This window comes from Solanum dulcamara, chromosome 6, assembly GCF_947179165.1.
Source record: "Solanum dulcamara chromosome 6, daSolDulc1.2, whole genome shotgun sequence".
NCBI classification, from domain to species: Eukaryota; Viridiplantae; Streptophyta; class Magnoliopsida; order Solanales; family Solanaceae; genus Solanum; species Solanum dulcamara.
The window spans coordinates 15,231,756-15,303,844 of record NC_077242.1 but is presented as its reverse complement, the minus strand read 5'-3'; the positions used below and the strand labels follow the sequence as shown (position 1 = coordinate 15,303,844).

The 72,089-nt window shown below is 34.7% G+C and overlaps 3 protein-coding genes across 7 annotated transcripts; 2 read left to right on the top strand and 1 right to left on the bottom strand.

Moving 5' to 3' along the window:
* Positions 1-39,092: 39,092 nt before the first annotated feature.
* LOC129892727 (uncharacterized) lies at positions 39,093-41,939 on the top strand. The gene is made up of 5 exons (XM_055968296.1): positions 39,093-39,354; positions 39,445-40,253; positions 40,412-40,514; positions 40,644-41,152; positions 41,718-41,939. Exons 1-5 carry the CDS (start codon positions 39,093-39,095, stop codon positions 41,937-41,939), a joined length of 1,905 nt encoding a protein of 634 aa, XP_055824271.1.
* A 2,169-nt stretch (positions 41,940-44,108) lies between these two features.
* Positions 44,109-48,815, bottom strand: LOC129892297 (uncharacterized). Of its 4 annotated transcripts, none has more exons than XR_008767291.1 (3): positions 48,674-48,815; positions 44,947-48,303; positions 44,109-44,881 (listed from the first exon to the last, which is right to left on the bottom strand). XR_008767291.1 is itself a non-coding variant. In XM_055967865.1 (3 exons), the coding sequence occupies exons 2-3, from the start codon at positions 45,175-45,177 to the stop codon at positions 44,648-44,650; spliced, it is 465 nt and encodes a 154-aa protein (XP_055823840.1). In that variant the 5' UTR covers positions 45,178-45,950; positions 48,674-48,803; the 3' UTR covers positions 44,109-44,647. The 4 variants fall into 4 exon arrangements, 2 of the variants coding, with proteins under 2 accessions (XP_055823840.1, XP_055823841.1); XR_008767292.1 differs by lacking the exon at positions 48,674-48,815 and having other exon boundaries at positions 44,109-44,495; positions 44,588-44,881; positions 44,947-48,630; XM_055967865.1 differs by having other exon boundaries at positions 44,947-45,950; positions 48,674-48,803.
* Positions 48,816-49,521: 706 nt separating this feature from the next.
* LOC129892296 (protein PAT1 homolog 2-like) lies at positions 49,522-57,877 on the top strand. Of its 2 annotated transcripts, XM_055967863.1 has the most exons (5): positions 49,522-49,884; positions 50,037-50,200; positions 51,346-51,402; positions 52,086-52,161; positions 55,188-57,877. In XM_055967863.1, exons 1-5 carry the CDS (start codon positions 49,824-49,826, stop codon positions 57,266-57,268), a joined length of 2,439 nt encoding a protein of 812 aa, XP_055823838.1. In that variant the 5' UTR covers positions 49,522-49,823; the 3' UTR covers positions 57,269-57,877. The 2 variants fall into 2 exon arrangements, with proteins under 2 accessions (XP_055823838.1, XP_055823839.1); XM_055967864.1 differs by lacking the exon at positions 49,522-49,884 and having other exon boundaries at positions 50,092-50,200; positions 52,094-52,161.
* The last annotated feature ends 14,212 nt before the right edge of the window (positions 57,878-72,089 follow it).

Sequence of the window (72,089 nt, the reverse complement as noted above, 5' to 3'; positions counted from 1 at the left end):
GTTTGGATGTCTATTGGGGTATAGTTTTGGTTCTCCCACCGAGAGGTTAATGTGGGTGCCACTCACGACCCCAGTTTGGATCGTGACACAAATGAAATACCAAAAATGAAGAGAATCGTTATATCTTTATTTTCATACATTGAGTTATTCACAAGATAATCGACTCAAGTTAAAGATGGATCATTTTCGGACACAAAGTAGAAATATTTAATTCCCAATTCTAATTAGAATATATTTTGGAGATTATGAATTCATTTAATTGGTATTAGATGACTAAGTAGGAATTAGTGATTGATTAAATTAATTAACCTAAGTACTTGTGTGGTCCCCACCCAAATTAGTTAACTAATAAAAGATTGATAGATTCCATATAGGAGGGGCACGTGGAAGATAGGGGGCTGCATACAAAGCATATAAAGGTTATGACTTAAGGGATAATGCTAAAAATATAGAGAAAATTAAGGGGTCAAGTGTGGTGATTTTTCAAGGTGATGACATCAAGGATGGAGTCATTAGGGCAGCAAAAACATTGTTGATAAAGTTCTCAAGTTTCCAAGCAAATTGTATCATTATAGCTTAAGGTAAGATTCAATCTTTTACACATCTTGGAGGTAATTTGAACTTGCACAAGTTGGTAAATGTGTGATGAATGTATGAAATTATGGGTGTTATGTTGAAGCATGGTGGAAGACGTTGGGGGTTGTTTGGTATAGATGATGGTGGAATGATTTTGCTTAGTATTTTGATTGTTATTGTTATGGATTTTATGATGAGAATGAAGGTATTTAATGGTTAAAGTTTAAGTTAAATTGGTTTATGGGCCGTTGTAAGGATTATAGTGATAATAATATAGTTTACTTGCATATGAATAGGTGATATAGTTGTCTTATGGTTGTTGTTATGTCTCACGAAATTAGATGAAAAGGTAGTAAGAAATAAGGTGTAAAAATCGTATGTGGTTTCCTTGGTGTGTTCACAAGTATTCGCAAGGTTTTCGAGCATCTTTATGTTGTTAGTTAGGGGTTGTTTTGAGATGTTGTTGTTGTTTTTGTTGAGCTTGGAAGATTAAGGATAGTTAAGATTATATGTTGTGTTGTATGACTGGTTTGGGCATGAGAAAAGTGAGCGATGTAGGGGAGGTGCTGTCCAATTTTCTAGAAATAACCTACTAATGATAAAGTACGTTTTATGTCTTTCCATAGCTTAACCGTAGTTCTTAATGTCTTAATATAGTTTGAGACGCTATTAGCCAGCATATATGTGTTGTGTGTGAATAAATGCTAAAGGTATGTAAAGCTGTCCCTTCTTTCTTTTGGCATGTCTTTGATTTAATTAATGAATGATATGTGCTTGGGGTAATTCTATTCATAAATTTTGAGTATTATTCACGATCCTTATTTATTTCCAGATGTTAGGCTACTAGACACGGCTTCATAGACTCTCTAGGACTCTTGAACTTTGTGCTCTGATACCATTTTGTCACGCCCCGGGAGGGTACCCTAGAAGTGGCCGGCACTCGAAGACCATTGTTGGTCCCCAAGCGAACCACTTGGTCCAATCACACTTCCATTCAATATCAAACAATCAGCAGAAAGTTTAAAATAAAGAATAATTTAGTGGGCAGCTCAAATCAATACTCTAATTCATATAATAAAGGCCATGGACCAACAAATCTGACTCCAATCTATGTTGTTAAAAATAGTTTGACAAGAATATTTCAAGGAAAGAAAGTACTCACTCGACCCATCACTATCTAGTCTATGAAACCTCTATCACCATTATCAAATTGGTGCCAATGACATGTTCATGGCTACCTCAAATCAAAATGAAAAGGGCTAACTCGACGAAAGAATAACATAAGCGGTGTCCTCCGAATGTAGGGGAGGACTCACCAATACGCTGAGTGTGAATAGATCCTCAATGGTGCTCCTATTGACGATCTCTTAAACCTGTCTCTGCATCATGAGATGACGCAGGTCCAAATAGACATCAGTATATGGAATGTACAAGTATGTAATATGGAAGAATGAAACATACCTCAAGGAAGAATAACGTTGGTTCAAATATCTCAAATCAAAAAGATAAGGGAGACTCAATCAAAGTGTCATAAGTCTAAAGTAAGAACACAGTTAGGCAGAGACCAATCATAAACCATTCAATCCAGTCTAATCATGTACGATACAATTCAATTAAATTATTCAATCCAATCCAATCATCTATCATCCGATCCAATCCAATCATATACAATTGGCTCAATCCAATCATATACAATCCGATCTATTTCAATCATATACAATCCGATTCAATCCAATCACATACCATTAACTCTAAGTCAATCACATATCATCTAATATAATCTAATCACATATCCAACCAAATCATGTACAATCCAATCACAATTCATCTAACCCAATCCGATTATATACAATCAACTCAACAATCAACTCAAAGGACTCAGCTCAATAAATATGCAAATTAAACTATGCAATATTTTATAATTCAACTCAATCATCTACAATCACAATCAAACCAATCATATCAAGCATAATCCATTCAATTAGGAGTTTCTCTGACCGATAACTATCACCATATGAGCGAGTGATAGTACAACAAGCCGACGTTGTTGCCACATCCATTCATACTTTACTAGGGTATGAACGAATCAACCAATCATGGATCCAATCCAACCAAGTCCTATCATATCAGGACAGTAATTTAGGAAGCATCCGACTTTAATGGTTCAATCCTCTCCTATGTTTGGCGACGTAGTTTATTAGTTCGAGTATGGACTATACTCTTACCCAATTCGGTGCTCGATACTCCTCCCAAGACTCAATATGCTCATCTCTATCTGGTGAGTAAAATACTCAAAATACTCATTTAGTCTCATCGGACTCTTTCAAATCAACTCGTTTAGTCTCATTGGACTCTTTCAAAACTCAATCAACTCTGGCCTCATTGGACCTTCTTTTAAATTGACTCATCTCAAATCATTAAACTCTTCTCTTTAAAATTGATACAATCTCAACTCAATCTCAAAAATCAATATTTTTAAAGTGAAAATGGCCAACTCATTTATACTCAAAATACTCATGTTCAAAATGGAGAATTTAAGAGACTTTTTCAAACTCAAGTTATGCTTAAAATCTTTCTAAATCAAAGATGAAAATAATACCCTTTAAACTCAAAATAGTGTAGAAATAGTTTATGCAAAAATGTTTACAAATCATTTATTTAAAACTCCTTCTCAAAAGATCATTTATTTTCAAAATGTTCATAAGACTCCAATCAAATCAAATTATGCAAATCACATAAACATATTAGACTCCAATCTACTTCATCACACAACCTCCTCATCAACATAATCTCTTCATCAATCATTCTACATATGTTAAATAACCACCATTCACATCATCACTCACACCATCATCAAAACATCATCATTCACATCATTATCAAACATCATCATTCACATCATTATCAATATCATCATTCACATTCATAACTACCCCAATTCTCATATAACTCAAAATCAATTTCATCAAACTCATGTAAAAGAATACTTTATTTCACTATGAAAATAATATTATTTTTATTATACATAAAAATCATCAATCTCATCCTCAAGATAATTTATGACCAAAAATAAATCTCATCTTGGGTTCATGTGAATGAATACATGAATCCCTACTCTCAACAAAGTCAACTCAAGAACATCATTAATATATTTTAGTAATATTCTATAGTTTAGGAAATTTCAAGAAAACCTTCATAGGAGGTTCAAATCTTTCACAACCTCTATCTAACACATCTATAGGCATATGGAAGAACTCAATCCATATTTTAGGTTAGCCTTACATACCTGGAAATTGAAGGAAATCAAGACTTGAAGGAATGGCTTGAAATCTAACTCCTCTTCTTCTTCTCTAATTTCTTCTCTCCAAGTCTTCCATGCCTAAAATGAGGAGAAAACCCTCCTTGGTGTGATGAAAAACTGATATTTTTGTCCCAAAATGGCTAGGGTTATATTTGGGATGGGTGGGGAAAAGTATGGAATGCCCTTCATCAAAGAAAATCTGGAAAACGGGTTAAAAACCCTGCTGGCGCGTCGCGCCAGTACCCAAACTACTGAGGCTAGTTGCCTGAAATTTCTGCAGTGATAGTCTACCATAAAATAGTCATAACTTTTGACTCCAAACTCCAAAAAATGCAATCTTAGTGGAGTTGGAAAGAAGACGCAAATACCTTTAATTTGATAGGTCATGGGCCACCCAGTTCATTATATTCTAGGAGATATGCTCGTTGGAAATTTACCCTTATACGAACTCATTCGGAAACTTAGTCGGGACTAATTCTTTGGACTCGACTTGGTGTTAGAGATCCCTTATGACCCCTAAAAACATCTAACACACTTAAAATACTTAGGAATTAATACTAACTCATATATAAAATTATAAGTCCTTCAGTTCGATCTATACATATGTGAAGAAATATTCGAGTCTTTGCGAAACAAATTCTGGGGTGTTACATAATGCCCCTCGAGTCCTCTATATATTGGATAGTTGTTGGTGTATAAAAGTCCATATTCTGACAGTCTTTATCATGATTAGTGTCCTTAACTTACAATAGTTGTTCGCATTATCTAGTTTCCTTACCCACATCCAGGTCCGCGATTCAGACTTGTCGCGGACCACACTGCTTCGTAGATTAAATTAAACCTTTAATTTTGGTCACTACATGTCAAAGGTCCGCGACGCGGACTTATCGCGGACCATACTACCTCACGCTTGAATTCTTAATTTCTTTTGGTTTATTCTTCATAGCCAGGTCTGCGATGCAGACCTGTCATGGACTACACTATCTTGGCCAATAAATTCCATACTTTAGGCATTCGAGTGTTAGTTAGTCTACTTATTCTATTGATTCTTAGATGATGATTTAATTGTACATGGTTGCTAATTATACCCTATTGTGCATATTGTTATTGTATCTGAACAGTTCATTTTTGGAGTGTCTACAGGCTGTGTCTAGTAGAGTCTTGTTTATCAGTGTGTATTGTACCACATCTATAAACAGGAAGCTATAGGATATTTAGGATGTTGTCTTTCTCTCTTACTCTAGATTGTGTGATAGAGCTATGTTATTAGGAAAATCCCTCACTAACAGATTATTATGTCTATAGCTATGCCTCCAAAGAAAGCGACAACTGTCCAGAAGGGCAAATCAGTAGCAAGAGAGACTAGTCATACTCAGAGAGTCATTAAGGCTCGTTCCCAGTACATGCCCGAGATTATACTTCAGACAACGAGCTCTGCTACATCACCTCCAGAGGAGCTTAGAGTAGCGGTAGCTTCAGATCAGGGGGCGATTCCATCGCCAACTCAGAGGCTCCAGTGCCTCAGCCTCCAGCTCCCCAGCCAGGGGTGGAGAATAGGGCCATGAGAGACGCAGTTTAGTTACTGGTCAGGTTAATGGCAGGACAGGCTCACATGCGTGGGCTAGGAGTTGATTGATCTAATAGACATGATAGTTTAAGGGTTTGTGACTTCTTGACTTGTAACCCCTAGAGTTCTATGGGTCGAGGCTCGCGGATGACCCACAGGAGTTTATCTAACAGATGCAGCATACGTTGAGGATAATTAGGGCTTTTGAGACTGAGTCTGTTGAGTTGGATTCATATCGGCTGCGTGATGTAGCTGTTAATTGGTATGAATCCTGGGAGTTCTCTAGGGGCAAGGGTGCTCCTCTAGCGGTATGGGATAAGTTTGTAGAGGCCTTCCTCGGCCACTTTCTATCTCTAAAGATGAGATGAGCTAGAGTCGATAGATTCTTATACTTGAGGAAGGATGGTAGAGTATTCGAGATTATAGTCTTGAGTTTGATTCGTTGGCGAAATATGCGCCTACTATTGTAGCTTATATGGTTGATAGAGTGCATCATTCTATTATGAGGCGGGATCGTTATTTAATTGATAACTATATGGCTATGGCTTCTCAGTCAGGTATGGATATTGCTCGGGTACAGGAATATGTGCAGGGGGTAGAGGATCGGAATAGAGGGCGTCAGTTCGATAGAGATCATGATAGAGGCCAATGTAAGAGAGCTAGATCGGCTGGTTATTCCGGTGAATTTCAAGGTAAGCAGCCTCAGCAGTATAGTAGATATCCTTCTTAGCAAGCCCAGAGTGTACCCCCACATTGAAAAGTAGGATATTTGATACCACAGAGTATTCAGGAGTTGGTTAGAGCTCTAGGGTTTCAAGTTCACCGATGAATAGGGTTTTGTGCCAGTCGAGGCCACCTTTGCCTCGGTGTTCTCATTGTGGTAGGCCATATTTTAGGGAATGCCTTTTTGATATAGGTGCTTTCTTTACTTATGGCCGTCAAGGCCATATCATGAGGGAGTGTCCATTCAAGGGTAATCTAAGTGGTGCAGCTCAGCCTACTGGGTTAATTGCTGGTTCATCTTCTTTTGTGTCTATGCACCCTATGGGGCAGGGTATTCAGAGATCAGCAGGCCGTAGTGGAGCTTCCAGTTCTAGCGGTCCTTCGAACCGCATATATGCCTTGGCTAGTAGACAAGACCAGGAGGCGTCACCAAACGTGGTTACAGGTATATTATCGATTTTCTCTCGGGACGTATATACATTGATAGATCCAGGCTCTACCTTATTATATATATCTCCTTTTGTTGCTAATAGAATCAGAATAAAACCTGAATTGATAGAACCATTTGAGGCAGCTACACCGGTAGGATATTCTATTATAGCTAAGCAAGTATATAGAGATTATTCGATAATTATATATAGTAGTCACACTAAGACAGAATTCATAAAGTTAGATATGATGGAATTTGATGTTATTATGGCATGGATTGCGTCACGAACTGACCTAGGGCCTAGTCGTAACACGGCGATCGAAACCCCGAAGGGCTCCAACCAAGCCTCTAGTACATATCATAAGCTTACATAAGGTAAAATTTAAAAGCAGAAACATCATAAAAGAGTATAAACCATGAATAGAAATATGAAAATATTTTATGACAACATAGACTCAAACATAAGTCCAACTAGATACCTCTAAACATGAGTATTGGCGGGGGCTAAGACATGTCCCTAGATCACCCTCAAATTTACGATGTAAACAAAAGTCTTTTAAAAATAATACAGTAACCAACTTGAAACTAGTCCCCGGTCAATGAGGACTCACTACAACACCTTCGAATAGGAATGCCTACTAGTTACATGCACGATAAGGATCTTCAACCTCAACCCCTACATTATGAGACAATATAGGCAAAAAGTATGCATAAGTACATTGGAATGTACTAAGTATGGGGGCATGACATACAATGTAAATCATGGAATGCAAAGGTCAAGTAAATCACATGATAAGATGGAATACGTAAAGTCATGAGAAAATCATATTGACCAAAGCATTTAAAAGCATAAGTTCAAAATCATAACATACTTAAGAAATCATACATATGTGGGATAGGAACCATAACCGACAATAAGACCATGCGAGCTATAACATAGAATCCGATGATACCCACATCGAGAAGGAGGAGGCTACTTTGCCAAGGTAGACTCCTAATCATGAACATGTGCTATTTGTGGATCCACTAGCTAGGATATAAAGACAACCTACGGTGGCACGTAGTTTATGGGACATGAGGCTGCTACTAAGGCTTTTGGTAGGGCCCCCACCTCAAGTCCACTCGGTGCTAAGTCAAATCCCACGGAATACATACATAACATAAGATTATAATTTCATATATCATAGTCATGATCATAGGCTTGAAATCATAGAATAGCTCATTTTCATAACATACTTGTAATGTGAGAATTATCCTTTCATCATTACAATCATATTTGCATAATTCATATCTTTAGGCCTTAGGTCACCACATAGGTCCCTAAGTCACCTTACTTCATAACTTGCATGCAATTCATACCTTGAAACATATTTATAATTCATGATCATAATAGAAATACATAGTCATAATTCATACTTTGAAAATTCATGACCATAGCTTGAACTTGGAATTAGGGTATGACATAAATGCATGATCAATTGACTTAAACATCATGGAATTAACTTGAAAACATGCATGATCATAAACTTTATATCATCCCATACATAATTCATATAGATAATATCATTTAGAAGTATAATTGAAAATACTCATATTTCACACCATGAACCCTAGAAATCAAAGTAGGAGAATTCATGGAAAAACTCTTCACTTTAATTCAATAACCAAAAATTTATACCAAAATAGACTCATGATCATACTTTAAATCAAAATTCATACAATTGGAATAGAGATCACAAGACCCATAAAATATCATACTTTAATTTGATAGAAAACCTTAAGAAATTGATTGGGTTTCATGGATGAAAGGATCCATTAATCAATACCCACATACCTTGAGTGAGAACACAAATTAATTTGGTAGAACTTGAGAGTTTTGATGGAGAAATTAAGTGAATTTTCTTGAAGTCTTCAATGAAAACCCTTAAGAGCCTTTTTGTAGAGAGAGAATTATTTGATAGATGAATTGTAGAAGAATGAATTGAATTAGAGGTTTTGGTTAATTTTTAGAGTTGAATTAGGCCCTAAAATGTATAGGTTTATTAAATAATAATTTGGAAAAAGTCTAAAACGCCTTTAAAAAAAACTAAATTCGGCCAGAAGACCTCCCTAGGTCCGCGACGGGTTCCTTCGTGACTAACTCGGCCGGAACTGCTTCCCAAGTCCATGATGCGATTCTATCGCGGACCATGCTGTTTTATGGATTCTTCGAAAATCCTTCTTCTTGAACTATGGGTCTTAAAAATCCACCGAGATCATTTTTCCGCATGTTTTGACCCCCTAATCAATATTCTGAACTCGGATTTTCTAAAAAGATTAAGGATAATGTGTTACATGAGCGGCCTATTTCTAAGGCATTCTTAAGGTATTTTATGGGCATTTTTGAGCGATGTTACAATATCTCCCCCTTGGGAACATTCGTCCTCGAATGAGATTTAACTAATACAAAAAAGACATAGAAAAAAGGATTTAGAAACCCAACATGGATATGAGGACACTTTGAAAAATACATATAACGTGTAAACTTCATACTTAAAATAAAACACAGTCCTTGATAGAAATCATTTTCATGAATCATGCATGCATATAAATGACATATGGAACTAAAGCATAGAAGTTTAATCGATTTGATCATGAGCAACTTAGTACCTTTAGGCTTGAGTGAAAGGAAATAGATAAGGATATCGCTTCATCATGTCTGATTCCTCTTCCCACGTAGCACTCTCTACTTGTTGATTCCTCCATAACACCTTAACAGATACAACGTCTTTATTTCTCAACCTCTTCACTTGCCAGTCTAAAATCTCAATCGGGACCTCCTCATAAGTCAAATTCTCTTCAATACTCATATTTTCCCTTGGTACAATTGAATTTGGATCACCCACAAACTTCCTCAACATCAACACATGAAATACCGGATGAACCAAAGCCAACTCAAGTGGAAAGTCTAACTCATATGCTATCTTGCCAATGCGCTTCAATATCCTATAAGGTCCTATATATCTAGGGCTCAACTTCCCTCAAGTCACGATACATCTTGGTGGATCCCAGAGAAATTGAATGCCGAGAACTATGGGCCTCATTCAATATCAACTCTCTTATTCTATCAACATTTGGAATACACAACTGACCTTGGTAACGTAGTACCCCATCTTCTCCTAGGGAGAAAGTCTCAACAGATTTTTTGGCAACCGACTTCTTCAATTCGACCAAAGTTGGATCATTGCCTTGCTTGGCCTTGACTTCTGCCGTAGGAGATGATTCTGAAACATTATGTATAAGAATGCTTGCATCATTGGAATCAACCAAAAGCACACCTAAACGTGCCAATCTATGGACCTCTTTGACCAATTCCCTTTTACCTTCCTCAACATGTGCGACAATACCCATAGATAACCGACTAAGAGCATCGGCTACAACATTTTTCTTACCCGGATGGTAGAATACGCTCATGTCATAGTCTTTTAGGAGTTCAAGCCACCTCTTTTGCCTACGGTTTAAGTCCTTTTAACTAAAACTATATTGCAAGCTTTTGTTGTTGGTAAACATCAACATGCACCCCATAAAGATAGTGGCGCCAAATTTTCAATGCAAACACAACCGCTGCAAGTTCAAGATCATGGGTTGGGTAGTATCTTTCATATACTTTAAGTTGCCTAGAGGCTTAGGCTATAACCTTACCATGTTGCATCAAGATACAACCCAAACCAACACGTGAAGCATCACAATAAATAACAAACCCATCTAAACCTTCAAGAAATGTCAAAATAGGAGCCGACCATTGAAATTTTGCCTTCTTTTGTGTCAACTTAGGTAAAGGCGAAGCAATAGATGAGAAACCTTCAACAAACCTTGTGTAGTATCCGGGTAAGTCCAAAAAGCTTCTAATGTCCAAAGGAGATAATGGTCTAGGCCAATTTTTAACCGCCTCCGTTTTCTTTGGATCTACTTTAATCCCATTACTGGACACCACATAGCCAACAAATGCAACCTCTTTTAGCCAAAATTTGCACTTACTAAATTTAGCGAATGGTTTCTTTTCCCTGAATGTTTGCAACACAATCCTCAAGTGACCCATATGATCTTCCTCATTCCGAGAGTAAATCAAGATATCATCAATAAACACCACTACAAACATATCCAAATATGACTTGAAAATGCAATTCATCAAATCCATGAATATAGAGGGAGCATTTGTCAACCCAAATAACATTACTACAAAATTAAAATGACCATACCTTGTCCGAAAGGCCGTCTTGGGAATATCACCCTCTCATACCCTCAATTGATGATAACCAAAACGGAGGTCAATCTTAGAAAAATAGCTTGCTCCTTGTAATTGATCAAACAAGTCATCTATCCTTGGGATTGGATATTTGTTCTTTATGGTGACCTTATTTAATTACCGGTAGTCTACACACATTCGGAGCGACCCATCTTTCTTCCTAACAAATAATATGGGAGCACCCCATGGTGAAATACTTGGTCTTATAAAACCCTTATCCAACAAATCCTTCAATTGTTATTTCAACTCCTTAAGTTTTGTCGGAGCCATACGGTAAAGGGGAATAGAGATAGGTTGGGTATCGAAAAGGAGATCTATGCCAAATTCAATCTCCTTTTCGGGAGGAACACCGGGCAAATCATCAGGAAACACATTGAAGAACTTATTAACTATAGAAACCTACTCAAGAGTAGGAGTTTTGGAGTCAATGTCCCTAACTCACACAATATGATAAATGCACCCTTTGGAAATCATTCTTCGAGCCTTAATACATGAGATAAATCGACCCTTAACCACTGAATTATTACCTTTCCATTCAAGAATAGGCTAATTAGGGAAGTGAAACTTAACCACACGAGTTCTACAACATATATATGCATAAGTGGTATGTAACCAATCCATACCAAGAATGATTTCAAAGTCATTCATATCAAGTTCAACAAGGTCACATGGAATGACTTTGTGCAAGACCCATACGGGATAATTTCTATAAGCTCTCTTGGCTAATACCGAACCACTAACGGGAGTATAAACCAAGAAAGGTTCTATTAACACTTTGGGGCACACATCAAACCTCATAGAAATGTAAGGAGTAACAAAAGACAAGTTGGCACCCGGATCAAGCAATGTATATACATCAAAGTTAAAGACCCATAATATACCCGTGACCACATCAAGAGCCTCATCAACCTCTTGCCTAGCATGAAGAGCATAGAATCAATTATTGCATTGGCCACCCTTAGGTTGAGCTTGGGCGCCTTGTTGTACTTGGCCTCCTATAGGACGACTATCTCCACCCTTGTTGGCTATAAGAGGGCACTCGGATCACTTATGGCCCATCTTTCCACATCTATAGCAAGCACTTATTCCGATCAAGCACTTTCCTCCGTGATTCCTTCCACACTTTATACATTTTGGAAGAGAAGGGTTACTAGCATTTGCACCTCCTTCACCTTGAGCTTTATGGTATGGCACCCTATCCTTAGCAAACTTCTTCCACGACCTTTGGCCTTGATGAGAGCATCCACTGCTGCTAATGGTACTAGCATTAGAGAACCCACCTTCATACCGGGCCCTCTTAGAATCCCTCATCTTTATTTTTTTGAGCTTTTCCCCTTTAATTTGTTCGGCAAAAGTCATGCGTTGAGATATGTCCATCTCCTTAATAAGCATAGCGGTGCGACATTCCTTAGCAACCAAGTCAGACGCCCCCAATATGAATTTACTCATTCAAGCACGTGATCGACAACCACTGAAGAAGCATACTTGGATAGCTTAGTAAACTTGAGGGCATAGTCCCTCATCCCCATGTTTTCTTGTCGAAGATTTATAAACTCCAACACTTTAGACTCTCTTAACTCAAGAAGGAAAAAGTGATCAAGGAAAGCAAGTTTGAAAGCTTCCCATTCGATAGGACCTTCATCCACTCTCTCCAACTTCCATTGAGTGTACTATAGTTGAGAAACACCTTTGAGTTGGTAAGCCACCAACTTCGCTTCTTCTTCTGAAGTCACCCCTATAATACTCACTATTTTGTAGACCTTATCAATGAACTCTTGAGGATCCTCATCGACCCTTGAGCCATAAAATTCCAGAGGATTCATTCGTGCAAAGTCCCTAACTCTTGAGGCTGGAGTAGGAACATTAGGAGGAGCCACGACACCTTGGTTGGTCACTACTCTTGCTAGCATAGTGATAGCAGTTTGGAACTCCATATTAGTCACTTGATCTGGTAGAGGACCATTGTCTTAAGGAGTCGGGGGAGCTTGGGCTTCATTAACATTTTCTCCCCTTGGAAATAGAGATCTTCTTGGAGCCATTTTACTGAAAATCACAAAAAAAGACTATAAGAGAGAGGAAGTCTTAACGTAAACTCTATAGCACAACATGGATCATGAAAGAAGTGAGAATTGATGAACGTCTCATAGCCTCCTACTCATAAGTGTGGCGCACTTCACACCCATGAATAAGACTCTACTTGACGTGGCATGTTGAACACCCTAGGACACTTGGAAAACATTGTGCTTTGATACCAAGTTTGTCATGACTCGAACTAGGGCCTAGTCATAACACGGCAATCGAAACCTTAACGGCTCCAACCAAGCCTCTAGTACATATCATAAGCTTACATAAGGTAAAATATAAAAGCGGAAACATCATAAGAGAGTCTAAACCATGAATAGAAATTTGAAAATGTTTTATGACAACATAGACTCAAAAATAAGTCCAACTAGATGCCTCTAAACATGAGTATGGGCAGGGTCTAAGACATATCCCTAGCTCACCCACAAATTTATGACATAAACAAAAGTCTTTTAAAAAGAATACAGTAACCAACTTGAAACTACTCCCCGATCAATAAGGACTCACTACAACACCTTCGAATAGGAATGCCTACTAGTTTTTTTTTTTTTTTTTATGGGAACAGACCCTACACGAGGCTCCCACCTCTCGTGCACAGTAAGGGGTTAAGCAACACCCCCAAGCCTTAACATAAATAATTAAAATAAAAATACAAGGAGGGGGACATAAACCTTACCTCCGATCCTATGGTGGTTCATAAGTCGGCTAACCTATTAAGGTCGGCTAACTCATCCCCAATACAAAAAGAGACTAACTATAACTAGAAAGCAGTAAACCTGTGAGAGGACTCCTCCCGGTACAATTCAACTATGAAAGCATAAATGAGGGAGACTCTCCCCTTCCATGAGAAAAAGGAAAGTAACCTACACTAGTCCTATTCAACTATGCTACGTACCAAACATAGCTACATTGAAGAAGAACAAGTATACGAAACTTCTATCTCGCATGGGATGGGAAAACTCTTTTCATCTTTGCTCTTTTTAGTCTTGTCGTACCAGGTAAATCCAGGTGAAGTGTGCCTTTGTATCAGTATCATGATTACCAGCTAAGGAGGCTGAAAGGAGAGGAAGTATATGGAGCTATAATATCCAACAGCCTTGGAGTTGTTGTGGAGAAAATTGAGAGCCTGAATATCAGAACAAGTGTAGCTGCATTCGAACACCTGCATGGTGGTCCAAGTATATGGTTGCTGCAGGTATTGAGGGATGTTGGGTTGTGCTGGAGAGGCCATGGTTGTTGCAGTCCTGTACCCAGTTCCTTGCTGCCTCTCTAGCTGCAGTGATAGCTTGTTTGTTGTTGCAGGTTAGGTTCAGTAGTAGATCCCTCTTTTGGTACCTGCACAGGCAAACAACACCAGAAAAACACACAAGCAAACAAATCTGGCTAGTGACTTGTAGATGCTCATTGTGTGCTGCATATGTTGCATACTGCTGCTGCTGTGCTGCATATGGGAGGTACAGAGCTATAATATCCAATAGCCTACTAGTTACGTACATGATAAGGATCTTCAACCTCAACCCCTACATTATGAGATAATATAGGCAAAAAGTATGCATTAGTATGTTAGAATGTACTAAGTATGGGGGCGTGACATGTAATGTAAATCATGGAATGCAATGGTCAAGTAAATCACATGATAAGATGGAATACGTAAAGTCATGAGAAAATCATATTGACCAAAGCATTTAAAAGCATAAGTTCAAAATCATAACATACTTAAGAAATCATACATATGTGGGATAGGAACCATAACCGAAAATAAGACCATGCGAGCTATAACATGAAATCCGATGATACCCACATCGAGAAGGAGGAGGCTATTTTGCCAAGGTAGACTCCTAATCATGACCATGTGCTATTTGTGGATCTACTAGCTAGGCCATAAAGGCAACCTACGGTGGCACGTAGTTTATGGGACATGAGGCTACCACTAAGGCTTTTGGTAGGGCCCCCACCTTAAGTCTACTCGGTGCTAAGTCAAATCCCACGGAATACATACATAACATAAGATCATAATTTCATATATCATAGTCATGATCATAGGCTTGAAATCATAGAATAGCTCATTTTCATAGCATACTTGTAATGTGAGAATTGTCCTTTCATTATTACAATCATATTTGCATAATTCATATCGTTAGGCCTTAGGTCACCACATAGGGCCGTAAGTCACCTTACTTCATAACGTGCATGCAATTCATACCTTGAAACATATTTATAATTCATGATCATAATAGAAATACATAGTCATAATTCATACTTTGAAAATTCATGACCATAGCTTGAACTTGGAATTAGGGTATGACATGAATGCATGATCAATTGACTTAAAAATTATGGAATTAACTAGAAAATATGCATAATCATAAACTTTATATCAGTCCATACATAATTCATATAGATAATATCATTTAGAAGTATAATTGAAAATACTCATATTTCACACCATGAATCCTAGAAATCAAAGTAGAAGAATTCATAGAAAAATTCTTCAATTTAATTCAATAACCAAAAAATTATACCAAAATAGACTCATGATCATACTTTAAATCAAAATTCATACAATTGGAATAGAGATCACAAGACTCATAAAATACCATACTTTAATTTGATAAAAAAACTTTGAGAAATTAATTGGGCTTCATGGATGAAAGGATCCATGAATCAATACTCACATACCTTGAGTGAGAACACAAATTAATTTGGAAGAACTTGAGAGTTTTGATGGAGAAATTGAGTGAATTTTCTTGAAGTCTTCAATGGAAACCCTTGAGAGCCTTTTTGTATAAAGAGAAATATTTGATAGATGAATTGTAGAAGAATGAATTGAATTAGAGGTTTAGGTTAATTTATAGAGTTGAATTAGGACCTAAAACGTATAGGTTCATTAAATAATAATTTGGAAAAAGTCTAAAACGCCTTTAAAAAAAAACTAAATTCGGCCAGAAGACCTCCCCAGGTCCGCGATGCATTCCCTCACGACTAACTCCGCCGGAACTACTTCCCAGGTCCACGATGCGATTCTGTCGTAGACCACACTATTTTATGGATTCTTCAAAAATCCTTCTTCCTGATCTATGGGTCCTAAAAATCCACCGAGATCATTTTTCCGCAGGTTTTGACCCCCTGATCAATATTCTGAACTCAAACTTTCCAAAATGATTAGGGATAATACGTTACATGAGGGCCTATTTCTAAGGCATTCTTAAGGTATTTTGTGGGCATTTTTGAGGGATGTTACAGATTGGTTAGCTTCTTGTTATGCTAATGTTGATTGTAGAAAAAAAGTAGTTCGATTTCAGTTCCCAAGAGAACCCACCATAGAATGGGTGGTCAATACAACATCGCCAAGGGGTAAGTTTATTTCATACCTCAAGGTAAGAAAGATGGTTAGAAAGGTTTATATTTATCATTTGGTTTATGTGCATAAGTTGGAAGCAGAGGTATAGACTTTTTAGTCAGTTCCGGTAGTTAATGAATTCCCAGATGTATTCCCAAATGAACTTCTAGGTCTTCCTCCTGAGTGGGAGATAGAGTTCACTATAGATGTATTGCTAGATACTCAGCCCATATCTATTCCTCTTTATAGAATGGCACCCCCAGAGCTGAAGAAGTTGAAAAAGCAAGTGCGAGACTTGTTGGAGAAGCGCTTCATTAGGCCCATCACATCACCTTGGGGAGCACTGGTATTGTTTGTGAGGAAAAAAGAAGGGTCACTGTGAATGTGTATTGATTATAGGCAGTTGAACAAGGTAATAATAAAGAATAGATATCCCCTCCCCAGGATTGATGATTTATTTGACCAGTTGCAGGGTTCTAAGTGTTTCTCAAAGATAGACCTGCGGTCAGGCTATTATCAGGTACGGGTGAAGGAAGAAGATATCCCAAATACTACGTTTAGGACCCGATACGGGTATTATGAGTTTAGGGTGATGTCTTTTAGGCTGACTAATGCTCCAGCAGTGTTTATGGATCTAATGAACCGAGTGTTCAAGCCATTCTTAGACCTATTTGTAATTGTATTTATTGATGATATTCTGGTCTACTCACGATCGGAAGGGGAGCATGAAGATCATTTGAGGACGGTATTTGGGGTGATTCGGAACCAGAAGTTGTATGCTAAGTTCTCTAAATATGAATGCTGGTTGACTTCAGTAGCATTCTTGGGGCATATTATTAGAGCTGATGGTATTAGAGTAGATGCACAAAAAATTGAGGCCGTAAAGACTTGGCCTAGACCTACGATACCTACTAAGGTACGTAGTTTTCTGGGGCTAGCAGGATACTATAGGATATTTGAAGAGAAGTTTGCTTCGATTTTAGCGCCTTTAACAAGGCTAACTCAAAAGGCAGCTAAGAATGGATTTTATTACAGGCTTACCTTGCACTCCACGGAAGTATGATTCCATATGGGTTATTCGCAAGTTATGGATAAAGTGAAGCTCATTCAGGAGAGATTATTGGCAGCCCAGAGTCGACAAAAATCATATGCAGATAATCGATGTCGACCTTTAGAGTTTCAGGTTGATGATTGGGTGTTCTTAAAAGTGTCATCCATGAAAGGGGTAGTGATATTTGGCAAGAAAGGGAAGCTTATCCCGAGATACATTGTCCCTTATCAGATCATTCGTAAGGTAGGCAAGGTTGCCTATGAGTTGGACCTACCATCTGATTTGGAAGCAGTACATCTAGTTTTTCACTTGTCAATGTTTTGCAAATGTATAGGCGACCCTTCCAAAATATTTTCCATAGATGAAGTCCAGGTAATAGAGGAGTTATCCTATAGGAGAAACCTATTGCCATCCTGGATCGGCAGATTAGAAGGTTGCAAACTAAGGACGTGGCTTCCTGTCAAGGTATTGTGGCAAAATAATAATCGATAAGAGATGACCTGAGAAGCTGAGGAGGAGATGAAGAACAAGTACCCTTAAATGTTACCAACACCTACAGGTAACTTAAACTCCTCACTTGATTATATTGGTTTTTAGAAGAAACTATATGTTATGACAATAAGGGAAACTTTCCCAAAATTTTAATAGAACTTTATGGGACAAATTCAACATTTGAGGACGAATGTTCTAAAGAGGGGAAGGATGTTATATCTCGTATTTTCATACGTTGAGTTATTCACAAGAGAATCAACTCAAGTTAAAGACGGGATCATTTTCGGACACGAAGTAGAAATCTTTAATTCTCAATTTTAATTAGAATATATTTTGGAGATTAGGAATTCATTTAATTGGTATTAGTTAACTACGTAGGAATTAGTGATTGATTAAATTAATTAACTTAAGTCCTTGTGTGGTCCCCACCCAAATTAGTTAACTAATAAAAGATTGATAGATGCCATATAGGAGGGGCACGTAGAAGATAGGGGGATGCATATAAAGCATATAAAGGCTATGACTTAAGGGATAATGCCAAAAATACAATTCATTTCTTCTTCTTGACCAATTTAGTTTAGAGAAAGAAGTGAGAGATGTAGAGAGAGAGAGAGAGGTTCGGCCAAGCTAAGGTTTGAGGGAGAAAATTAAAGGGTCGAGTGTGGTGATTTTTCAAGGTGATGGCAGCAAGGATGAAGTCATTAGGGCAGCAAAAACATTGTTGATCAAGTCCTCAATTTTCCAAGCAAATTGTATCATTATAGCTTAAGGTAAGATTCAATCTTTTACATATCTTGGAGGTAATTTGAACTTGCACAAGTTGGTATATGTGTGATGAATGTATGAAATTATGGGTGTTGATATTAAAGCATGATGGAAGACGTTGGGGGATGTTTGGTGTAGATAATGGTGGACTGATTTTGCTTAGTATTTTAATTGTTATTATTATGGATTTTATGATGAGAATAAACGTATTTAATGGTGAAAGTTGAAGTTAAATTTGTTATGGGCTGTTGTAAGGATTATAGTGATAATAATGTAGTTTACTTGCATATGAATAAGTGATATAGTTGTCTTATAGCTGCTATTATGTCTCACGAAATTAGATGAAAAGGTAGTACGAAATAAGGTGTAAAAATCGTATGTGGTTTCCTTGGTATGTTCACAAGTATTCGAAGATTTTCGAGCATCTTTATGTACTAACCCCCTCTCTTCGGGGGGGAGGGGGGCTTCATTTCATGCCCCAGGTGTAGATACTCGCTTTGGTGATCTACCAGCTTAGGACTTCTATTCATCTATCTTGGATGCTCCATTATCTCGGAGTCTAGACTTTTGGTACAGATCCTTTTTGAGGTATATATATGTTTATCCAGGGGTACGGCAGGGCCCTGTCCCGTCATATGATACTGTTGATACTCTTAGAGGTCAGTAGACATACGTGTGGGTTGTGTATAGATGTTGTTCAGCTTGTTAGCATGACTTATTTTGGGACGTTGTGTGTAGTGAAAGCCTTGTCGGCTCGTGTTTTATGATATTTTGGTTGATTGTTACTCCTCAAGAGACAGGTTACTTTGATACATGTGTGTAACATTTTGAGATGACATCATATTTTCACAAAGACTCCATTTCGTGTCTAGTCTTAGTTTGATGAAGCTCGGGCACTAGTCACGGCCTACGGGGTTGGGTCGTGACAAGAATTAGTAGGCAAGTGATACACTCATGTTGGCAGTGTGCTGCCTGCTAACTCTCTTTTAGTGTAGAGTATGTTGATACTTGGATTAAATACTTGATATTTACTAAATTTTTAGTATATGATAGATAAATTCAAATTGAGGAGATATTAATAAAAGAGGTCCATCAAAGTTTGTAATTTTCATTTTTAATTAGGAAATTTGAATTTTAGTTCATCTTTGGTAAGAAGAAAATGCATTTGCCCCTTTAATTTGGCTGACCCCATAATAAATTTCATACATCAAATGAGAAATCAAATAGAAATAATTCTATTTTTTAATGATTTGAAGCGTTTTAAGAGCATCAATTTATCCCTTGTTTAATTTTCTAGAACAACAGTAATTTTAATCCAATGAATAATTTATCAATTATTATATAAATTTCTCGTAGAATTAACTGCTGAAAGGATTTCTCTTTAGGAGAAGATTGTGGTCTTTCCGAATATCTAGCATTAAAATTCAGAAAAATAGAAAAATCAACTAACATAATTGATTTTTTTAAAAGGTAATTGAAAAATAATTTCAAAAAATTGACCGACATTAATCGATTTTATATTCAAATCTTCATTCAACATATTTAAAATAGATTGAATCCATCGGTGACCCTATAAAGTTGTCACCAACTTTCACTTAGACACCTCAAATAGTCTTTGTTCATTCTAGACACCTCATATCGGATTCAGCTGCGTCATTTTGACCTTTTTTTTTACAATCAGCAAAAATATATGATGTGTGTATTACAATATCGAATGACGTATAAAGTGACAAATTAAACGACGACATTTATCATTTATGTCAAAAATAATTCTTAAATAATTTTAAGTAAAAATAAAAAAGTGACCAATGAATCAATGATACATGGTATTTTCGCAAGAAGAAAAAGAATTAAACCATTAAAAAATGCCCAACCCCCCCCCCCCTTTATTGTCTTCTTCAAATACCCCTACCCCTTTTGCAGAAACATCTACTCACGCCCCCCCCTCCCCCACACCACCCCCACCCCCCGCTTTTCTGATGTACTTCACAAAATATCCATATCCCTTTTTGTAGAAACATATGCACACGCCCACCCCATTTTAATTGTCTTCTCCAAATATCCTATTCTTTTGGCACAAACATCTACGCGCATACACATATCGTTCCCATTTGATTAATGTCTTCTCCAGATATCTTTTTTTTTGCAGAATAACCCCAACCCCTTTGTCATCTCCATCATATATCTAGTCCATATTATATATGCACCCCACCATAATTAAATAATCCCTTATTAATTTATTTTATTTATGAAAAAATCACTATCACTTTCTTGTTTCTTTTTAGCCTCATAAATAGCTCTACAATTCACCAAAAATATTTTATTCTCCTATAAATAATTCTTTCAAGAAAGAATTTCATGAATATTTAATATTTAAATCTTGAAATGGGTCTATTCCTAAGTTTTTAAGATATTTTTCATTAATTTTCATCATTTTGTTGTAACAATCTTCATTCATCATTGATGGAATTAAAGTTAGCAAAAATGATGGCTAAAATGGGGAAGAAGAAGGAATTTTTTTTTTTAAATGGATTAAATAAGTCTTTCACGTGCTATCGACGACACGCTCACTATGTCATTATCACGATCTGAATTCGACTGTGGTGGCACATGTCCTTTTTCATCGGAAAGTCAGCCTAAAACTCAATATTTACAAAAAAAATAAAGCAAAAACAGTTTAAATTGGCAAGTAATAAACAAAAAAGGAAGTCTTTCAACTTAAATCACTCCCAGAGATTGGTTGTCACATGTACAAGCATCTAAAACAGAATTGAAATGAATTTACAAGTCTCAAGTATGTCTTTGACTCTCAAATAGAGTAAAGCATAAAAATATAGGAATCAGAGAATCCTTCGGATGACAATATCTACCTCTCTCAATCTCCTGTGGATCAGAAAAATGAGTAATCAAAGATCGGGCTCAGAACCTACACAAGTATAGAATCAAGGGGTGAGTACCAAATAACACAGTACCCAACAAGCCGAGTAATAAAACTAAGTAAATCTAATAGGATACACAAACTCCTTTTTAATTCAACCGAACTTTCATAACTACCACATGCACAGAAATTCAGCCCAACCTAATGGTTCATGCTAAACAGTTCAAATAATGTTCAAATTATAGCTCAATATCACAAGTCATAGCGTACAAAATAATCACAAGTCAAATACAAGTATCAAGTCTTCCACACAGATATGCGGGAATTTGTATGCACACTCAATGATCATGCATGTGTGCAATCACTGGCAAAGACCTCAGCATCATAATATCTCATCGAAAATGACCTCGGCATCACAATCTCTCATCAAAAATGACCTTGGCAACATAATCTCTCGCTGAAAATGACCTAGTTACACAATTTCTCACCGAAAATGACATTGGCCTCACAATCTCACTGGAAATAACATCGGCCTCGTAGACTCTCATCGGAAATGACCTCGGCCTCGCAATCATGTCCATATTATCACAGTGTTCAGGAACCAATGCAATTTGTATGCTCACACAAGTAATGAGGAGTAAATCAAGTCACACAATCCGCAATCATAATCAGACTATCAAAGTATTTCATCAAATATATATAGATATCAAGATCATGGCATGTCATACTTGAATCACTACAATAGCACATATTATATTTTATTAACTCCGTCGATCAATTTAGATTAGTTCGTATCATAATTCAATCCATAACCTCATCCCCGTTACTCCCCAATACATACAACAAAGGAAAATTCGGGATTTTATAATATTGACGGAGTTTTAGGATTCCACTTGCCTTAGCCAAATCACGATCAATCAATCAATGTGAACCTTTCCCTTCCGAATATACTCTAAATCGCCACAATCTAGTTAAATCAGGTTTCACAATCAACAATTAGGTCCAACGACACCAAAAATACAAAATTCGAGAAAAAGAGTCAAAACGGCTCAAAAATTCAATTCCGTAAATGGGGTCTAAATTTGGAAATTTTTGAATGAAATCATTCCACATAGTATTAGGAATCTATTGGTGAAAACCGTTTCGAAAAAGAAGTTCAAATCAGATCATAATCACCATTTAAAGATTTTTCCCAATGTTCTTGAAAAAGACCCATTTTCACCAATTCAAATCACCAATTTCCAAGCTAAAATCCACAATTAAGCAATGGGTTACGAAGATTAGGGGTTAAAATCACTTACCTAATAGGTTTGCCATGAACATTTCTCTTCCAAATCGCCTACCCAAGCTTCATAAACTCAAAAATGGTGAAAAAGGCTTGAACCCTGGCTAAATCCATCTTTGATGTCTCTTAAGCGACGCTGGATTCTCTTAAGTGAAACTCGCAAAAATCTCGGTCTTCGCTTTAGCGAAGCCCGCACAAATTTTGGCCTTCGCTTTAGCGACAGGGTGTTCGCTTAAGCGAAGATCACTTTTACGACACATCCTTCGCTTTAGTGGAGCCTGCAACTTCTCAAAACACAATAGATTCCCAACTCCAAAAATATCCCGATTGGATCCTCGGAATTCGTTCGAAATCCCGTACACACAAACTATATATGCTACCATAGTAAATTCGAAGTTCTAGGCTCAATGGAACCATTGGAATTCAAATTCGAGGTCTCTTTGACCCATAATTTAAAAAGTCGCAACTAAACTAACTTTATGCCTCAAAAGACCAAAGAGCCCTCGGTGCTTCCGAAAATTATACATGAACTCTCCCTAGGCCTAAAATCATTCCCTGAATCCAATGGGATTGTCGGAATTCAATTCCAAGCATCCGATCACTGAATGTTGACCAAAAGTCAATTCTATGGCCAAAAACTCAAAGATTTCCAACTCAATGACTCAAATCCACGATATAACCCTGAATCTGATTCCATCAACTCTCCTAGACCAAATTCAACATTCCGGAGCTGATAGAATCATCGGAATTCCATTTCGAAATATAAAACTTTGGATGACCTCAAATACCACCTTTAAGCCACTTAAACCTCTAAAACTCAAAGTTTACCAAAAATCTCACTTTTCAAGGAAATTCATGAAACCGACATCGGATACCGATCAAATATGACTCGGGCCAACTACCAAAAGGGGTAAAATGGTCATTTTGTGAAAATTACCAAAAATGACCTTCAAGGTCATTACAGTCATGTAAACAAAAAGTGTCAAAATGACACAGCGGAATCCGACATGAGGTATCTAAAATGAACAAAGCTTAGTTGAAATATCTAAGTAAAAGTTGATGCCAAATTTAAAGAGTTACCGATGGGTTCAACTTTTAAAAAATGATATACTTACTGCAATGCCACATGCAAAAAATGTTTATACTACTATTGATTGAGAATCCGAATAGTGCTTTTAAACGGATGTCATATTTGTCTTGGAATTCAATGTATTTACTTGTTTTCAAAAGGACATACTTAGTTTATGCTTTTGTTGAAAAAACTATATCTATCAAAAAAAATATATATATATATATATATAAAATCTCTCAAATTATTTGGCTTGGTGTATATATATCCTCTTGCCTAAGCCACATCTAATTCATAAGCTGGAAAAAAAACTATTTGACTGTATCAAGCCAGTTTTTACTTAAAAGATAAAGAAGTGTTAAAATGAGACTGTATAATATATTTATTTATTTATTATTTTTAATTTATTATTTAAAGACAAAGAAATATTAAGATTTGTGACAATGTGATGAGATAAATTGAGTTAAAAATATAAACACTATCTGCCAATGTGATGGATTGAAATTTCTAGACCTTTATTAAATATCTCAAATATAAGGCTAGGAATAAAGAATTTTAAAAAAGAAAATTAAACTAGTTATACCAGTAGATTTTGAAAAAAAAATGGTTAGCTGGCTTTGTTAAATATGTTTTGTTATTCATTAATTATAAGTCCATTTTATTTTTGCGATAACAAAATATGAGTTTTTAGGTCTTTGTTAGAAGAAGAAAAAAAAAGGGAAAACTACACAATATGTACCCTTTAAACAAACTATTTATCATTCCATACTCCCTTCCTAAATAATTCTTTTATATTCTTTCGGCCAAACTAATTACCCCAGTACCCCTTTAATTATTTTTAAATTCGTGTGCTGATGTCATGCTGACGTCAGCGTCCACCCTACATGATACCGATAGGGTATCATATATCGATGGAGTATCACAGAGGATTAAACTCAGTTTTATATGATATCGATATGGTATCAACATACTGACGGAGTATCACAAAGAATACATTTACTGATTAGTTTAATAAATAAGATTGTGATTTTAATAATTTTCTCTTAATTATTTTATTTTTATTTCTTAAAAAAGAGCTCAATCATATATAATACCGATAAGGTATCAATATATTGTTATGGTATTATTGAGGATTTTAAAAGTGTCTCATTAAGGATTTTCAATATCATTATAATATACGAAGATATTGTGGTATTATCATTCATGTAATATCGAATAACTTAGGAAAACCTTTATGATATCATCACAGTATATATATATATATATATATATATATATAGTACGATCATATCATTCAATATTTGTAAGAAACGATCCTTAATGATATCATGCCAGTATATGATAAATTGTCATGGAGATGTAGCTGAAGGATTGAAGTAGACATCAATGATACCATGACAGTATATAGATATATTGTGGTGGTATCATTAAGGACTGAAGCAGCCTCAATAATACCATGCCAATATATTGATACTGCGACGGGATCTTGCTAGCAAATGTCATGCCTTGGGGGATATAAATTGTAAAGGAGTATTTGTTTGTAATTATTTTACTTTTATGGGGCGTGAGCTTAATTTTTTTTTTAAAAAAAAAAAAAGAATGAGTCGGGTCATATATTGGTCAATGGGTTGGGTTGAACTCTAAATTGACACAGATTCTTAATAGTGTTTTGACAATGTTTTTCTTAGAATTTAAATTGTTACATCATTAAATTTCAATGAAAAATATAAAACTTTATGAAAATGCCCACTGAAGTTAATAATAAAATAAAATAATTTTTGAAAGATTAAAAAAAAAGGCACGGCTGATTTAATAATCATTTACACAATTTAGTAATCGTATAAGTAATCTGATATGTATAGTTGCACCTATTTAACATCGCAATCCGCAATTTCATGATATTTCATCTAAGCTGATATACTTATTCAAATATTATTTTAAACGCCTCTGATGATTGATCAAAATTATAATGTATTGATATAAATGATTTGAACATATGCATAATATACACATATTTGAGTAGCATGAATTATGAAATTAACAAAATAAAAATAAAATTTTAAAATAAGAAAAATAAAAAAGACAACAAAAACATAAAATAAAATACTAACTGAAGAAGTTCATTAACACACTTGAATTGATGTTAGAATTAGAATTATAATTTTCCTATGCATAACCTGAGTATCATCTTCATGTTCTCTACAAACTGAGAATTTTGGGAATACTTTCACATATAAATTTAAATTGATGCTAGAATCGGAAGTATGAAAAGACTTCCATTTTCAATAATTACCATAATTATTTTTAAGAAAAACAATCCTTTCACACCCTTACAATATGCATTACAACATCTTTTGTCGTCATCTCCTACATTGCCTCTTTGCTAGATGCTCCTTTTGAAGTTTAATGTCAATACAAGTTGTTTACTCGACTAATATTCATCCAGTTTGCATTGTTACTCGAAAATCAAAATGCTTCAGAATTAGTAGTTAAGGATTTGATTTACTATAACAATATGAACCATTGTTATTAGAAAAGACGCTTCATGAGAAAGCAATTAGGATGATGTGGCGGGAATTTTGAAAATATAGCTTGGTCCGAGGTGGGGTCATCCTGTTATAGAGTGCTTATTTTCGCTACAGCGGCATCGCTATAGCGGATTGGGGACCACTATAGCGGGGTTGTCAGGACAAAATCTCTGAAATGTGGATTCTTTTATTCTCCTTCTCCTTTTCAATGGTAAAATAGACGGGATTAATCCTAAAAGTCCTCAAAAAACTGCTCTAAGCTTGAATACAAGGGAGAGAGGGAATTGTAGCGCAAGGAGGGTTACGCTCCATGAATTTAAGGCCTGCCTCCATCATTTCGCCTCCTAAAAGTCAAAAATTGTGTTAGAATTCTTCAGTAGCTGCTTGGCGCCTCAATAGTCTATATTTTCTTAACAGAATACTTATACCTGCATCTACTCTATAATACTCTTATAGATTGACTGAAGAATCATGCATAAGCCTTCAGGAACGAAGTTTGGATGATTAGGTGTGTTGTTATTACTATTTAGGATGAAAATATATTATATGGGCTATGATTATTCTGCGACTAGCGATGGTTGTGTAGCTCTTGTTTGTTAGCCTTGATGATCCTTGTTGTGATGACTAATGGTTCTTGTGAGGATAGATGTAAGGCAATCTCGGGGAATTGAACAAGAGGGGAGGGTATTACCTAGGGTTGTAGGTGATGGTTGTTTTTTTCCATTTGTGTTGTATGCGCTTGCCAACTATTCGTGAGTATGGTCTTCCTAATATATGATTAGGTAAAAGGAAGAACAGAAATTGAAATGATAATTATGATCAAATTGCATACAATGAATGTGTTACTTGGTTGTACGACTGTGATTGTTATTCATTGTGGCTGAGATTGTGATATATGATTTTCTGTCGGAATAGATACCACGCTGATATATTTGGATCAGGTACCATGCCGGTACATTTGGATCGAATACCACATCCATACATTTGGAATAGGTGCCACACTGGCACTAGGGGTGGGCATAAAATACCGGAAACTGAATTATCGAACCGAACCGACTATTTCGGTATTTCGGTATTCGGTATTCGGTACTTCGGTTCGGTATTCGGTACCGAAATTTAATATTTCGGTATTTTGGTTTCGGTTTCGGTATTTATAATTTTCCCGTTCGGTATTCGATAAATACCGAATACCGAAATTATTTCTGTTGGGCCTCCTAAAAGATGACTTTTAAACATAAAGGGCTATAGGCCCATTCCTATAATTTAACTTGAAGTCCAGCCCAGTCCTTAACAGCCCAATTAAGTATGTTTTTCATTCACTACATCCAGCCCAATTGAACAAGGGTTCCTATGCTTCTCTACAGCAATAGAAATGGCAGAAACTGCTGCATCTCTTTTCTCCTGGAGCCTCTGAAGTGAAGCATGATCTTTAGCAATAACAGTTGCTTGACGCTTCTCCAACATCTCTGTAGATTGAACAATTTTTGTCTCAAACTCCTTCTCTTGGTCTTCCAGTTCAGTGAAACGCCTCTTCAAGGACTTCTGAAGCCCATGAAAGTGTTCTTCAAGTTGCTTCCATTGCAAGTTGAGAGTAACAGCACAACGAATTTCCAACTCAGCCCTTCAGCTTCATCTTCACCGCTTCACGCCGCCATCCGCTTCACTTGAAGGTAAGTTCTCTTTGCTTTTTCTCTTCCTCTTCCTCTTCCAGTCATCCTTCACATTCTGTCTCTATTTTCCCCCAAATAATACGCGTACCCTAAATTCCATTTCAAATAGATTATGAAGTTTTTAACCTTTTTTGAGTTTAGTTGAAAAAAGTGGACAAATATATCTATACACCACGATTTCTGACTTGTGTGTTCTGAAATCTGAACCCATATACGAATTGCTTCTCACTCAGCAAAATACCACACTGACTTGTGTGTTCTGAACCAAGACTCACATATTTGTTGTATTGACATTTTTTGAACCAAGACTCACATATTTGTTGTATTGACATTTTCTGAACTAAGACTCACACAAGACACAACACTTGCCTCCTAACTGTAAGTCATCCCATCCCTCCTTCTAATAACTATTCTTAATTTTTGTATATGGGAATGTGAATTTTTTGTTTTATTTTTGTGATTCTGCATATTTTTTGTGTGTTTTGAATGATTGTTAATTTATGTCTTAAGATTGAGCAGGTTTCATTTTCTATATACTATAAGTGAAGTTTGTGATTTGAAATGAATTGGAAAAAGTAGTAACCAGCTCACTGTATCAGCTCTTAGTAACTCAGTTTGGTTCTCGTTGGTAAGTAATTTGTTGATTCATTTTTCTGTGCAATTTTAGGATTTCTAAGCAGTTTAATTTGTTAAATTTGAACTTTTAATTCAGTTAGAACTTAAAAATCACGGGCTTTTTGCTTTTGGGTGTAGTTGAAGTGAGAAAAAGTATGTGGTTCTAGACTTCTAGTTACTTGATAGATTGTTTAAGTATAGGGAAATTTTGGACTGTGTTCTGACTTCTGATAGCATTTGTTGATAGAAACTTGACTTTTAGAAGAGTTTTCTTTCTGCATTTTTCCTGTTCTGTGTTCACAAGGAAAAGAAGCTAAGTGGTGTAATTATAAGTTAATGGAAAAATCATATAGCAGCATTCTTGGTTCTCTATTTAAAATTCTCCTAGATATAAAATTCTTTCCGAGATGGCTCGTGATGTGTTGGCAATTCTAATTTCTAGTGTGGCATCGGAATGTGCCTTTAGCACCGGGGGCCGTATTCTTGATCCATTTAGGAGTTCTTTGACTCCAAAATTGGTACAAGCTGTTATTTGTCTTCAAGATTGGCGTCGAAATGAGCCTTATCCCATAAATGTTGAAGAAAATTTTAATGATCTTATGAAACTTGAACTTGGTATGTTTTTCAGTTTCGATATTTTATTTTTATATTTTTTTACTTTGTTTAATTGTTGACACATTTTAATTTTTTTTTAGCTATGGATGATATTGACTGCATTGTTCAAGCTGAAAAACAGTAAAAGCAGATTTTGGACTCTATTTCCTCTGCTGCTACTGTTTCTGACTTCTGAGGCTCAGGTTTGATTCTAAATTGTAATGTGTTGCAGCTTATGTTGTTTGTTGTTGTTGTTGTGTGTTGCAGCTGAAGCATTTTGTTGCTGCTGTTGCATGTTGTATGCTGTTGCAGGTGCTGTTGTTGTGTTGCTCCTGCCAATTTTGTGCTGCTGCAGGTGTTGTCGTGTTGTTGTTGCAGGTTGTTGCTGTTTTGGTGGCTGTTGTAGGAAGCTGCTGCAGGTGTTGTTGTTGTTGTGTGTAGTGTGCTGCTGCTGCAGCATGCAACAGGTGTAGTGTTGCATCTTATGTTTATTGTTGTTGTGTGTTGCAGCTGAAGCACTTTGTTGTTGTTGTTGCCTTTTAGTTTTAGGTTTTATTTTAAGATGGTTTGTGGCTACTTATCTTGTAAAAAAAAAGTGCTTGCATTTGTGTTGATCTTATAAGATGCAGAAATTTGGGTATTACCAAATATCGTACTGAACCGAATTTTTATTTACCGATTATCGAATTACCGAACCGAAGTTTGAAAGTTCGGTATTTGGTATATACTTTGAATTACCGATTACTGAATTATTAAATTTAAATTTTGAAAATACCGAACCGAATACCGAACGCCCAGCCCTAACTGGCACACTAATAATAAAAACGGATACTATCCGATACACTAACAATCTGGGTATGAATTTCATAAGACAACCAGATTGATTGTGATAATTGTGATAAATCCTACTCACAATTTATAATAATTGAATGTAAGGACTTGGAGTCCACGTGTTGCTATTTTGTTATGTGATTGTGTATCATCCGTGTTACTGTGATATAGTTGTCTGTTCATAATTCATATAACTCAATAAGAGGTTGTGTGTGATCTAGTGGAGGGTAGTTGACGTGGTGTTTAGTGGGTTTTGGTGAGTTAGAGATTGAGTATGTTATGGTCCTATTACTAACTCTGATAATCAACCACTAATCCCTCTGAAAGTTTGAGAGGGATTAGTGGTTGATTATCAGAGTTAGAAATAGTTTGGTGTCGGAAAAGTTTCAATGTAATAGAAGAGTTAAGTTTTGATCTATTTTGACGAGGCGATTTAGTTGTTAGAGTTGGCAGCAGAAGGTGGAAATTTGGGGATTAAGGTGTACTTGTTTGAGTTGTGATTTCGGTATGGTAAGGGCCTAGTGGCCAGGCTTGGGGTGCAAACTATTTTATTGCATGTTTCCTCTAGTCTATTTGCATGATATTATTGAGGTGGATTCAAGTTGTTGATAATGCCTATCAGTACGTGTTGCTTATACTGGTACTATTCTTGATATGCCACTTAGCACAGACTGGTTGCAGTATCGGTGATGTTTCTTAAATGAAAACGACGACGATCTCCAACAACTTTCATTCCTTTCTGTTTATGGTAGATGTTGTGTCCACTTTCTTTATGTCCGTTTATTCTTAGAAACTTTTATACCTGTTTAGACTAGTTTCTTTGGAGGATTGTATTGGTGTTTTCAAAAGGATGTTATTATATTCCTCAAAACTTTATTTGAAAAGGTTAATGTTGACATTATTTATTTATTGTTTATAAAGAATAATCATGGTATTTTTACTTATTCCGCATGAACTGTTTTTAAATGAGTGGAAGGGGTCTCCTGTTATATCGAAAAAAGACAGTTTAAAATTAATTTCAACTTTATAGAGAAAAAATCAATTTTAGAAAGAGAAGGAGTCGTCACTTAATTTTAAAAAAAAAATTAAGAAAACTTAATTTAAAAGACCCTAACAGATTTAAGTCTTAAAAATCCAGAAAAAAAGGTACGAGGTTCTTATTTCCACTTTGAGAAGGTGTTAAGCATTCAAAATAGCCGCTAACGCGCGGTTATCCGACGATTTGAAAAATTATTTAACTAACTTTTGGAAATATTAATTTGAAAGAAAACAAAGACTTTAAAATTATTTTTTAGAAAAAATGATCAAACTTAAACATTAAAAATAATATACATGTATATATAAAAAAAAGTAAAAGTTTACCAAATGACTAAGTAAAGGTAGAAAAACATTTAAAGCGTAATATTAACATGAATTGGTTTATCTTTAGGAGAATCTAATTAAGTTAAAACAAATTAAAATTAATATCTAAGCAAGCATAAATAACATAAGTAAATAAATTATTACAACCCGAATCAATATAAATACAATAAATAACACATGAAAATATGGCCCGACACTTAGTTTCTGTACGCCTGGACTAAGCTGTTGGGCCTTCTGCATTTTGGGTCTTAAGCACAATTCCACAGTATATTGCAGCTGTATATACACTATATATAGTGTATACAATATTATTTCTGTATATCAAACTATATACACACCGTATGCCACATGTTTGTTCCCTGTATATGCTGTATATCACTGTATATATCACTGTTATACACTGTATACCTGTTTGTTCCCTGCATCTGTTGTATATCACTCTATATGAGACTGTATATACATCATATACAGTGTTTTTCCCTATATCTACTATATATCACTATATATCATTGTATATAAGACCGTATATATACTGTATATAGTGTTTTTTCCCTGTATCTACTGTATATCACTGTATATAAGACTATATATACACTGTATATAATATTATTTTCTGCATGTATTCCGTGTATATAGCCCAATATCAATATTTAAATCATGAATGTTACCTTCCTTTCCATGTATCAACTTTTCAACAATTTGAGCAAGATGACGGGAGACTCAAAACTCAACGATATGCAAGGATGGAGTCTAAAGATGGACTCGAATTGTGTCACATGCACCAAAATAAAATTACAGTAGCATCTACTCATTTTAAACTAAACAAAGGAATATATCATGATATGTTAAGGTATCAAATTGATGGGCATCCTAGAAGTGACTAACAACATGCTAACTAACTTAATTTTAAAGAAAGAATTAAATCAATTAGGCCATGAAATTTCTAATTAAATAACAACTTTAAGCATATTTTTATTATCTAAATCATGTTGAAAGAAGAAATTAAAAACATGAAAATCTATATTGTCAAGGAAAACTACTTGAAAAAATAATGAACAAAACTAAGTGCTTTCATGAATTAATCTTAACATATGCTAGCTAATTAATCATAACACATGCTAACTATAACGAATTTATATCATTAATCTAATTATTCTTAATACATACTAACTAAAAAAAAGACTATGAATCAACTAAATATAAAACATGAAATAATTAAATAAAATAAAGCTGAGAAAAGATTTTACCTCTTTCCGAGCCGCGAGATTGAAGACGATGAGCGGAAGGCAACTTCACCACCATCCAAGAGCTTGATGGAACTCTAATTTACAAAAAAATAAAATAAAAGATTAAAAATTTAGACTCGAACCTTCATGGGTTCGACGTTATAAGAACACTGTTCTTAGCCTAAATTTTGACTTCAATCTCCTATTTTTCTTGAAGAAAAATATAGATTGAAAGCTAGAAATTTTCACAACTTTTAGGCTGGGGACAAGAGTCCAAAAATCCTAGCCAAGTTAAAAAAATTCTAATTTTGGGGTGGCTAAAAAACCTCCCACCTCTTCTTCTTCTTAATGAAAATATGAACCTTTATATAGGCTTCAAAAACTCCAAATTCCTCAAGGATTTTCGATGTGGGAGACTTGGAGTTTTTTTTTTTTTAGAAAAAACTAAAATTTTTAAAAATACAAACTATAATTAAACTAACCTAACTATCATTGTATTTAGTTCAAATATAAAATCTATCCAAAGATGATTTTCGAATAATTACATAAATAGTAATCAAAGATATAGTTATATAAAAATATGTATATTATACTAAAATTTATAAAAAAAATAAAAATAGTTAAGAATAAAATGAAAATATCTTTGTTTTTTATAAAAGCTAATTATTTCAAAAATGTTCGAAATTCAAAGAAACTCGATAGCTAATTTGCGTTGGGGAGGGTCAAAATTGGGTGTCAACATCTCCTATCTTGGTGTTAGAGTAGGTCCCACACGGCTTGGTGATTTGGATCATAACATTTATTTTCTTCATTCAATTTTACTTGGCCAGTATTTTAATTAAATTTTTACTTTTACTTATTACTTATAATTACATAGTATGAAAAAATAATACATATTTTTCCATATTTCATTCCTAACATTAATTACTTATTTCTAGCATTAAAATTGGGAAAATAGAAAAATCAATTAACATGAAGAGTTGAAAAATGATTTTCAAAAAATTGACTGATATTGATCGATTTTATATTCAACTCTTCATTCATCTTATTTAAAAAAAGACTTGCACCAATGCCACATGCAAAAAAATATTTGTACTACTGTTGATTGAGAATTCGAATAGTTGCACTGATTTAACATTGCAATCCGCAACTTCATGATGTTTCGTCTAGACTGACATACTTATTCAAATATTATTTTAAACGTCTCTAATTATTGATCAAAATTATGAGGCATTAATATAAATGATTTGATCAAATGTATAACATACACATATTTTTAGTAGCGTGAATTAGATATTTAACAAAATAAAAATAAAAATTTAAAATAAGAAAAATAAAAAAGACAACAAAGCATAAAATAAAATAAAATAAAATACTAATAACTGAAGAAATTAGTCATTAACACACTTGAGTTGATGTTAGAATTAGAATTATAATTTTCCTATGCATAACCTGAGTTTCATTTTCATGTTCTCTACAAAACTGAGAATTTTGGGAATACTTTCACACATAAATTCAAATTAATACTAGAATCGGAAGTATGATAAGACTTCAATTTTCAATACTTGCCACAATTTTTGAAAGAAAAATAATCCTTTCACATCCTTATAATATGCAATACAACATCTCTTATCGTTGACTCGTACATTGCCTCTTTGCTAGATGCTTCTTCTGAAGCTTAATGTCAGTACAAGCTGTTTTTTGGGGTGATAGTGGAAAAGTTGACAGATAAGTCACCCTTACTGCCACTCTACATGACTAACGGTTCGTTTGGTAGAGTGTGTTAGCAAAATTAATGCATGTATTAATTAGGTATATTAATAGTATCTTATTTGGTACATTTTTTAATGTTATGTATAACTAATACAAAAGCACTAGTTATAAACTTTGTTGTTTATTAAGGTGTGTATTACTAATACCATAGATTTCTAGGTATTAGTAATGCAAAGGAATTTAATGCATGTATTAACATGATTAAAGACTCAAATTATCCCTCAAAATTATTTTTACATCTTTTCCACCATAATTGTTGAGGATATTTTTTGTAAATAAATATTTTTATGTAATACATATTTAAATACACTAAATTAAATAATGCATAAGAAATATTTTATCTATAACAAATGCAAGCATAACTAATATAAGCATTACTAATACACTCTATTTAGCATTATTTTTATACACTCTACCAAATAACCCCTAATATTCATACGGTCCACAACGTTACTCGAAAATAGAAATGCTTCAAAATTAGTAGTTAAGATTGGTTTACTTCTTTAGTTCACTTTTACTTGCCACTATTTTAAAAATAAATTTCACTTTTACTTATCACTTATAACATATCATGAGTTTTTTTTTTTCAAATTTCATTTATAACATTAATTACTTATTTTCTCAATTATTTTTCCAAATAAAAATATAATATCAACGGAAAAGGATCAAAATTGCTCCTGAATTATGTGAAATGGATCATTTATGCATTTCGTTATATTTTAGGATCAAAATTGCCTCCGCCGTTATTTCAATAGACCACAAATACCCTCAAGAGTTAATAACTCAAATTTTTAGTGATTTGGAACGCCATATGGGACTAATCCCTCCACCTAAATGTTGTCAACTAAGATTTTTATTAAATTATGGGTCATTAATTCTGGCCCAATTTCTAATAGAATTAACTTTTTAAAGTTTGGGTTATAAATGGGGTCAGAACTAATGACTCATAATTTAGTGAGAATCCTAATTAACAACGCTTAAGTGAAGAAAATAGTCCCACATGATTTTAAATTGTTAAAGCATAATAAAAAAAGTTGAAACAATCTTAAGCCTCATTTATTTCCACTAAAATTCAAACGTCTGAATTTGAATAAGTATCTGAATATTAAGATGTGCATTAAGATCTAGATGTCTAGATCTGAATACACACCTGAATATTAAGATGTGGTTTCTAGATATGAACACTGAATGATGAACACTGTTTGTTTTCAATAGTTGAATGTACATATGAAATTAAACATTATATTCAAATATAAGATATCAAACTTTTAATGGAACATCTAACCTTTTTTTATAGCGAAATAAAAAAAAATTATTAAATAATACTAACATTTATGTACTCACTCCACTCACTATTAGACATCAGAATAGTATTGATGTTGGATCATAAATATTGTAGTCTTTTTAGTTATTGGCAATCAAACTTGATATTTTTCTTTAAGATAATCATAATGATTCTTCATCTGTCTTTAGGTAATAATAAAGTCATGAGAGCTTTCCGGAGCTATTTTAACCTTATTCCATGAGTCTAACTTTAAACTACTTCCAAGTCTCCCATTTAAGGATTGTAACGACCGGTTTCCGTTGTTATGGATAGGCCAATGGAAAAAAGATTTTGGGCCAGAAAACTTCGAGTTGTAACTTCGGAAAAATGTAGCCTAGGTCATACTTGGATGAATTCTAAGTCGGGTAAATTCTAGGGTGACCTTGTGAATGGTGGGGAATCGAATCTCTGATTTGGTTGGGTAAGCTGATAGCCAAGACGATACGGAGAATTTATGGCTTCGCGGAATCGCATTTGGGCGAGTAAAACTCCTGGAACTAGACTTGGTGTGAAGGGTATAATTTAATACATCTTGGGAAGGGGTTGTGTTGTGAAATGGGGGTTTGAAGCTCAAGTTCTGAACTCTCTGTTTCAGTGCAACCCTCCAGAGCGGGGCCCCTAAAGTGGAATGGTCCCACCAGAGCGGGGTATCGCCAGAGCGGGACAGTCGCGACATAATATGGAAAAAACCCAAGAAATAGTTTTATTCTGCAAATACTATTCCTAAAATGACAGGAGGTGACCCAAGATGATTTTCATCATTTTTCCACAGATTTTCACGCTTAAGGTAAGAATTCTACTCTCTAAATCCATCATTTGATTCCTAAAACCCATAAACTAGGATGAGTGGTCAATGTGGAAGGTTTTGGCCTATGGATAAGGGTGGAAAATAGCTCTAGGGTAGGGTTAGGATCATGAGTTTTGGTCTAGCAAGGGAATTATGTTATAATTCATGTGAATTCGGCCATTATATTGATCCTTTGTATATATCTGACTTGTTTCAGACCAAGAACAAGCGGAATGAACTCGGAAAGAGAAAGCTCTTGCACTTTAGAGTTATTGAGGCTCGAATTTGAGATAGGTGATGATTTTATTTCCCGTATGTATTTCATATACTTGTTAAATTGCTTCATGGTGTGCATATGTGTATATGAATAGGTAACATGCTAGATTTTATGTGAAAGGGTCACTTGCTGACCTATTTGTGATGAACCTGTTCTTGGTGAAATAATATTGACTATGGTTGTGAAATTCTGATTAGTTGTATATTTGGATCGGACGTCACGTTCTGACACATAATTGGATTGGGTGTCATGTTCCGACACACAATTGGATTGGGTGTCATGTTCCGACACAAACATTGAATCGGATGTCATATTTCGACACAAGTTAAGTGTTTGTAGGTCCCATGAGAGGATCCTTATGTGAAATTGCATGATATTGGGAAGGATGAACTATGATCTTGTTGAGTACTGATTTAGGTGAAAATGGTTAAGTTATTCTACATATATGTGCTTATTGTGTTGAGTTTACTTGTCCATGATCCACTTACTGGCTAGCAGCGCGATCCTACCGGTACACTATTGATTTTGTGTACTGATACTACACTTGCTCTGTCTTTGTTGAGTACAGGGCATATTCAGCTGGCTGTGGAGAGACCTCGCCTAGAGGAGTGATCGTGTTCAAGTCCAAGAGTGAGCTATTATTTCATGCTGTCGTGCACTCTCTCATTTAGCCTAGTCCTTCATCCGGGACTTAGATGTTCAAACATTAGTTAACCTTTAATGATTTTCTTTTGAGGATTTCATTTTTTTTCTAGACTTGTTCGTTGTTTAGAGTTTTGGTATGATTGACTTTCAGTTCGTAGGATGTTTTCCGCATGTTAAGTTTGTTGACTAGATTTTTCTGAGTTTATGAGAACTCAGCCTTATTGCTATTTACTAAGCTGCTTTAGCATCTTCTATGTTTCTTGCATCTTATCAATGTTGTTAGTTTGGACTGTAAGAATGGTTCTCCCACCGGAGGGTTAGTGTGAGTGCCAGTCATGGCGGTTTAGGGTCGTGAAAAGGATATTTTTTGAGCGAATTTGAGAGTTTGAAGATCAAAGAGTCTCAATAAAATTAGTGGCCTAAAATAAACTTTTAATAAAAGGCCTCAAGCATATACATAGTTCAACAATAATAATATATCTAGTGTAATCTCACGGAGGGTTTGATCATTCAAAGTCTCAATAAAATTAGTGGCCTAAAATAAATTTTATTAAAACACCTCAAAAATGTACATAGTTCAACAATGATAATATATCTAGTGTTATCTCACAAGTGAATTTGATGATCAAAGAGTCTCAATAAAATTAATGGCCTAATACCAAATTCTAATAAGAAGCCTCAAATATATATACATACTTATTATTTTTAATCATAACAAATATTTTTTCACTCAGAAACTTTGATAAACATCAATACACCCAATAAAAAATGTTAATATTAAAAAAATACTCAAGAAAATTATGAAAACTTACCGGTTCAAAAGTAAGAAATTGGTGTTTGATTGAGACAAGAGAGGAAGAAAGTTGAAAAAAATCCAAAAGCCCCCTAATCTATAGCTGAATTCTTAACTATACAGTCGTACTTCACGGAGGTCCTATTTTGTTAACCATAGGCAAGCTACCATGGTTAATAATTTGTTAGAGTTAGTTGAAGTTTGTTAGATGTTAGTTGTAGGTTGATAGTGACTTGTAACTAACTACTCAAACTCTATAAATACAACTCACTCACACCACATGAATGGTGAGTGTGTGTGTGCACAATGTGACTTAGAGTGCAATGTAATCTTCTCTCCTTTTCTCCTCTTCTCTGTAACGTCTCCTCTGCTTTTTCTTCATCTGCTGCACTGTAGCTTCTCATCTTCTTCTTCAATCTTTCTTCTCGTCTAACTAGTCTTGATTCATATAGTCGTCTAATAAGACTCCATCAATGAAGTTATCATGGTATCAGTGTGTTTGATAAGATCCTAAAACTGGAACAAGCAGTTAAGTGCTGAAAAGACGAGAAGTACAGGTGCTCATCTCTGAAAGGTGTTTGAGTCGCAGTCAAGTTTCAGCATTCTCAGTTTTGAAGCAAGTTCAATGTTGAGTCTAGGTGAAGCTGCAACTAGAACACTAGGTGTTGAGAACTTCAACTCAAACACAACAGCATCTGAGCTGGTAATACCAAATATTGACCACAATCATCCTCTCTTCTTGCATCAAAATGATACTCCAAGTAGCTCATTAATTTCTCTTCAACTAGTTGGTTCAGAGAACTACGCGATCTGGAGTAGATAAATGAGAATTGGATTAATAGGCAAGAGTAAACTTGGATTCATTGATGGTAGATATCCTAAGTCTAAGTTTGGACCTGAGTTTTCTGATGCTTGGGAGAAGTGTAATGCTGTAATCCTCTCTTGGATTATGAATGCAGTTCGACTAGGATTGCTGGGGACTGTGGTGTATGGAGGAGATGCACACAAGGTTTGGTGTGATCTAAATGAATGGTTCGACAAGATAAATGGAGCTCATGTGTATCAACTCCATAAAGAAATTCATGGTCTAAGTTAGGGAACCATGTCAGTTTCAGATTATTATACAAAACTCAAAGGCTTGTGGAATGAATATGATTCAATTATGCCTTGTCCAGGTTGTTCATGTCCTGAGTCTAAGAAGTTTCAAGATCATTATGAGTATCAAAGGTTATTAGAGTTCCTAATGGGACTAAATAAGACCTACTCTGCAGTTAGAGGACAGATTTTGATGCAGTCTCCAACTCCAAATCTGAACAAAGCCTTTTCCCTTGTCATGGATCATGAAAGTCAAAGGAACATAGCACACACTAACTATGAATCATGCCTTCCTAAACTGATGGAAAGTACTGCATTGTTTAGCCCAAAAGGGAGTGGTCATAGTGTTGGTAATGGGAATTTTGGTCATCAACCTGGTGGAGTTGGTGGTAATCCAATTAGAAGTCACTATGAAGCTCAGTTCAATTCTCAGAAACCACAAAAGTCTGTTATCACCTGTGAGGTGTGTGGTTACAGAGGTCACACTAAGGAGCAATGTTTCAAGGTCAAAGGATATCCAGTTGGCTGGAGATCCAAGAAGAAAACTGGTAGTTCTACACCTAGCTCTAGTTCCTTTGCTAACCAAGTTACAGTTGCTCAAAGTGCAGGCTTATCACACAATGGAGAACCTAGTGCAGCATACAAGTCACCTGCAGCTTTCTTCACAAAAGAACAATATCAGCAGATAATGCAATTACTAACCAAAGGTAGTGACACTGGTGGAGAGCATTCAGCCAAAATAGCCACAACAAGTAGAGTTTTATCAACACTAGTGTCCAAATATGTGAATAAGGAGTGGATAGTTGACACAGGAGCCACTAACCATATGACATCTCAGCTGTCATCACTAGATAAATGTACCTCAGTGTCTAAGCCTGAAAGAAGGCAGGTACTACTACCAATAGGAAATGTTGCATTAGTGTCTCATGTTGGCAGCACAATGTCCTCTTTGTTCCTGATTTCAAATGCAACCTCTTATCTGTGTCTCAATTAACTAAGGAGCTTCAATGTATGGCAATCTTCTTTCCTGATTTTTGTGTCTTTCAGGATCTCTACAGTGGAAAGGTCAAGGGGATTGGTAGAGAAGATGAAGGACTCTACATTCTTAAGGAAGGCTTCAACCATACTGATCCTACTCAGAGGATATGCAGTACTTCTACTGCTTAAGCTTCTTCTACTAGTGTTGTATATGCTAGTAGTTCTGATTCCAGTACACTGTGGCATAGCAGGTTAGGACATGCTCCTATTAATGTAATAAGAAGGTCCTCTAGTCTTGCAGGAGTAGATATCTCTGACAGCTCACCTTGTACAGTGTGTCCATTAGCAAAACAAACAAAAGTTCCTTTTCCTGTAAGCAATCACACTTCAAAGACACTCTTTGACTTGGTGTATTGTGATGTCTGGGGTCCATATAAAGTACCTACTCATAATGGAATGAAATACTTTGTTACTGTAGTAGATGACTACTCCAGATTCACTTGGCTATTTCTTCTCACAGCTAAATCTGATACTATAGTTGTGATGAGACATTTTTTTGCTCAAGTCCATAATCTGTTCTCAACTTGTGTCAAAGTGCTTAGAATTGATAATGGGACTGAATTCATGAGCACAGCCTTTCAGTCCATACTGTCAACTCTGGGAATATGTCATCAAACCACATGTGTATACACTCCTCAGCAAAATGGTGTGGTAGAAAGGAAGCACAGAACTATCTTAAACATGGCAAGAGCCTTGAGGTTCCAGGCATCAGTACCCTTGCAGTTTTGGGGAGAATGTGTTACCACAACTGTCTATATCCTTAATAGACTTCCATCTAAACTTTTGTCTTATAAGTTTCCTTTTGAGCTACTATATCAACATCCTTTATCCCTCTCTCATATCAAAACTTTTGGTTGCCTATGTTATGCTACTTGTCCAGCCATCATAGATAAGTTCTCTCCTAGATCCATACATGTTGTGCTTATGGGATACTCTTTGTCTCAAAAGGGGTACCTCCTATATGATCTGCATACTAAGTCCTTCTTTGTGAACAGGCATGTTGTGTTTAAAGAAGACATGTTTCCTTTCAGAGACTTTTAAACCTCATACAATCCCATCTTTCCTATCTTAACTCTAGTACAACCTGATAATGATCATCCCCCTACTAACTTGTCACCTGCTGTTACTCTTCAAGACTCTCAGCTACCACTTACTCCTGAAAACCATTCTCCACTTCCATCTAGTACAGTCTTTGCTTCAGTTGGGATTTCATCAAAGTCACTATGACTACTCACTTTTCACTAGACATGATAAACATGATATACTCATTGTGCTGGTATATGTAGATGATCTTTTGATCACTGGTAGTAACTAGGATATCATCAAAGACACTAGAAAAGATTTACAGAAGGATTTCAAGATGAATGATCTAGGAGAGCTCAAATTCTTCCTAGGGATTGAATGTGCCAGATCAAGCAAAGGGATCCACATGTCTCAAAGGAAATATGCTCTTGAACTGATAGCTGAGTGTGGTCTAGGGGGAGCTAAACCTGCAGCAACTCCCCTGGAACAGAATCAGAAGCTCATATCTGCATAATATGATGAGTGTATTAGAGGTACAAGTAATGAGGGACATGAAGATCACAAATTGCAGGATCCCAGCAGGTACCAAAGACTAGTAGGAAAACTTCTATATCTGACCATGACTAGACCTGACTTAGCCTTCTCAGTTCAGGTTCTGAGTCAGTTCATGCACTGCCCCAAAGAGTCTCACATGGAAGCTGCATTGAGAGTAGTTAGGTACATAAAAGAAGCCCCTGGTCTTGGACTACTAATGCCAGCAGAAGACACCAACAAGATTCTAGCCTACTGTGACTCAGATTGGGGAAGCTGCCTGGAAACAAGAAGGTCTGTAACTGGCTACTTGGTCAAGCTTGGTGGAGCCTTGATATCCTGGAAATCTAAGAAATAGGAGACTGTATCCAGAAGCTCAGCTGAAGCTGAGTTTAGGAGCATGGCTCACTGTGCTGCTGAAGTTACATGGCTTGTAGGGTTGTTTGAAGAACTTGGCATACACATTGAGATTCCTATAACCATGGTGTGTGACAGCAAAGCAACTATTCAGATTGCTGCTAATCCTATCTTCCATGAAAGAACCAAACACATAGACATCGATTGTCACTTTGTAAGAGAAAAGATCAACCAAGGAATGCTGAAAACAGAATTCACACACACCAAGGATTAACTAGCTGACTTGCTCACAAAGAGTCTTGGCAAGGCACAACATCAGTTGCTGGTGAATGAGCTTGGAGTCATGAACTTGTTCAAACCATGAGCTTGAGGGGGAGTGTTAACCATAGGCAAGCTACCATGGTTAATAATTTGTTAGAGTTAGTTGAAGTTTGTTAGATGTTAGTTGTAGGTTGATAGTGACTTGTAACTAACTACTCAAACTCTATAAATACAACTCACTCACACCACATGAATGGTGAGTGTGTGTATGCACAATGTGACTTAGAGTACAATGTAATCTTCTCTCCTTTTCTCCTCTTCTCTGTAACGTCTCATCTGCTTCTTCTTCATCTGCTGCACTGCAGCTTCTCATCTTCTTTCTTGATTCATATAGTCGTCTAACAAGACTCCATCAATGAAGTTATCATATTTACTCACGTGAACTTTTTTTTAATATTAACTAACCCTTGTTTGCTGATCTGTCCAAGAAGATGAGACCACCTCCTCTCGTAAGAACATAAACAAAATGCTCAAAAGCTGAAGAAAATACACGTGAGTCCAAATCAACCTATAATGAAGGCTCCCAACGGTAAAATCCGTCCTCTATTTTCTCCCAAATCACCCTTCATCTTTTACTCCATTCTCCGTTTTAAATGCTTAAAACTTGTATTTAGTTGTCAAAGCTTTCAACTTTATGTTCCACTAGAAAGCTTGAAGCTTTAGTGCTTGTAATCTTCTCCAATTTCATTTTTAGGGTTCAAAATGTTTTCTTCTATTTTATCAATTTTTGCTCCGTTGAGGGTTAGTAATGGCAAATAAGGATTTAAATAAGCTTTGCACGGAAGAATCAGACCCAATGCTCAAAGCCGTTCTGCCACGATGCAAACAGGGAATTTTGCTGTATTTTCTAACTTCTTAGTAGAAGTCAAATCCTGAAAGACGATTTTGGTCTTGTCCCTGCTATGGTGTATGCGATTTTTTTCTTCTATTATTTATTTTTTTGGGTTTAATTGATGTTAATGTATTGTTTTGATTATGATTTATTAGTCTAAGAATTGTAAATTTTTTCGATGGAGAGACAAGAAAGAACTCGATCTAAGATCAAATTTTATCCTCTCAAGATTGGTGAATAAAATCAAAGAGTTGAAAAATGAAGTTTGGAGGAGGCAGACTCAAATCAATAAGCAAGTGGTTGGCATTGAAAATGGTGTAGGTTGTACTGGAAGGTGTAGGTTCTATTGGAAGGTCATTTTGATTTGTGTTATTGCTATGTTCATCAATAACCTGTTCCGAAGTAGTGATTCAAGTATTGAGTTGATTGAATTGTCATAGTATAGGTATCCTATATCCGAATTCTCAGATTGTTTGGACTACCACATTGTTCTTCTCTATAAAGTAAATGTTTTTCCCTATGATATAATAAGGAACTATGGTTTGCTTCTATATGTAATATGACAATTTTTCTATATTTATGTCAATGAAGCTTGTGTAAATTGGTTATTCAAACAATAAGAAAGCAATACAAGGCCCTTAATAGACATAACACCATTTATAAAATAGGTATCACATAGATAAATATTGCCAGTTACAAACAAAAGTCGTTTAATACTAATACATCAACACTCTAAAGAGAATGAGAAAAATGTTTTCATGTCTACTAAATAACTTAAAACAGTGCTCCAATACTACAATTTCCATGGCTCTTTGAACTGGATCAGATTGTTTGAACTACTTCCTCTTAATTTTTTTCTTTGTTGCTCGCTCAATTCTTGAAGTTTTCTTGTTGAGAATGATGCTTTTTCATTCCATTTAAGCTTTGCTTGCAGTACTTGATTTGAAATCAATATCACAGTTATATCAGCTAATCTTGTCACTTTGGTTGTACCAGTAGAAAATATCCTACTGCTTGGCATATGCCAAGCTGCGCTCAAATTATGAAAATAATTTAGTTCTTCAAATAGTCTAATTTTTTGTTGATATTTTAAAATACATGAATTAATAGCAAACACTCACATTAAAGACTTTGAATCCATTTTCAGCTTGAAATATACCCATTCCCATGATTGATGGTCTTTAGTATGGGGTTGTGCTTCCCCTTCCTTTTTTATTAGTAGTGGCAATGAAATCAGGAGGTGCAGAAGAGGATACTGGATAATCAACCGGTCCAATCGGTGGAGGAGGTGCATTAGGTACTGAATATGCACGAGGTGCAGTAGGTGGAGGAGATGCACTAGGTACTGCAGTTTCTTTTCTTGGTCTTCCTCTTCCCCTTTTAGCTGGAGGCTCACCTTCATCTCTTGTTGGTTTCTATAGATATAAATACTAAGTTAGAAATTGTATTTATTATATATCAATACAAGTTAAAATATTACCTTTGGTCTTCCTATTCCCCTGCCTGAGCTTGATGTTTTGCTCCTTTCTCTACCTGAATTTGATGGTTCTTCCTTTGCTGATGATTCAAGACTTTGTGGACAACCTCTCTTATTGTGGACTCTTCCATTACAGTTACTGCATGTCATGGCAAGTCCTATTCTAGGTAACTTTTCAAATTTCTTAGTTTTAGCAGCTTCTTTCCTTCTAACCTTACTTGACCTGCCAGGCATGTTTTAAATTTCTGGTGGTGCAAATGTGGGGTTAGTAGATATATGCCATATTTCCATGTTTTTGACTGGTTGAAGAACATTAGCATAAGTTCTCAAGTAAGTTTCCTTAGTGTAGCAGCTATCAACATAGTCAAGAGGACAATATTTCTTGAAGTTTATTACAGCCACAGCATGTGCACATGGTATGCCCTTTAATTGTCATGCCCTACAACTACAAGTTCCCCTGTCAAGATCTACATTGTGTTGACATAGTCCCTCTCTCACTTCAAGCCCAGCAACTCCATTAAATTCAATATTACAATTTATTGACCTATCAATATTCTCTTCTAGTACGTTCAAAGCCATTGGAGAGAAAATGCACTTCAAACTATTTGTAAACTCACTTAACTTAGCTATTTTTGTCATCATTTTCACTCTTATCTCTTCAAGCACGGTAATAATTGTTTTATGCCTTGCTGTCAAGATTCATGCATTAAAACACTCAGGCATATTACTATCTACAAAATTACATTTTATTTCAGTATTGAAGTACACCTTACACCAGTACTCTATGTTGTAGTACATTAAATCATCCATTATTTTCTCTGGACCAAGCAACTTCATCTTTTTCATATTTTTTCTCAATTGAGACCCAAAAGTACTCTTGGTAATCATCCAAAATTGTTGTCTTCTTTGAAGACCTCTCCGGTCCTTAGCCCAGTTAGCTAAGATGTGCCTAGCACACTTTTATGTTCAGCAACAAGTAAAAGATCTTGAATTACTGCAAACAATCCCTATAACAAATGTAGTTATGTTATAATAACATACACATACAACATTAAAACTAATAGATGCAAATCAAAAAAAAAGTACACATACTTTTTGCATATATGTTATCAAAGTGAGATCTCCACCATCTTCTAGTCCTAGATCATTCTTTAATAGCTTGACAAATCATGTCCATGAATTTTTGTTCTCATACTCAACTACTTCCAAGCAAGTAACAACATTTGGTTATTATTATCTTTGGCCACAACTACTAACAATTGACCTCTACAAACTCCATTAAGAAAACAACCATCTAAACCTATGCACTTACTACAATTTAAGAATGCCTTTTCAATGGATCAAAACAAATGTAAAAGCTCTGAAATACTAGTCTACCAAGTCCATCAGGTTCACCAGGTGTAACAACATAAGTTCTTTCTGGATTGGTCCTCAACAGTTCATCTTTATAGTCCAGAATTATGTCAAATTCCACAATATGATCACCCATGATACCTTTCAACACTTTAGCTCTTTCCCTTCTAAGAGTAGTCTTGCCAACATGAATTTTAAAGCTTTTTCTTAATTAACTCTTGCAACTTGAAAACTCTTATGTTTGGTTGCTCAGTAACGTTTTCTCTAAAAACTGTAGATGTAAACTTTGTATTACAAAAATAATTCCTAGTTGTGTTGTTACAAGTATGCTTTGGATTGTAAGAGCCCGTTTGGATGGGCTTTAAGTGTTGGTCAAAACCAACTTAAAGCCCTTTTTTAGCTTTTGGACGTGTTTGTCTAATGCTAACTTTAAGCCATAAAGTTCTTAAAGTCAGTCAAAAATGAAAAGTTAGGATTCTAACTTTTTTTTTCTAAGTGCTTAAAGTCATTTTCTTTAACCATGAAAATTACTTTTATATCCCTTATATTTTAACTAAATTTCCAAACTACCCTTTTTATTCTTTTAACCCTAAAATTCACATCATTTTCCTCATTTAAGCACTTTTATCCAAACACTCAACTGCTTATTTATAAAAATAACTTTCAGTACTTCAAAGTTCTAAAAGCACTTCATACACAAATGTTACTTTTTTTAAGCCCATCCAAACGAGCTCTAAGTCTTTATCATGAAATCATTTATTGTGTTGTCAAGACATGCATACAACATGGACAACCATCCCTGCACATAACTCTTTAACTCTTTTTGGCTCATTCACACACTTCTCTACCTGAACTCTTTTTTGGACAACATATTTAGTTACTGCTCTTCTAAATTCATTTACATCTGCAAAGACCATACCCAACTGCCACACAACTTTCTAGGTAGTAGGGTCATGAATAATTTTCTTATTTCTTTCCCTCCTCCTTCTTGATAAATTCACCCTTCTAGGTAAATTTACCCTTCCAGCATCAGAATAATGTTAATCTTCATCACAACACTCATCTTTATCTATTTCAAAACTGTCAGCATCAAAACTTAAATAGTAAGGCTCATCACCCTCTAACCTTCCTTCAACACTTATTTTACCCGTTTCAGTTTCATCAAAACCTAAATCTAATCCAGCTTCACCTATTGTACCTCTTCAACGTCAGCTGGTACTCTTTCATTTCTTTTTCTTCTTTGAAATGACCTCTTTTCAACCCTCAACTCTCTAACCTCTTCCTGCACATCACTATCATAATCCTCATCATCATCTCCAACTAACTCACCTTCAGACTTAACACTATCCTTAATTGAGTAATCAGAACCATTCTCAATGAGTAATCAGAACTATCTTCTTCTATGAAATCAAATCCAACAGGACCTAAATCTATATCAGCAGCATTTGCAGTAGCAGAATTTGTAGTAGCAGGATCTACGTAGTAGGATCTGTAGTATTGACTTGAGTTGTGGTAGAAGAGGTTCTCGTGGGAGGAGTTCTAGTAAAAGGGTTCTCACCATTTAAAGGCTCTTCACCAACCTTAATGTTTGGACCACCACTTTTTTCATCCCCTTTATTAAAAGTTGAGCCAGATTTCTCCCTATCCTCATGACTAACATTTTCTAATAAAATGGGATCCTCAAGTGGTTCATCAATCAAGTGTTTTACATATATCTCCATAATATCTCCATCTTTCAAAGAATAACACGAGTCTAAAACATCCATATCATTACCAATATCTTCCAAAATGCCATTGTCAGATGGTTTAATACAAAATGTGCAAGTTGTGGTGTATCCCAATTCTTTAATGTAGCATGCCAATTCAAAAGAGGATAACCTATCCACATCAACATCCAAAGATTCAGTAACTTGCCCACCATTATATACTGGTTCTCCACTACTTAAATCTAACACCCCACCATGATACCATCTTAAAGTAACCAAAGTAAACCCACTCATCTCCTGCCTGAATGAAATGAAAGGACAGATGATAACTAAAATAGACATTGTACATTAAACACGCATACAATATAGTTGAACATAGTATCATTATATATGAATGACAAAGAAACTGTAGCCTTATTGTACCGTGGTATCATTATCAACAGAGGTAATATTACACGGCAAAGGAAAGAACTAATTTCGTGACAATATGAACATAGTATGGTATAAATTGAACAATGAAATACCATAATACTAAGACCCACTTAGTATTGCACACAATTTGTTCTTCATTTTTTTGAATTAACACTAACATTAAGAAAACCCTAAGCAAACACAATCGTCATAACTAAAATAACATTCACAATCATTAGTAAAAAGTTAAAAGAACTAACCTTTAGTCAGAGACATAGCCTTTCCAAGCTTCAATTTCAAGAATGACCCCAAATCATGAAGAGAATGGGGGTGAATTTGGAGTAAATGAAAGAAGAATAGGTTTGAGAGAGAGAAAGGAGAATGAGGAAGAAGAATCGATTAAAGAGTGTTTTAATGTTGCGGGGTCTATTGTATAAGACGTGGCAAGTGCGTGTAACCAAACATTTTAATATATCTGATTTACGTGGACATAACAGCTAATATGGGTTAGTTAATATTTTTTAAAAAGGCTTAGGGTAGTAAGACCCGTGAAGTATGCATGTGTAGTTAAAAATTCGATTATAAGTTAGAGGGGCTTTTGGCTATTTTCTCGAAGAAAATTTGTAGCAGTGAGAAAAAAATCGTGCAAGGAGGAAGATAGGCAAGGTGTTGCGTTATTTTTTATAGCGTTTTAATAAGTCTGAATATTGTTAATACTCTCCTATAGATCTGATTCGTTCAGATTCATTAAGGGTTTTCTTTAAAAAAGAAATAAATTGACTTAATGGGCTGAATGTAAATGGTTCAGATTCAGACCTAAAATTCAAATGCACTTAATAGGCTGAATCTAAATGATAAAGATTCACACCTTCATTAAGTGCAAATAAATGAGATCTTACTCTCGAACCTTTTGAGAATATTTATGGTCTCTTAAAATAATAACGGGACAATTTTAATTCCAAAACATAACAAAAAATATAAATAATCTATTTCGCATAGTTTAAAGACAATTTTAATCATTTCCCCTAATATCAAAACATCAATTAATATGAATATTATAATAAATAGCCCATCATTGTTTCTTAACCTACTTGCTATGTCCTCCAAGTATAGAAGTAATATGTGAGATCATAATCCACTGTCGTTTTCGTGGAAGAAAACAAAAGGAAAATTTGGCCTCTCCCCCTTTTGTTCCTCTTTTGATTCCTCCAAAACCTATCTATGTATTACTACTTCCCACTCACAAACAAAACGCACCGCTCTCTGTGTCTCATCCATCTGTTCATCTCTTCACACCTCTAGAAAAATCTCAGTTTTCTTTGTTGTTTGATTCAGCTGGAAAATTCATCTTTGTTAATCCTTCTCTTCACACCCCTAGAGTTTATTCTGTTTGCTTTTCGTTTATAATTAATGGAGAGATCCAATTCCAAATATTTCACCAACTTGGTTAACTCATCCAGCTCTATATCAGGTTTCTGCAAATTTTGCTCATTCATTATGTCTACGTTTGGCTTTTCTACACTGATTATTGAGTTTTTGTTATTCTATTCATATTTGATTCTATCTGGGTTTCTTTCTTTTTGCTCACTCATTCTTCGTTTTCGTTTTCTTCTATTGATACAGACGGTGAGCTATTTGATGCATCACAATATGCCTTTTTTGGTGGAGATGTTGGGGAAGAAATTGAGTTGGGGGGTTTATTAGAGGAAGATGATAATTGCATTCCTTCTCGAAATCGAAATTGTGATGATGAGGTACCGGAGTACCATTTGTTTGAAAAATATGAGGTACTCTCTGTTATTTTTGGGGGTTGGATCGTACATATATGTTTCGGTTTACCCTCTTTCAAATTTCAATATATATTGTTTGTTTAATTACGTGTTGTCAACTTGACAAGGGAGATTATGAAAGAGAGTTAACTTATATGCTGAAAGATTCACTTTTATCTCTCATCATTGATCTTATTTACTATTACAAGGATTTGTTCCTTCGTTTCCCTCTAGCCTAAGAATCCTAAACCTCTCCCACCTGCACTTCTCATAGGAACAAAATTTAATAACAAATCTCCCCTTAGTCTACACTCGACAAACTGTGAGTCCACCTTATCCTGAGCACTTATCCTACCTCCAATTTGCAAATGGAGGGTTGAGTATTGCCATTTATGGTACTTGTCCCTTTTCACCGTGAATCCTTTCTACTGGTTTAGTTAAGTGGAAAACAAGGAGATGACAAAAGTGTGGCAGGAGACAATTTGGGTTCTTACATTATGTTTAATTAGGTTTGTAGATTCTGTCAGCACTGGATTACATTTTCTCATTCACTGAGAATTAAGGTTAAAGATGTTGAGTACAATGCAGTAGCGCAGATTCTACAAATTAAATGAAAAGAGCCAGCCTGTTGCACTAAGCCCCCCGCTACATGTGGATGTGGTTAAGGGTTGGACCACATTGGGTTTTATGCATGCAGCCTTACCTTGCATGTTAGCCTTACCTTGCATGTTTGCATGAGGTTCTTTCTATGGCTTGAACCTGTCACCTCCTAGTCACACAACGTCAACCTTTACCTACCCTTCAGATTCTACAAATTGAGAATGTTAAAAAAAATGCTTTTCCTTTTCATCGATGTGGTCTGCCAAGTTGAGCTGTTTAATTTGAAACACCAGAGAGTTCGCAAATGTCATCATTAATATATGGTAGAGTAGTTGTTTTCCCCTCAATAAACAATTATTTGTATAGTCATTGGTTATCAGTGCTTCTAGCTTCTCATTTACTTACATGTGTGGTATGTCTAATCTGTAAAGCCTTTGGTATTTCTGTCTTATGAACTTGTTCCTGCTCTTTATAAATATGATACAGTGCTTAGTCCCTTGATAAGTTATAGAGTTTCATAATGTAATTTACTATCTTTAATTATTTCAATGCTTTACATCCAGGGATCAGCTTTGGGGTCTTTATCCGACATAGATGATCTGGCCACCACATTTTCGAAGGTTAGCCATGCTGCAATGGTTTAAGTGATGGTTTCGATTCTATTACCTTCATATTTCTTATGTTTAGGGTTGACTTTTTACACGCTCTGTAATTTTCTTTCTTCTTAGCCTTGTGGGTCTGTTTATTTTCACTAGAGGGGGTTCCTAGACCACCTTGTACCTGATCTTCTAGTAGATACTTTTGGATAGTTTCTTTAATAATGGTCCCTGCCTGCTTCTGTGGTAAGAAATTTCAAGAGGTGCTTAGTTGTAGTTCTTCCTGTCTACCCTTTTATTAGAGATAAGTTTTCTTTTTTAATTATTAGTCTGGTAGTTTTAGATCATTGTATGTATTCTTGAATGCTTTCACAACATGCTTCGATTTCTGTAGTATGTCTGTGCAGTTGTATTCTCTAAATGTGTTTTAATGGTATTGGTACCTTCTAGGTTGATATGTACGACGTTAAGTGAAACACTATCTCCAATATAATTCTTTTATTCTGTACATCTCGTAAGATAAAACAAATCCTGATGTGGCTTACTGTCTTGATTACATTATGCAGTTAATGCAATATCATGGCCTTGATCATCACCAACTAAAATAGTACCATAACAACTTGGTTGCATTCAATCTAAAAGAATGGTGGACAGTGAGATGTTCTTTGTTGAGACTTACATGAATACTTCTTATTTATTTTTTCTAGTTGAACAGAAATGTCACTGGACCAAGGCATCCTGGAGTTATTGGCGACCGTGGATCAGGATCTTTTTCCAGGGAAAGTAAGTGCAGGCATTGATTCATCTTGATGTCGTTATCTGATGTTGTTATTGCATAGTTGATAAATCTCTGGAACTTCTTGCTGTGTAATCTTCCATATTGATTGTACCTTCTACTATCATCTGAGGTTGCTTTTTGCTACAGAAAAATTCCATTGTTTTTTCTATCTGGCACACTTTCCACTAGTTCTAGGTCTGAGATAACTTATATAGGTATTGAAATTTCAGATGATTGTTTCATTGGTCTATCTTTATAGGGACTCAATTTCAGACTGTTTATAGGCAACAATTTTTGGGTAACCGACCAAGTCTTTGCCTCATCTTCGATGCTTGATTTCAGACCTTGAGTACGGAACAATTTGTGGGTAATAGTCAGTAGACACAATGTCTTTGTTGTCTCCTCTTCCATGTTTGGTTGGTAAGATAAGTGATATATTCTTGGCACCTTGGAAACTGAATACAGTTGCTGCCCACTGTTTAATCCTTATTTGTTGCTTAAATGAAATTTCTAGAAAGCACAAACTTGCCTATTACCATTATAGGTTCTTTTATACTTTGGTAGAAAATAGTGCATGTATATACTCTAGCCCTTTGGATGATAGGCATTGTTTTATCCGGGTCCTGCCAGGGGAGCCTCAGTAAAATTGATGGCCGAAAGCCAAATTTTAATGAGGAGCTTAATCCCTTCTTGAAAAATAAAAAACCTTGTCTAATTTTCTAGACTCTTAATATGGAGAGTTAATTATTTTCTTATAATTTTTTTAAAGTTTTCAGTTAGCTGATTTATAATTTAAAGTCGGCATGTTTGAATAATAAAAATCAATATGTACCTATGAATTAGAAGTATTAATAAAAATTCAAACTAGAAAAAAAGATAATACAAAGTTAAACAACAAAATGTTGTTCGGATGACACAAAATCTTGATTAGTTTTATACACTTTTCGATATGTGGATTAGATCCAAACATATTACAATAGGATGAGATTCAGTGTGATATCTTGTAAGTTTCAAAATGGACCTTTAGAGACAAATTATCTACTCAAAATATTAGTTGTATTGGCTGAATCAATTTTGGGCTATTTTGGGTGTATTTGGTGAAGTGAAAAGAACAGAGAATTCTTATGGAAATGAGTTGTGAGCAAAATATGTGAGGTTTCTTTTTTAGGAGATGTGCTACATGATGTAAGGAAATTACTTTTTGGGATTCCTAGTTATGGCTTTCCGATAATTAATTATGATTACAATCTCTTAAGAATATTTTATACGATTATCCTAGTCACAGAGAATAAATTTAGCCCATTCAACATATAACTAAAATAATTCCTCCGACTTTCAGTAATGCCTCAAATTCGAATTGGTAAAGCAACTGATTAAATTGGAAAGTCAAATTGAGTATGTCAGATAATGTTATAATTGAAGGAACAATTTGAATATTATCATTAAACTGGTATTCTGGGAAATTCACTTGTCACTGCCATGAGACAACTTATTGGGCATGGTACTACTGAACTTGGGGACATGCATGCAACCAGCTTGACTAGATCTCTGGCAAAGACAAGCATGACCATCATAATCTTTCCTCTTGTCTGCCAAGTTGGAATTGGATGCTCCAATTTAAAAGCAGAAGCTGCCTGTATATTGCTTTGACGAGGGTGTTTTCTTGTCACAGTTCTTTCAAAATTGATCTGCCTTTCTTCGATGCCACTTTCAAACTTTTGTGTCCTTTTCTCTACATTGTTGCAGTTCAATATCTTTATTGTCACTGAAGTAGCATTTCTAGAGATTTTTAAATTTGGCTAGGTTACCTCCACAAAGATCCATGCGACACAGCATTTAGTTTTATGAGTGGATAATTATCTTTGATCTTCGACAAATGAGGTAGCTGTTGTGGCAAGCGAACTCCACTTCCAACCAAGAGTTTGGGAGTTCGAATCTCCAAGGGAGCAAAGTGGGAATGCGTTACTGGTTACTGTTGTCTCCTCGGCAGGGTGGATGTTTCTCTAAAAAAAGTTCGGGTGTGGTGTAGGCTTTACCATATAAATAAGCAAAGGAAGATTTTATCGTCATTCTACAATGGGAGTCCTGTCTCTACCTGATTCTGAGGAAAAAATTCATAAAGTGTCTTTTTCCTTCTGTTTGTTCATTATTTTATGTTGGATTCCTATACATTATGTGTTCTAGAAGAATCTAAGGTGAGATCTTCTGCACACTTGTGTTGGTTTACTCTGGGAGTTGTTGACTTTGGTTTGACTTCAGCTCCCTACATCCTTCCATGTTCTCGAGACCACTGTTCCTTCCCTTTCATCCGCGTATTGTGTACTAAGAGAATGTTATATGGCACATTCTTGCACCTTTCAATTTGCTTGCTATTACAGGGTAGCTCGAAGAGTTATGTTTTAGGGAAGATTTTTTTTGCTATTGCTTTGCCTTCGGAATATTCACTAGATTGAATGTGGTGTTCATGATAGTGTTAATGAAGGGTTGTTTACTGCTTGCTTAAGCCTGAAGCTTGTTGAAGCTCAAGTTGTGTGCTTCCGCTCGCTTAGTTGGCGCTTTGGTTTTGGTGCCAAGGTTATCAGTGTGTGCCTTTGTACTGATGGGCTCTGTCTGTAAGAACAAAATACTAAACAAATACAGTTGATAAGATGATGCATTAATTGTTAAGATGACATTATGCCTGAAATTTTCAGTCATTAGGATTAAGAAATGGAAACATAGTATTAGAAAACTAGCCACTAAAAACTTAAAACTACAGAAACCTAAAATGGTTTTTGAACTTGATAGACATGACTTTTACTTCATATGCATAGCTTAATTGTAGCTTTTAACTCTATTTGTCCAAATAATTATTACTTGTGTTTATAGTTACGTATTTCTGCATTACATTTATATTTTGTATTTATCTTCATTAGTTCTTTTTCTGCCAAAGCTCACGCTTTAGTAGTGCTTTGCACTTGAAGCCTCAGCAGTTTTCATTCTTGTGATGACTTGCCGTGGATGTCTTTTGATTAATGGAAGTTATTTGCAGGTTCATCGGCAGCTGAATGGTCAAAGGAGGCAGATTTTCCTGATTGGTTTGATCAGGATTTTTCTGACAGTGAAAGTTACCAGGAAAGCAAAAGATGGTCTTCACAGCCACATCCCTCTGCTGTGCATCTTGCAAAGTCGAAACCATTGTATAGGACATCCTCATACCCTCAGCGACCCCAACAACTTCAGCACTTCTTAAGTGAACCCATTCTAGTACCAACGTCATCGTTCAATTCTTTTCCTCCTCCAGGTGGCCAATCTCAACAATCCTCACCTTGCAGCCATTTGCATCCGCAAAACTTATCATCTCTTGCTGCTGGACCTAAGTATCCCTATTTCACTGCTAATTGCTCTACTTTGTCAAACTCTAATATGCATTTGCCAGGCTTGCCTCATGGGATCCATTATGGTGGAAACATATCACAGTTGAACACCACTGGCCTTTCACTTAATAACCTGCTGCAAAATCGCTGGACCAGCCATGCAGGACTCATACATAGGGACCATTCTAGTCTCATAAACAGTATCTTACCACATCATTTTCCTCATCAAAATGGGTTATTATCCCCTCAGATAATGTCCCCCCAGCAGCAGCAGAGATTGCATCTTGCAGTTCAGCCGACTTTAGGTCATTTTTCAGCACTTCAATCTCAATTATTTAATTCCTTTCCTTCCCCGTCCCATCTGAGCAAGTATGGATCAGCGGATTACAGAAATCCAAGATCTAAGTCATCACATAAAGGTAGACACAGTGTGCATTCTTCTAAACAAGCTACTGATAATGGTAACCAGAAAATACAGTTCAGATCTAAATACATGACTGGTGATGAAATACAGAGCATTATGAAAATGCAGCATTCTGCAACACATGGAAATGATCCTTATGTGGATGATTATTATCACCAAGCTCGGTTATCAAAGAAAGCAGCTGATACAAGATCAACGCGTCGGTTCTGTCCAAATAAGGAGCAAGCATCACGGCCACACAATAGCACAGAGATGCAGCCTCATCTCCATGTTGATGCTCAGGGGCGGGTTTCATTTTCTTCCATCTGTAGGCCTTGTCTTCTTCTTGAATTTGATCCACCGGGTCTTGTTTCCAGTGATGGAAGTGGTGAGCAGAAGGTATCTGAGAAACCTTTGGAACAGGAGCCGACACTTGCAGCTAGAATTACTATTGAAGATGGTTTCTATCTTCTTCTTGAGGTTGATGACATTGACCGGCTCCTTCAGTTTCGTCAGCCCCAGGATGGTGGTGCTCAGCTCAGGCGGAAACGGCAGATCCTCTTAGAAGGTATGGCAGCCTCGCTTCAACTTGTTGACCCTCTTGGCAAAAGTGGCAGTTCTGTAGGGCTTACTGCTAAAGATGACATTGTATTTTTATGGTTGGTATCACTTCCCAAAGGCCAAAAGCTCATCTCAAGGTATCTTTGTCATCTTATTCCTGGAAGTGAGCTTGCCAGAATAGTTTGCATGGCAATTTTCCGACACTTAAGAGTCTTGTTTGGTGGTCTTCCAACTGAGACGGAAGCAGTGGAGACCATTACTAATCTTGCAAAAACAGTCACTGGATGCATCAGTGGCATGGACCTCAATTCGCTCGGTGCTTGTCTAGCTGCTATTGTTTGTTCGTCAGAACAGCCTCCTCTCCGCCCACTTGGAAGCCCTGCTGGAGATGGAGCCTCTGTTATTCTAAAGACTGTTCTTGAAAGGGCAACTCATCTGATAACAGATCCTCAGGCTGGTGGCAACTTCAGCATGCCTAATCCTGCCTTTTGGCAGGCATCTTTTGATGCCTTCTTTGGTTTACTTACCAAGTATTGTCTGAGTAAGCATGAAAGTATTATGCAATCAATACTTGCGCAGACTCCATCAAACACTGAGGTGGTTGGTCCAGAGGCTGCAAGAGCCGTAAGTAGAGAAATGCCAGTGGAGCTTCTACGTGCAAGTCTGCCACACACAAATGAGCAACAAAGGAAGCTGCTGTTCAATTTTGCTCAGCGATCCATGCCTGTTGCTGGAGTTGATGCTCATGGTGGATGTAGTGGACAAACAAATCTTGAACCCGTGAGCTGCTAGCTGAGTTCTAAGATAGCAAGTATAGTTGTACATCCGTAATCCTCAGGGTGGTCATCTAGCTGCTCTTTTCAGAAGCATGGTATTCTGATCCAGAAATAGAAGGCTGGAGTCTGAAAGCAAGGGTATGCATATAATATTAGGCGTCGTTTTAATGCCTACAGTTCCTATTCCTCCTCCATCTTCTTTGTTCTCTTTTCTTATTTCCCACACCTTCTTTTCCCTATTTCTTTCTCTCTTCATATTCACTTTCTTTTTTCAGCTTTTCCTTGTTCATTGCTGAAGGAATAGGCGGGGCAGTTTCTTTTTAACTTTTTCCTTCTGTCTTGACTTATTTTTTATGCTCTTTTGGTCATAACTGCTGGAAGGGGTAGAATGTACAGGTGGTTTATCGAGACTTTTGGCAACTGTTGAACTTAGCCATTTCCCCGAGGTAAAATGACATGTTTACCTGAAGTAAACATTGATGGCTCGCAAGAGAATAGGGTTCATTTGCCAGAATTATAACTTAAAAGGATGAAAAATGTAATAAGTAGATGTTTGTGTTCATTGAACCTCCCCCCTAATTGTTTATAATATTGTGTATTGAAATGTGGCATCCTTATTTGTAAATTGTTAGTACATGCTGGTGGCATGCAGCTGAACTAGTGATGATAACATTTGCGATACAGTAGTGTCCTATGTCTTTATCGTTGCGCTACTCGTGCTCTTTCTCTCCATTGCATCTGTGTGCTAGTTCTAGTTCAGAAGCTAGGATTAGTGTATCATCATGTTTCTTCTGAAGTGCAAATGCTGATTATTATTTTTTTCCAGTTAAAGTAGATACATGTTAAAGCAGTTTCTGTCCATAATTGATGGGAGGTTTCATGTAAAAATGGTATTAGGACTTGTCTCTCATGAAAATAGCAACACCATTTCTCTTGGTTGTTTAGTCCTTGTACCTCCAAAGTGCTGAAGTTTCGCCAGTACCATTTCCTCTGAGATTTTTAGAGACACATAATATTTGACATTTTTAGTGTAATTTAATTTATTGTAGCAACCCTAGCAGGTTATTCGCCGTTTATTTTTAAGTTATCAATCGAAGGCGTAGTAAATAGATTATATAGCTAATTCCCTAGAGGGAAGGGGAAAGGATGAATGGTATATGAACTTGAAGTAGCAACACAATTTTAGGAATTCCTTTATTTATTTATTTTCTCATAAACTAGAACCATCACAACTTGGAAAACTTCCATTTTGTCAGAAATACAGTCTAGTCTAATTATTGCTCTTTATTGTTTTAGGTACTTAATTTCCAAGTAAATTTATGTCTTATTGTTTGACTTTTTTTATTGTTTATTTTAATAAATCCCAATTGAGTAATATCTTGTCGATCCTACCTAATGAGTATTCAAACTATAACAATTTCAATGGTCATTCACTTTTAACAGTTATACAATTCTAGAAGATAACGCAGAATTGGGTCAATCACGTTTATTAGAAGTCGATAATAGAGTGATTTCCTCTCCCATGCATCTCTCGAAGGCATTCAATGGAAAATAAGTTAAAGGAGAGTGAAATAACTTGGTCCAATAAATCCCACCCTTGAAATTGGGGAATATGAATCGATTGAAGAAAGTGAACCACTTTACATAAGTCAGTATTTTTTTGCTTTGGTTCCCTTCCCCTCACTCAACAATGGGAAAAACATATTCAAGTTAGCCAAGTGTTTATTATATATAGTAGTAGTAATTATGTTACCTATGTTGAGTTTATTGTCTCGCGTGGATCGTGTACACAGTAAGTTTAAAATATGAAGAAATCAACACACGAAAAAGTTGAAGGGATTTTAATATCTACTATATTATATTAACAATATATAAATATTTTAATCTTTCATCGAATTCCGAGGCCCTTCCTAACTCCACCCTGCATGTATAGACCTACAAAGGGGTTATTATATGTTTGTGGTAATTTAATTATTATTGTTAATTGTTTTTACCCTTTGCTTGGTATTTTGATCTTTAAAGTACTTTATAGAAATCCACATACGGTATCAATTTTCTAATTCCCTGCTTGCTTTAAACTTTTGATCATCTCAAGTTGTGTTGACTCAAAGCTTCCCATAGTGCAACAAGACAAAATTATCATGAATTTTCTTTTTTCATTTTAAAATTCTTAGAAATGGTTGACTTGATCAACACTAATTAAATATTATTCCTCATGTCTCAATTTATATGCCGCATTTTTCTTTTTCATACCTTCTAAAATAAGTAACATATTTTCTTATTCGACAAATAATTAGTGATACTATCAATATTTTATCATGTTGGATTTCACTTATTTGGCAAAAGGTACACAAAGATGTACTCCATCAGTTTAAAAAAGAATGACATACTTTTCTTTTTAGTTTGTTTCAAAAAGAATAACTCATTTCTTGTTTTGGCAACACTTTAATTTCATATTTTCACGTGGCATATTTAATACCACAAGATTAAAGGACATTTTGGTACATTTGAAATAATTTTAATTTAGAATCACAAAATTAAAAAATCTTCTTTATTTTCTTAAATTTCGTGTCAAAAAAATAACCTATTTCCTGTTTTGACAACACTTTTATTTCATATTTTCACGTGACATGTTTAACATCATGAGATTAAAGGACATTTTGGTACATTTGACATAACTTTAATTTAGAATCACAAAATTGAAAATTTTTTCTTTATTTTCTTAAATTTCGTATCAAATCAAACTAGATCAGTCCTTTTGAAATGATGGGGCGAAGGGTGGAGGGGATTTCTATTAAGAATAATTTTAAAATATTGCAAGGCTTTTCTATACTTCTTAATCTCCATATCCAATCAAATCACATCTCGAAAGAGAGGGAGTAGTTTTAAGAGAAACTATCATGCATGATGTTTATTGGTTGAGATTGCACGTTTCTTCATGTTCTTAATTTTTCTTTTTACGTATGATACAAGTGATATCCAGCTAACGTGAATTCAGAAACAATCAAATCTTTAATTTATCTCTAGAAAATGCTTCCAAGTGGACGAAATATTACTACTGTACTACTTAGTTTAGGTTAGGTTGGGCTATATATAGTTTATTTACTGACATAACAAATAAGCTCCTTATAAATATCTTTTTCACTAATTATAGAATCCTTTTTAATTTAAGCTATTTTATTTAAATTTCATAGTGAAAAAATTTAATTATAATTTATCCCGATTTTTTTGATAATTACCTGAATTTCGTCTTTTTTCTAGATTTTTGATACATATGAATGACGTTGATACATCGCGATTTGATACATAAGTCTTTTTCATGATGTGTCGCTAGTTGATACAAATCAAACATTGTAATATCAATAAAACTTATGAATCAGCTTATAACACATAATATATCATGAACACAACGAAAATAGCAGTAAAACTTGTGTTTTACTGATACATTTTGTGTTAGGTTTGTATTAATTAGCGATGTATCATGAAAATGACTTATGTATCAAATCACGATGTATCAGCATCATTCCTATGTATCAGAACAGGAATTTTTGAAATTTTTACAAATGATAGAAAATATAGAAATATAAGATGTGTAATTTGATAATTTTTCTTTTAATTTATTGACAAGTGTTAACCACCAAACCAAATTTTCTATAAATAATCTGTTGACGGTTCATCCATTTCTATCCTATTCCCCTCCCACCTAATTTATATGAAGGTGTTTAATTACACACAATTTTTTTTTAAAACTTATGATATAAAATAAATCATAAATTTTTTTATTGCTATAAATTATTTTATTAAGAATAAAAATGAAAAAGTTAAATTGTTTAAATATGAAAAAAAATATATCTTTCTTTTTAGAGCCAACTAAAAATATAAAAAAATATCACATAAATTGAAATATGGAGAGTATTTATTAACTGGCAGTTTATAGACCTAAGAAATTATGTCCTTATAAATATTTTCCCCTAGAAATAAGGGGCGGAGGAGCCGGTGTGTGTTGGTAAGAGTTTGGTCGAATTCAAGAATTTAAATTAAAATTTAAATTTATAGTAAGAAATTCATTGAATATGTATAACAAATTATTAATTTAGAACTCAATAATTTTAAAAAATTATAATTTTAAGCTCGTAAACTTTAAATTCTTGCTCTGTCTCCAACCTCTTTTATTGACAGTTCTTAGCCATGAAAACATAATTTGTTGATAGTTCACCGTTTTCTGTCATGTTTAATTTAATTTAATATATTAAATACTTGGAAAATGTAAATGGTTTACATGTCAAGTTTTGTTCTTTATTTACACCAACTTGGTAGTACAAAATATTAGCCATGCCAACCCTCCAAAAAGAGAGAGGTTATGTCAAATCAACTGATTAAGAATATTTGTTTTCATCAACTAATTATTATTCAAAATTTCTAAATATGAATAGTCAACTTTGACAGCCTATTCGAATATTTGAATTTGAAGGGATCATTTCATTTTTTGTTTAAAAAATAGAAGAAGGATAATAGCATTTTTGGTTTCTCTATTATTGGTAAACTTTTATTTGATCCTCGTGATAAATAATTAATCAAGTTAAATTTTTAATCAATTAAAATATGTGCTTTATAAAAAAGTGTGTTTTGTTCAGACTATTTTTAAAATTGTATTACTCTCAGATAGGTTAATATTACAAACTTGACATGACATGAATAATTAAATAATGCAATTGTTAATAATTCGTAGAATTTTTAAATTCACAAGTAAAGGCATTTCAATTAATTAAAAATTATATTCCCTTCATACCATTTTAAGCATAGCTTTAGCTAAAAATGTTTTTCACTTTAGAAATTCAAATTAAAGTTGATAATTACTTCTAACTATATCTTCACACTAAAGAAGTATTCCTTTTAACACTATTCAAATCTCAAAAAATATTTAATAAATAAACAAAACTTAGTAAATTATATCTTATATTTTTTTAATGGACATGAAATGAGCTAAAACGATAGTTAAAATAACAGATGGAGTACATTCTTAGTAAAATATCAAAATAATATATCAAAATTTGTCTATATTCTGCCGTTTGGCCCCAAGTAGTTTTTGAGACAATTTTTTTTTTTGGAAACTAGTGTTTGTTCATATAATTTGTCATTATTTGGCAAACATCCCAAGTTCCCAATTTCTAGAAAAAACTAGAACTTGAAACTTGGGAAGCTTTAAAAATTTAAAAATTACCCCAAACTTTTATATTTTATAAAAACATCCATTATTTATTAATTTCAACTAATATTTATCTAGCAATTTACTCTATTAACGTGGCCAACTAAAATCATTAAATAACATCTCTATTTATTACTCCCTCTGTTCCATATTAGATGAACACTTTCTATTTTACACGGTGATTAAGAAATCATTAATATATTGATCAACTTTACTATTTTGTCCTTTGCTCATATTAATTAGCCTTTTGAAAAAAAGAAAATTTTTGGATCTTTAAAATTTATTTAAACTTCCAAAGCATATTAATTGTAGGGGTAAAATGGAATTTTTTTTAATTAATTCTATTCTGATTTAGTAAGTGATCAAGTAATATGATAAAAATATTTTTAGTAAGATGCTCATCTAATATAGGACAGAGGGAGTAATAAAACAATAGTTTGTTACGACTTTCCCCGGAAAAGAATAGTTTGAGTGAAAAGATTGGGGAAAAATAATTTATTTTTAATTCGATTAATATATTGCTCTTGCCTATATTGTTATTTTGTTGTTATTGATTGTTATTAATTATGTTATAAGATTTTTTTAATGGATTATGTTCATTATAAAATGATAACACAAATTTATGAGTATTTTTAATAATTTTAAAAACTTACGGGTACAAGATAATATTTTTTGAAACAGTCAAATATTCTTAAAAAAAATTATGGTCAAACACATGATGAATCTTCACCAAAATTTCACCAAAAAATAATTTACAAAAAATATTTGAGAACTTGAGGCCAAAAGCTTACAATATTTGATGGACAAAAAGCACAAATCACCCAAAAAAGTTTAAACTTATTTTAAACATGGTGTTCTCTCTGTCTCTCTCCACAAAAAATGATTTAATTTATTGCTCATTTTTATCCTTTTAAGGCATTTGCATAAAAGATTGTAAAGAGTGGTGGTTACGGGTGGTTAGGTATCTATACAGGTAAGTAACTAAAGAAATTTCCACGTTTAATTTAAATTAACAGCCATAAAAATATTTTTACTAAAAAGGAAATACGAGCAAGAAAAAACACACATAAAAAAATTACTTTCATTCTAGGAGAGAAAAATAGAAAATCCTTGAGCTTCCCCTTTTTATTGTAAAATATGAGCAATATAGAACAAACAAATGTATAGACAAGAGATGTGGAGAATAGAAGTAGATGTCATCTTATTCAGATGTCTTCAAGTGACTTACAATAGGGAATGACAACCTTATTTATAGGTTGAGAAATTACTTCAAAAGTCACTTATATTAAATATTTAAATTAATAGATACATTCTTATCCAAAATAGTTCATAGAACCTAGAAAATATGTATCCATGAATGTAAGTAGTTCATTTATTAACTAAATGGATAATTCATCATTCAATGGATTTATAATATTCTCTCTTGAATGTTCATAAATAATGTGTCTCATTAAAACCTTACTAGGAAAAATTCAATGAAAAAAAGCCTAGTGAAGGAAAAATAGTACATATATCTCATAATACCCATTGAATGTTGTTTCATTAAAAACCTTACCAAGAAAATTCAAATGGGACAAAATCATGATTAAGGAAAAGAGTACAATGCGTATTTTACTCTCCTTGATGAAAACTTTAGTTGTATCTGTCACGCCCCGAGAGGGTACCCTAGACGTGACCGACACTCGAAGACCATTGCTGGTCCTCAAGAAAACCGCTTAGTCCAATCTCACATTCATTCAATCATATTCTATAAGCGGAATACTCAACTCACTAAGCTTTCTATTCATAAATAAGGCCAAAGGCCAACCATCTATCCAATCAACAACTAGAAGAATGAAACTAGTCAAAGCAAAACGAATCAACATCATCAACACTCCAGTCTATGAAGCCTTTATCAACAATCTAGGTGGTGTTAATGAAAGATTCATGGCTACCTCAAATCAAATGAAGAAAACTAAACTCATGCTAGAATGACAAATGGGGTATCCTCCGAAAGAAAGCAGGACTTATCAATCAACTGAATATAGATACACCCTCAACGATGCGCAATCTCTATTATCTGTCTCTGCATCATTAAACAACACAGGTCTAAATGGATGTTAGTATGTGGAATGTACGAGTATGTAAAATGGTAGAATTAAACATGCATCAGGGTAGAATCAAATCAACTCAGAATCTCAAATCAGAAGAATGAACAACTCAATCAAGATGTCCTAAGTCTAAATAAGAATATGATTTAGACAAGACCAATCATATACAATCTAATTTAATCTATTCCAATCCGAATCAGAGTACTATCAAGACCTATATAAGAGTTTCTCTTATTCGACAACCATCACTTATGAGCAGTGATAGCACAACAAGCCGACGTTGTTGCCACATCCATCCTTACCTTTCCAGGGTAAGAACAAATCAACAATCATGAATTCATAACCAATCAAGTCCTATTATGTGAGGACAATAATTTGAAAAGTATCCGATTTTAATGATTCAATCCTCTCCTACATTTGGCAACGTAGTTATTGGGTTCGAGTTATTACTTACTCTTACCCAATTCGGTGCTCGATACTCCTTCCAAGACTCAATCTCATAAGACAATCAATTAAAATCAAACCAAATTAGTAAGTCTCTTTTGGACTCTTTTCAACTCATTCATTCTATCAAATCAGTACTTTCAACCAATCAATTTCTCAATCATTCTCAATCATTTAGTTAAGAGAGGTTTTAGACAATCATTTATGAAACATTCAGAACTATAAATTCGTCATCAACATTAATACTATCATCATGCTCACATCACAATCATAATCATACATTCATAGTTCAAAACTCTAGACTCAATCTTAAGGTGTATACAATTCAATATCAACCAACATGCTACTAGGGTTTAAGTAAACAAGTAGTTCAAATCATGAGTTGAAGAAATTTATTTGTAGGAAATCCATATTTCATTAATAAATAGTAAAAACATGTATACTTTTTTAAGACAAGAATTTCTCAAGAAATACAATCATGGAGACTCAATCCGTACATACTTAATCTATCACAATCATGGGCACATGGAGGAACATAATTCATATTTTAGTTTAGCCTTACATACCTGGACATGAAGAGCAATCAAGAACTTAAAGACCTTTTTTGAAGAACTTGAACCCTAGCTTTTATCCTCTTCTTAAATCATCCCTCTCAAATAATCTAAGTATTAATGAGAGTATTATGCATACAAAGTACTAATAAGGGACTTAATTTAGTCCTAAAACGTCAAGATTTTAGTTTGGAAAAGGTAGAAAAAGACATGAATACCCTTCATAAAAATCAACTCTGGCCATCTACGGATCAGTTCTACAACTTGTAGACACTTCATGGGTCGTAGAAGACCAGTTGTAGAGCTGGGTTGTAGTCTATAAACATTTCTACGAGTCAAGTCTATGAATCGTATAAAGTGTTATGGATCGTAGACCCTTCTCGTCTTGTCAACATTCTCATACTCTGAATCTCAGAGTCTCTAAATCTCTTCTATGAGTCATTTCTATGACTTGTAGACTCTTTGACGAGTCATTGACTTCACTCGTAGAAGTGACTTTGAGTCTTGAATTTTGACTAAGTGTCAAGGGTCTCTACAAGTCATTTCTACGACTTGCAATCCTTTCTACGGATCATCCTGTCAACTTATAGTCAAAGTACTGAGGCTTATATTTTTCAAAGGTTAGACCTTCTCCCCACGACCCATTCTTATGAGTCGTCGACTTCTCTATGAGTCATCAATAGACTCGTTGAATCACTTCTAGACTTGGTTAGATTTCAAACCTCAATGCCAACACTATCAGTCCCTCCTATGATCCGTAAGAGTTCCTACAACTTATTGGTTGACTCGTACACATAGGCACAATTCATTTTTCTCGATCTTTCTTATGATCCTCAAACTTAGTCTAGGCTAGAATAACACGGGGTGTTATAATATCTTGGGATGATGCATTCCAATCTTATATCTCAACTTCTCAAATGTTGATGTTGATTAGTAAATAAGACTGCAAGATTATCACTTGAACGGATCTTTTGAATTTCTATCTCACCATTTTGTTGAAGATCAAATGTGAAAAGAATTCTGATGAAATATACTTTATCCAGTTTCCTTTGATGTATCCTCCTTCAATTGAGCTATATATATTTTCTTATTTCGTACACGGTGATTGAAATATTCCTTTTCAAAAGAAAAATCACATACTTCATGAATATAATGAGTCATCTATCTCAATCAAATACACCCCTGACTTACTTCAGAGATAAATATTATTTCTACATGATTTGAAGAAGTGGCTACTAGTGTTTGATTCATTAAATGCCAATATATTTTTGTGCCTCCACATGTAAACAAATATTCCATTTGAAATCAAGCTTTACGTGGATCATAAAAATATCCAGTATCTACATAATCAATAATTTTTGACTCACAAATTGATCATTTCAATTTTATTGAAGCTTGTCTCTTCTTCTCAAAGAAAATCACACATATTCTATGTGAGGAGATACTAATATGTTGAGTCACTAGGTTAATTAGTTTCTCCTCACATAGCTTTTATTATATAATAATATTCAGCGTTTGCATAACCAACAATATGTAAGTGCACCAACTACACTAATATATAAGATTAAAATTGATCTTTCTTTATGTTAAATAATATCACAATCATTGGGGTACTCAATGGAATCACTTTAAGACCTTTTGATTTTTTTAAGAATTTTCATATAATTTTAAGAATATTTTTATTAGTAGGCGTATTAGTGCACTGTAATTCCCTGTGGTCTGATGTCTATTATTATTTATTATTTTCATTACTTTTTGTACTTTGATTGCTCTATCTTATCTGGGTTGCTTTCGTTACTTGCTTTTTTATATCGCTTTGAACTTCTTATTCTTATTCTATTCTATTCTTATTCTTATCTGACTTCTTTTTTTTGATTTTACTGAGCCGAGGGTCTTTCAGAAACAACCGTCCTACCTTGATAGGAGTCAAGTCTGCGTACATTTTACCCTCCCTAGACCCACGTTGTGATATTTTACTGAGTCATTATTATTGTTGTACTCATCGTCTAGCTAGACATGATAATTATTTATTATACATTTTCAAGTATTTCAGCTATTGCCAGACTGAAATAAGTTTCATTGCATCCACTATTGGAGAATATATTTTCTTTTAATAATATTTGGACTTTTTTGAAAACCATTTATGCTCCGAGGCACAAATCATACTTTATATCTTATAGTTATACTTTCACACAATGATTCATTTGTACCCACTAACATTATATCTTGATCAAAGAATTATAAGTCCAAAACATCATTTTTCTAAATGAAACATAATATACTTGAATTGTGCACTTTATTTGACCAATTATTTATCTATCCACTCTACATGACAAATTTGAATTCAAGATCCTCGTCACCATCTATAGCATTGAGCGCTAATTCATATCAAAGATATCGTCGACCATCATCTGACTCGATTCCAATACGACAAAAATTATCGATATCTCTTTATTTTTCATTATTTCAGGTATCTAAACTTTTTCCAAGAATTTATGAAGGTTTATGTCATTGCGCTTCTTTAAAGAACTTACCTTGTTATCATGACCATCTTGATCATTTGCTCCTCCTTCCTCAAGGAATTTTACATTTGAAATCAGTTGGTTTATCACGCTTCAAGCATGTCATTCAAGGACTTCTCATTGGAGCATTTGTAGCTGAATTATAACATATGATCAGCAAATTTATCTGGCAATTAGTTTGTAACATTTTCAAAAGAATTATCTCTTTAACTTCAAGTTTGCATTTTTTAATGGGGATCTGAATAATTCATCAAACTCATAATTTTCAGTTGTCAATCATATCTTAATATAATTTCATAGTTTGGAGTTGTGCTCTTAATTTAATAATTCAAATAAAAAACTTTACAAAAATCAACTTGTAAGTTGACAACAAAGCACATGTGAACATCTCATAAGTACAAATAATAAAATCATATAGTTGCAAATGGTACACAGGCTGGTGAACGAGCCCATATTCACCTTTATATATGTTCCAAAGTTTAAGGGGATACATTTGCAACCTTAGCTGGTACATATCATTTTAACATGAGAACAATCAACACAAGAGAATTCTTCGAGAATTTTTTATTTCTTCAATGTATAGCTAGGTGAATTCGCAATAGAATTCTTGAGGAATCTTTTATTTCTTCAATGTATAGCTAGGTGAATTCTCAATTACATTTGCATCACATTTGAATTGGAATGCCCAACCATTCATGCCAACTGATCTTTATTCCAGTAAACCTTTAGTTTACTTTTGCATGTGATTTTATCATCATGCCCATGTTTGTAACAAACAAAAGAAAAAGGTGGGTAACCTTTTATTAAATAATTATAACCTGCTTCGATTGTAGTAATGTGAAGATATTAAATCTTCTCATAATTGATAGTTTCAACATAATAATTTTTTTTTTCAATTCCTCCAAAACTTATATAATATTTTTTGAGACTTACTACAACTCCAATATTATTCCTCCGATAGTAACACAATAGCTTTTTTGAAGCTCGCAATTAATTTGTGTACTATCACATCCCACCATCCGTATGGTGAACATCTCCTTTAAGGAGAAAATTATTTTATTATTATTATCATGGTCAACATTATTACAGGCAAGACATGTTTTTTGATTTATTTTTATCATACCATAGGTACAACCAATGACTATTAATGCAAAAATAAAATCTCTTTATTTTTCATACCTGCTATAGAGGTGAATTATTGCACATATTCAACCCATAATGATTTTATCACATTTTGACCCATTTACTTTCAAAATGATCGAGAATTCATGATGCTTATCACAAGTCACATTCTCTTCAAGGAATAGATTAAACATTTGTTTGTGCTTCATAAATTTATAGTATAAGGTCCTTGTTATGACTTTGAAATTGTAACACCCCGCAATTTCTAAGCAAAGATTGAAATCATTCTTCGTATGAGTATAGGCTCAAACTTGAAGATTTGTAAGTTGTATACGTATGTTAAGGTTCATTCCTAAGTAATTGAAGTGTATTAGAGGTGATTTAAGGAACCTCTAGTACTAAGCCATGTGCAAAGCTTTCCTACCGACTAAGTTTTTACATGAATTTAAATAAGGGTCAATTTTAAATGATCATATCTCTTAAAATATAAATAATTAGGAATCCTATTACCTATAAAATTAAAATTCTTTGAGCCTTTTTTCCAAAGCCACCAAGTTTGCATCAATCCGAGTTCAAAGTAAAGAGTTATGACCATTTTACTAGAGACACTACAAGCTGTCAGTGTTCGACGGGAAAAGTAACGGCCCATCAGACTTGTGATGGTCCGTCAGACTTGGCCATCACACTTAGGCAGAAAGGCCATTTTGGGGGCATTGTTGATGGCCTTAGTGATGACCCATCACCCAAGAGATGGTCCGTCATCCAGACGATGTCATACAGACGAATTTCATCGATTTTTATCTTTTTGAGAATATATTTGTCCTAGAAATCTTTGGGGAGTTATCTAAATGACCCTAAATGTGTAGGAAAGCAGTTTTCATTATTCCATCATCTCATTCACTCCTAAATTTCTATGCTCTCAACTTCCTCAACTCAAAAACTACCGCAAGAAAAGCAAAAGCTTGGGTTTCAAAGTTTTCAAGCAAGTTCTTCTTTCAAGCAAGTTCTCTTAGGTATGTAAGGCTTTAATGAGAGTATTCTTTTTGATCTCATGCCTAAAATATTTTGATTATAAGTTAAATTATGTTTAAATCTAGGGTTTTATCCAATCTTCCCCAAGCTATGAGTTTTATGCAAAAGCTAGAGTTTTCATGAAAGATTTGGCATGCATGTTAATGAATTAGTATAAACTACACATTTTATTATATAATTATGATTCTTCAAGCATGTGTCAAGATTATTTATGAAGTTATGAAAACTACTTTTGAGCATTTATAGGTTATGCATGATTTCAAGTAAGTTGTCTCATGTTTAAAATCATATGCATAGAAGTAAAGATATGTTTATGAAAGACATATTTGAGCACTGCCTCACAACACTTATGATTTAAGATATAATTTTTGAGCTTAGTCTCACTTATGATTTATGATATAACTTTTGATCTTAGTCTCACATATGATACAAATATATGGATAGTTTTTATATTTATGAGAATTAATATGTATTTATGTTATTTTGGAATGATGATTTAGCATCGAGTAGACTTTTGGGAATGAAGGTTTTCGTTAGCATTTGGGGACCTTTAGTTACAATCCTTAAGTCGCATAACTACGTGCCACCGTAGGACTTGACTAAACAACTCCATATGTCCCTAAGAGCCACATAGATATGATATAGTCTTATACCCTGGTAAGGTATAGGGCAACCCACCCAACTAGGTTAGCTGTTGGACATCATGAGCTCACATGGTGTATATCGATTATAAAATACTCCCAGCCTATGCATCTTTTTATTATATGTTCTTAAGCTTATATAATTCATTTTAAGTATGATATATTATGAATATGATTATGCAAGACTACTGATTTAGACTCACCTTGATGTATATGCTTTTAAAAAAGGCCCTTTTAAAATGATATTTATGCATGGACTCCAACTATTTCTTTCAGTTCCTTTATTATGATTATAATTTTAGAAATTTGATGTCACGATCCAAACAAGGGCCTAGCTGTGACATGACGATCGGGAGCCCGAACGATCCCAACCAAGCCTCTTAGCATACATTTGTAACAACCCCTAAAATATTGTATGTCGGTATTTCAATTGTCGACGAAAATAATACAGCCTCTGTATTGTGGGCATAACTTTTCATAGGTTGGTCCAAATTAGGTGATTCAAATTTCTGGGTAATCACAACATCCTTACCTACAACTTTCATGAAGAACATAACTTCAAATTCGGAGTATAAGTAGGTCAAATAAATTAATCTTTGCAAGATATAGTGCTGTGAAGGAATTGAGTGTTGATAGAAGAAAATTCATATCTCACTGTAGGTTGCTCCAAATTGGTTGATTCTTGAACGATATAAAACTAGACTTCCATATCTACAATTCTTATGAAGAAACCAAATCCTAATAAGGAATTTATCTTATTCAAACGTAGCTTCGAAAAAGAGTATTCTATTAAAAAGAACTCATCTTACCTACCATGGAAAGATCTAGATACATTTGACATCATGCATGACATAAATTGTCCTCCATTTAACATCATCCATGACATCAATATATTCCATTAAATTTTCAGATTTTTCTTTATAATTATTTTATTTATTGTTAGGTCCCTCTTTCCCACCTATAAATACCACCTTATTTCCTCATTTTATTCATCAAGCTTTCTTAAGCATTTCTTCTCTCTATATACTTCTTCTCAAATATAGTTTTAGTTTTAGTAGTATAAAAATACTACTCCGGTGATTCTTATACTCCGGGTAGTACACAAAACGCTCCGGCAAGAAGAAAAGGCTAGGGGTCCAAGAGTGTTCCAATTCGGAGTAAACCTTCGGATTTAAGGTATGTAAGGCTTTCATAGCATTGGATTGAGTTCGTCCATGCGCCCAATATTT

What these genes read in the sequence shown, in the direction of transcription:
- LOC129892296 (XM_055967863.1), top strand. Translation starts at nt 49,824, where the DNA reads ATGGAGAGATCCAATTCCAAATATTTCACCAACTTGGTTAACTCATCC. An exon ending in TGGCCACCACATTTTCGAAG is followed by an intron (nt 51,403 to 52,085) that starts GTTAGCCATGCT and finishes TATTTTTTCTAG; the next exon opens with TTGAACAGAAATGTCACTGG. An exon ending in AGGATCTTTTTCCAGGGAAA is followed by an intron (nt 52,162 to 55,187) that starts GTAAGTGCAGGC and finishes AGTTATTTGCAG; the next exon opens with GTTCATCGGCAGCTGAATGG.
- LOC129892727 (XM_055968296.1), top strand. Translation starts at nt 39,093, where the DNA reads ATGAGAATTGGATTAATAGGCAAGAGTAAACTTGGATTCATTGATGGT. An exon ending in ACTCCATAAAGAAATTCATG is followed by an intron (nt 39,355 to 39,444) that starts GTCTAAGTTAGG and finishes TGCCTTGTCCAG; the next exon opens with GTTGTTCATGTCCTGAGTCT. An exon ending in TCCTACTCAGAGGATATGCA is followed by an intron (nt 40,515 to 40,643) that starts GTACTTCTACTG and finishes CTAGTCTTGCAG; the next exon opens with GAGTAGATATCTCTGACAGC.
- LOC129892297 (XM_055967865.1), bottom strand. Translation starts at nt 45,177, where the DNA reads ATGCCTGGCAGGTCAAGTAAGGTTAGAAGGAAAGAAGCTGCTAAAACT. An exon ending in GGGGAATAGGAAGACCAAAG is followed by an intron (nt 44,882 to 44,946) that starts GTAATATTTTAA and finishes TTATATCTATAG; the next exon opens with AAACCAACAAGAGATGAAGG.